Source organism: Ostrinia furnacalis, unplaced genomic scaffold (genome assembly GCF_004193835.3).
Source record: "Ostrinia furnacalis isolate ACB-3 unplaced genomic scaffold, ASM419383v2 OfSCF0664, whole genome shotgun sequence".
NCBI lineage: Eukaryota > Metazoa > Arthropoda > Insecta > Lepidoptera > Crambidae > Ostrinia > Ostrinia furnacalis.
In genome coordinates this window covers 142,451-214,539 of record NW_021130903.1, presented here as the reverse complement: position 1 = coordinate 214,539, position 72,089 = coordinate 142,451, and the positions used below count along the sequence as shown (strand labels likewise).

Below are 72,089 nucleotides of genomic sequence, written 5' to 3'. Positions count from 1 at the left end.
CTATGTTTGAGAGTCCTCCATCTGGACATGAGCTCCCCTGGCTTACCTGGAAGTCTTTAAATAGACTTCGGACGCAGGTTGGCCGTAGTAAGGACAATCTGGTCAGGTGGGGATTCTTGGATGGCTTAAACATGGAGTGCAAGTGCGGTTTTGTTCCCCAGTCGATGAAGCACCTGATGCAGGCCTGGCTCACTCCGCGCGGTACATCCGATAATTACCTACAGCGAAGCGCCCCGCCGGCGGGTATTATATCAGTCGAGTGTCACGCGCGCGCCCGTCAGGACGCTGGCGTGCGTTGTAGTACCTAATTCTATGATCGAAGTATTATTACAAAATGGACATAAAGAGAAATAAATATTATTGTGCGGCGTTCGGGTGTTTAAATTCGAAAAGAAATCTACCGGATTTATCTCTTTTTTCGCTTCCCAAAGATGCTGAAAGGTATGTTGGCCATGTAGGTGATCAATAATTCTTAGGATAGTATAGGAACCTAACCTACCATGACTACTGCTCAGAATGCGTTCGTTCGTTTCAGCAAATTAATGACGTCCACTGCTGGACAAAGGCCTCTCCCAAGGTTTTCCATAATGAATGCGTACTTACCTACATACGTACCTCATTACAAATAAGTATGTTAATTATTTTTTTACTAGACACTACTAGACAGCAACCCTAACAGCGTAAGAAGAGTTCAGAGACACGCGATAAAAAGAGACAAAACTTGTAGGTGAATAAAATTGTAGGTACGTAGTGCTGTGCGAGCTGAATTCCACTGTATCGCGTCGTAGCAAGACTCGCATTTATTTAAATCGTCTTGCGGAGTAATCCTTCTGTACCTGTACTATTACTTATTCTGTGCCTGATGTCATGCCCTGAGTGCCCAAGCAACTGCACTCAGGAGGATTTGATGAGTGCTACTGACAACGCCACTCTTGTGGCGGAGTTTTGGGCTGACACTGTGTAGGTTTGTTGTCGACACGAAAAGAAGAAGAATTTACGAACGTATTTACTTATTATTAGGTTTTGTCCAAGGCTTCAAATACGTGCGACTTATAAAATAGTTACAAATTGAAGCTTAAAACTCTGATGAATCTATCATCATCATCATCATCATTTCAGCCACAGGACGTCCACTGCTGAACATAGGCCTCCTCCAATGATTTCCACAATGGCCGGTCAGTGGCGGCCTGCATCCAGCGCCTTTCCGCTACCTTGTGGGTGACTGGGGACTAACTACTTCTCACTACTACATTCACATTTCTTCTAAGTTGTAGAGAACGGTCGTTATAGAAATCCTTAGGAGAGGCCATTGTCCAGCAGTGGACGTTTCATTTGGCTGAAATGAATGAACAAACAAGGAGAAAATCACTACAAATCTTAATAGGTAAGATAAGATAAAAATTATGTTCATTAATATTACCATAATAAATTAAGTAAAAACCCCGTATCCAACTGTAAATCAGTAAAAACCAATTAAGTCCGTTCGAACAACATGTAATAACACAAAAAATATAGCTCGCGTGTCTGGGAAGCATAATAATACGAGATTTGTAATATATTGATCGTTGTAGGATAAATACATAATTATACATTTCTGTCAGCTATTACATCATCGATTGCGTAAATTGGGTTGTAAATATGTTTTATTGGACCTTTTAAGTACAGGATATCATATCGTTTTAGGTAATAATGTACTCTATTTCTGTATAACTTTGTCAATAAAATGAAAAGGGACATGACGGTCTCTTACTACTGATATTACTCGTATACGTTTGTGAAAATAGATTGGATGAATGTTTGTTACTCTTTCACGTTTCACTATCATCATTTCGCCATAGGACGTCCACTGCTGAACATAGGCCTCCCCCAATAATTTCCATGTTGATCTATAGGTAGCGTAGCTTGCTACCTTTTTCACGTTTGAACCACTAAAACAATTTTATTGAAACGATTAGTGACCCATGGAAAACATTGGATAGTTTTTATCCCGGCTTTTTGTAAGAGGAACACAAGCAAGATATTATGGACTTTCTGAAACTCGCGCGAGAAAAGTCGAGGGCAAAATCAAGTATTAGTGTAGTATTTTTCTGTATAATGTGATTTCAATATGAAGAGACAATTTTGTGGTAATTAGGTATTTGAATTCGCCTCCTGGCGTAATTTAGGTACCTAATGCTCGTTTTCACCATCAATCCCTAATTTTTAAGTGACCCCTATAGTAACACATAACAGGCGTTTTGTTTTCATACGAGTCAAATAAATTAGAGAGCGTCTTCCTGCAGTAGAGATTAAATGATGCTAAAACGATTTTTTAAATAAGTCCTTAAGAGAGGAGAGATTAGTGCTTGATTCAAAACACGTTCGCATAATTCCCGACTAAATACCTAACCTTCATCGTGTAGGGTAATAAAGCTCAAAGCATGCAGCGTAATATAATCACCCTGTATAACGCTGCATGCTTCGAGCTTACATACAGGGTGATTCGATATTCCGCGCGCAAACCGGCAAGTATTTAATCAACGCGTTCAAAGTTTAATAATGTCAACAGGATCGGTCGGTTAGTGGCGTGTGGTTGTATTATACGAGCGTACAGTAACTTCACTGATAGGTAGGTATATCTATAGTAATATTATAAATGCGAAAGTTACTCTGTCTGTTTTTTTTTTTTTTTTTTTTTATGTGACAGGAGGCAAACGAGCAGACGGATCACCTGATGGTAAGTGATTACCGTCGCCCATAGACACCCGCAGACCCAGGGGCGTTACAGGTGCGTTGCCGGCCTTTAAGGTAAAGATACGCTCTCCTCTTGAAAGCTTGCAGGTCGTATCCGTCCGGTTCAGTCTGTTCACGCCTAAACCACTGAAGCGATATTGATGAAATTTGGCATAGAGATAGTTTGAGTCCCGGGAAAGGACATAGGATAGTTTTTATCCCGGTTTTTGAAACAGGTACGCGCGCGATAAAGTTTTTCTATGACAAACAAAATTCAACGCGGGCGAAGCCGCGGGCGGAAAGCTAGTGATTGAATAAAAGATAAAAATGTTTGGTATGTTTAACTGCCTAGCTCGCATCACTATTTATAACTAGGTATGTAGGATTTTAAAGAGTGTAAACTGTAAACCCTTGAAAAAGACGCTTACAATAGTTAATGAGTTTCTTGCGCTGGTTCGTCTCAGCACTGGCCCATTTACTGTCCCGAAGCAGTGGTAGGGTTAATATTGGGACGTGTAAAAGTGCTTTTTAAAAACCTACTTGCCAAAATAAATTAGTTTTAAGAGTTTTTTTTTATAATTTTCACGCGGTTGAAGCCGCATACATAAGCTAGTGTTCTTTAAAGTTTAAATAAGCCTCGATCGATATTCTACACGTAGAAAAGAGGGAATATGATTGCTCTCTTCGGAGTTAAGTAGGTACGTTGACGTTTTTAGTCAAAGCATTGTAAAAAAAACACACACTCACACCAGCTTATGACCGCAGTCTGTGGAGGAACATTATATGTGGTCGCGATCCTCATCAGTGAGGGACCGAGGAAGAAGAAGAATGTGTAAAAAAATAGATTTTCCCTTAAGGAGCTTTTAAATGCCCTTTCAAAAATTTTAATATCTTTGCGAAAACCATTCTGGCATAGGTACCTACCTACCTACAAAATTAAAATATCAATTCACACTTACTTGGTGCTTCGCTCAGAGGGTTCACGTGTATTTAAAGTCCATCCATCTCACATTCACTTTCACAAGGACTTACTGGGTCTAGGAATCACATTATTACAGTAAATCACCAAATATCCACTTATTTCTCACTTTTTAAATATTTTTTATTGCAAGTAAAAAACAGACATCTTGAAATGTCAATAGAATAGAAACAGTCTGTGATCGCGCGTCACTGCCAGTGAATTGACGCGTCATTCAAAATTCGAACGACACTTTTATTGAAGCGTTCTAAAATCAAATAATTGTTCTGGCAACGTCTTCTACTATCGTTTTTTTTTTATTCTAACTTATGACTGGTTGCGTTTCTACAAAAAGTATGGCAATCTTTGGAGGTTTTTTTTTTATAGGTTTAGAAATAAAATGTTTAGGACATAAATTTTAATTAAATTAATATTTATTACTAGTTACGTTAGAAGTTAGTTATGTTATAAATGTGCATGATGCTACGAGCACGACAACGCACGAATGATTTGATTTGCTTCTAATGTAAAAAGCTTCTGAAAGCAATTCAACGAAAAAAAATTTTTTTTATCTGATAATATCAATTAATTTTGACTGATTCTCTAATGTCTTTGTAACCCAATATTCGCACAACTTTTGGGTTACATTTTCTTCACGTTGGGATGAAAGTTACTTACCTAAAGTAAATAAAAATAGAATGGCCGCCATTATTGACAGCCTTTTCATTTCAAGTCAACTAAAATAGAACATTTGGAACAATCAGTATTTGCTCTGCGGATTGAAGTGGGTTACTTTATTTATTTATCCCTTCTCGAGAAATGTATCGATATGTTATTGACACGAAGATTAATAGTGGACATTTTTGTTTCTATTTGTCTTTTTGACGTAATAAAATAAATCTTTTTAATGTTTTTATTTTTACTGCCGAGTTGCACCATCTTTCCATCCACTTTAACCTTGACGATCCGGTGTATTTTGTATGGAGTTTGACAGATGTTTGACGTTTGTCAAAGTTAAAGTAAGATTATGCAACCCAGCCTAAGGGTCAGTTTTTTATTCGTAGTTAAAATAGCCAAAAGTCAAATTTGACAGATGTCAAATGATAAGTGGTTAAATAAGAGAACAAAAAAATTTTTCGAACAATGGTTAACTTGACTTCTAGTAATTTTTTTAACTATTATTTACATTTTGTTAATATTTAACTATTAGTAGCAAAATTTGACAATTAGATTTAAACTACGAATCAAAAAACTGAGCCTAAGTAAGTAGTTTTTTCCAATGAGACTAGGATATTAAAATTATGAACCTATTTTTTCTAAAAAGAAATATTGTTCCGCTATTCGGAGGTTATTTTAAACATTAAGTCTGGTTTCCTCCCTATAATGGTGATAAATGGCAAATTTCCCAGATTTCCATCAATCATAATAAAATGTCCGCTGGGTGAGTGTAGGGACATAATTAATATTTAAGAAGTCTAAGAGAACGTGAGTAGGTGATTTGAGGCACCTACTACCGATAACTGGTGATAACCGGTGTTTTTTGTATGGAGTTTGACACTTGCTGGCTAAAAATGATTTAACTATCAACTTTCTGTAAGCATTAGGCCGGGTTGCCATTGTACCATCTTACTTTAACTTTTACAAACGTCTAAAATTTGTCAAACTCAAAACCAAAGTCAAAGTCAAAATTTCTTTATTTGTTTAGACTAATAAATAGTTCTTACAAAACTCCATACAAAATTCATCGGTTATCGTTATAGATACAGTTAAAGTTAGGTGGCGCAACTCAGCCTTATTGTTCTTAATACGGTATTTAACCATAACAATATCGGGTGATTATTGTATGGAGTTTGACAGATCTCTGACGTTTGTTAAAGTTAAAGTAAGATGGTGCAACCGAACCTTATTGTTACTTATTGAACTAAGTCACTTTAACCTTTTCTCGTTAAACCTTTTTAGGCCCTGCGTTGCCCGCATCCAGGTACTTCCCGTGACCTTCACCAGATCGTCGGTCCACTTAGTGAGGGGCCAGCCCACAATACGTCTTCCGTCCGACCCATAAGTTGCTATTACGTAGGCAGAAAGGTTTAGGTAAAGAGAAACTGCCTATCACCGAAATCTTACCTCAAAAGAAAGAAAGTATTTTCCGATACAATTTCCCACTAACGTAATAAAATTATAGGTACCAATCGTCAATGTCAAAGTGGACATATTGTGACTGACTGTACAAAAAGGGGCTGACACATCGCGTGTGACATCGATCCATTCAATTCCCGCTATTTTTAGCTGAACAAAAGTCACGGTACATGATAATGTCGTGGGTATTGACATGATTGTCATCAATAACATTTTTATAATTTATTTCGATTCGTTGATGGCGTACTTGAAATAGATCTTGAATCAATCATTATTATATTAGTCTGTAAACGGATACACTTTTTGTTGCTGACACGGCACTAGAAACCGATTCATTATTTCTGGTAGTGACTTGACTTCAAGTCCTATGTCCCCTAGATGGGGCAGAGGGCGTCCACAACTAACAGTCCATCGCGTTCGGTTTTGAGCATTTCTGGTAGTGGCGGTCGAACATTTTGATGCTGACATGGCACACCGAGTTGCTATCTCCCATAACGGCTATAGGTTATGTAGGCACAGTGTTCGTTCATTTCAGCCAAATAACGTCCACTGTCGGATAAAAACCCCCTAGAGTTTAAGAAATTTTCTGCCTCAGCAGCCGTCAGCTCTACGAGCTTTGTGCCTCGCCCGTTGCCACTTAATTTTGGCAATTCTGCGCAGTATATTTTTAAGGAAAGTTAGGCGATTATCACACTGCACCGCGCTCCGCCGCTGTCCGCGTGGCGACATATAACGAATCCCGGGCGCAAACGCGTTGTCAGTGTGTTGTGTGGTGGGCTCGCTAGCGACTGCGTAAAAAAATGACATTAAATGTATGACATATTGTGCAGCGCCCCTAGCGGCTACTTTCAAGAAATAAAATCTTCGTAGATTTTTTTGACGTACTCGCTAGCGAGCACACCTAACGTAAACTCATGGTAAGCACACATGTTAAAAACGATGGAGTGGACTGTATTATAGTGATAGGCAGGCCCGTGGTGATTATAGGTATGCTAGAAGCAAGGAAACTCCAAAAAAGGGCCAAAACAGTAGGTATATTGCAGCTCAAAACATCACGAGAGTGTACAAAAAAGCAACTTCAAAAAACTAAAAAACAATATTAAAAAAAGTAAAAAACCATAAACAATTATCAAAAAGGATTGCTGGCCAAACTGCCAGCAACAACACAGTTGATTTATGATAATAAAATGTCCACCAAGCAAGACACAAAAGTCTTCCCCTCTAAATCAATCATTATAATATTAGCAGAACGACATCATTATTGTCAGACTTATGAGGTACGTGATACGGCTCATGTCATGATGCCAGGATTACAGCGGCTGACAGGTTGACGTCCCCTTAATATTATGGGATCGTTCACGCATATCAGAAGCCAGGGATATTCTCATAATGGGAATATAATTAAGATGAATCCTCATTTTCGGATAATAAGAAAATATGGAAGCGCCTATTTTAGAGAGATTTCAATTTGAAATAGGTTTAAATCCTACAGTGTTAATTTTTAGAAATCAGATCTTGGATATTCTGCTGCGCAAACTTGTCCCAAACTAAGAAAAGCTTGTCTTTTGTGTATTACACAACGGAAAAAACTACTTCAGTACTATTCTTGTAAATACATACGAGTACTTACAACGTTACTAATAAAAATCACACGCTCGTCGAACAATGTTTTAAAGTGACGTTTGGTATGGAAATGTCACTTTAAAACAGCGTTTAACAAGTGTATAACTTTTTATTAGTAAAGGGGTTAATATTTACGGAAAGCGCAGCGTAGGACGTCCAACCACAAGGTGGACCGACGACCTCATAAAGGTAGCGGAAAGGTGCTGGATGCAGGCCGCCACCAACCGGCCATTGTGGAAATCATTGGGGGAGGCCTATGTTCAGCAGTGGACGTCCTATGGCTGAAATGATGATGATGATGATGATTATTAGCTTTTTGCTATTTTAGTAAATAATTTGAATTAACTTAACTTAAATTATTCTAGCTAATAACTATAATCAATAAGTAAATCTTCAGAATGCTGTTTATTAGTAACATCATAATGATAATGAAGACAATATCCTTCCTCAACCACCTGTTTAACAACAACATGTAGTTGTAACCACAACCACAAAGCGATTATCGGAATAATCTGTAGCAATTTGCTTTGATATAACCTATTAACATACTATCCTTCAATATAAGCCACTGTTCTTCTTATCAAAAAGCTAGGCTTCGGTTGCCTGGTCATGAGCTCCCCTGGCTTACTTGGAAGTCTTTAAATAGACTTCGGACGAAGGTCGGCCGTAGTAAGGACAATCTATTCAGGTGGGGATTCTTGGAGTGCAGGAGCGGTTTTGTTCCCTAGTCGATGAAGCACATGATGTCATGCCCTGAGTGTCTGAGCAACTGCACGCAGGAGGATCTAATGAATGCTGTTGACAACGCCACTCTTGTAGCGGAGTTTTGGGCTGACACTGTGTTGGTTTGTTGTCGACATGATAAGAAGATGAAGAAAAAGCTAGGCTTTCTGTGTGTTAAGATCATAAATTATTTTAGGACCTTAAAATATCCATAGCTCCGTTCTTCGCCGGTACAAACGATAACAAAACTCAGTGAATCCAAGTTGCATCTTTTGTAGTGTTAATTGTGAAAAATCCAAAACGTTAAAATAACGGTATCGATATAGCCAATGAGCTGCTGTTAAAGTGACATTGAAGTAATGTCAATGTCACACTAGAAACGTCAGATTAGAGGGACGCGCAGACGACTCCGTGCGTTTTTGTGCTAAGTGATCAATTTGTATTTTTAAAATATAGCAATAATGTATCCAGTGTTTTATTTATGAGAATAGATCTACCGGCCTCTAACAGTAGTTATTATAGGTTTTACCACAAAAGTTTACAATCTGTCGTGCTCTCGACTGTTCACAAACACCTCAACAAAACAAGGGAAAGCAATAATCGTAAAAGTATTATGAAATACCGTCTGTTCCCGATAGATTTACGAGGCTATGAACTAAACGAGCTGGCGCAAATGACTCTGATATTTTAGGGCAGTTTGTCTCGCTCACTCCTATAGTAATCATCGCAGGAGGGACAGAGACAGATGGAGCAGCGCTAAAATTGTTTTAAGAAACCTTTGGTCGTGGTGTGAGGCTAAAATGAAAGCTGAAAATGTGAAACAAGGAAGGTGGTTTAGTAGGGACCCGTTATTAAAGATGCCTTAATAATGTGGGTAACCACTGACATGACAGCTTTGATGTCATACATCCGTATCAGGAACAATAAGGTTCGGTTGCACCATCTTACTTTAACTTTTACAAACGTCTAAAACCTTTCTGCCTACGTAATAGCAACTTATGGGTCGGACGGAAGACGTATTGTGGGCTGGCCCCTCACTAAGTGGACCGACGATCTGGTGAAGGTCACGGGAAGTACCTGGATGCGGGCAACGCAGGGCCTAAAAAGGTTTAACGAGAAAAGGTTAAAGTGACTGAGTTTATTCCACCTCCTCTTAGCACCAACTGGTTCGTTCGTTCGTTCGTTCGTTTCAGCCAAATGACGTCCACTGCTGGACAAAGGCCTCCCCTAGGTTTTCCACAATGAACGGTCCTGCGCTGCCCGCATCCAGGCTCTTCCCGCGACCTTTACCAGATCGTCGGTCCACCTAGTAGGATACCAACTGGTATGGTGTCCCGAATTAGTGGTAGGAGAAGCTATTTTTGGGCCATATTATATTTAATGCCCTGCAAAAGACCTGACATAGACATGGGCGAATTTAAATTTGAATAATCTTCCTTCAAGCAGTTTTCCACCAGAGCCGCTTAACGAGGAAACCAAAAACTAGGACAACTCCGATTTTTGGGGGAATAAATTTAGCCCTCAATAAACGACCGTCCTGCGGGACCAGTTGATTTGCGGACCCAAAATGTTATTTGCACTGATTCCCTTAAGGAATACTCTACGTACTCTCACTTTCTGGCACATGAGCAATTTTAGATCGTATTCCATTGGCATAAGAACTTGAATTGTTTTATTATGTGCTTTATTTGATAAACAGCTGATAAAGTTGCTAATAGTTTATAAGTGGAAGTTCTTGTCTACCGTTTATTACATTATCAAAGACTTAAAATAAATTTTGTGGAGTAATATAAGAAGATTGGAGATAAGATTAAAAGATTTCCAACTGTCAGAAGAAGTTCTTGTGTATAAAATAAATTTATAAATATTATCTTTGGATCGAATCCGGTACCTACTCGTTGATTAAAGATAACAAAGTTCTACTAAAGCCTACGCTTAAAATGACAAAGTATGAAAGTATAATTGGGTTTCAAGCACCGCTTTAAGTAAGCCTAAAAAGTGTAAACTCAGTTATTACAACCCACACGATATAAAACAAATTAATATTAAAAAAAACCTTTTATAAACAAGCTTCGATGACTCAAACTTGGAGTGTAAGTGCGGTTTTGTTCCCCAGTCGATGAAGCACATGATGTCGTGCCCTGCGTGCCCAAACAACTGCACGCAGGAAGATTTAATGAATGCTACTAACAACGCCACTCTTGTAGCGGAGTTTTGGGCTTACACTGTATGAGTTTGTTGTCGATACGACTAGAAAAAGAACAAGCTTTTAAAATACTCTAAAAAGATCTTGTTTTGTCAGAGTTCCTATGGTTACTCTCCAGCTACATTATCAAGCTAGCTCCATGACATCATTATAAATTGCATTGTAATCCCATTCACATATTGTGTGTGTAAGATTTCAGCTCAATCAGCTGTCCGAAAGTGGGTCTAATTCAGCTTACAAGATTATCAATTTCACAATGTCATCCATATCGCCCGGTTGGTAGCAGACTGCACCCAGCGCTTTTGCTGCTACCTTTATGAGGTCGTCGGTTCACCTTGTGGCCCACCACGCTAGCAATCGGGCGATATGAAAATCATTGTAGAATATGCTCAGCAGTGGACGTTCTGTGGCTGAAATGATGATGATGATAGTCAAATTGAAGCGTTAATAATGCTCGTAAAAACATGTTTTTGTACCTACAACTAGTTATTAAATTAATTCTACTGCTCAAACACATAACGATAAATAGTTCGGCTAACTCGTACACTACGCGTTTGACATACTTCGTGTAGGTATGTGGGATGGCAAACCTCCCAAGAATGCATCTTCATACCTCCATCAAACAAAAGTTGGGTAACTTCTCGACGTCGTTTGTAATAATAAGTTTCAGGCGTATTTTTGCTCTGGTAAAGTAACTTTGAGTATTCTTAAGTAGTTACAGAGAGAAACTCGTTCTGTTAAAACTTTGAAAGAATTTGTATTTATGAGACACATTTTTCAATGTACACACGCCAGCACATCAGGTTACCCATTTTTGTTGAAAACTCGCCCCTATTACAACTGCACAAGAACCCACAGTGGTTACGTTGACGTGCCGTCATCTGTACCTACTGACTTGAAATTGGAATTGAAATTGGCCAATTACCTTACACACTCGTACCTATATCTTTTTCTTTTTTTTATGCATGACAAGGCAGGTATTTGACCGCGATGGCACTTGGTGTTAAGTGACTCCAAAACAAAAATTATATTAGTATTGTTATTTCGATAGCTAGTTTCTTTGTGGTTGAGGATTCCGGGTAAAATTCTACTTTCAATTATAATAAACTACTCAAGTCTTAAATACCAAGTCTGTATAGTGAGTTTGTAGCATTTTTTTTAAATAGAACTAATTTCCAAGAACATAAGACTTTACTAGGCCTTTGTCCAGCAGTGGACGTCTTTCGGCTAAAACGAACGAAGACTCTTTGTTTTTATTCAGTGTCTGGTACCCAATAGCAATCTTTGGTTAATTTGGGACTAGATATTTTATCTTGCTCTGTAAGAATAACAACGTTGATTTTCGCGAACACCTCAATATTCTTTGACAGATGTACTCCCCGCCTTAACCCGAGGAGATTGGTTCCCTCGGCACGTTTTGATTCTACAAGCTTTTTATTTCAAAGAAAACAATGGAGCCTAAGGTTTTCCTCGCAATTCAGATATTCGGAAATATACTCGGGTGAGAGGAAAAACATTCGGCAAATGTACCAACTTAAGTAGGTATGTATAATTTGTCCGAAATTACATTGGTTTTTTTGGCAAAAGTTTTATTGTGTTTAGTAGTACAAATGTTTATATTGACGGACTGTCGTCTGTTACCTTATGATCAAATCTAATTCAAGTCTTTGCTCTTTACTTCGACTATTTTATTTTAAAGTAGCCAATGCATCCATTTCTTGCTTTTAAATGGCGCCCTTAAAAGTAAATTACTTTTTAGGAGTCAAACACTTAATTGTAGCACTTTTAACAAGCGAAAACCTCAATTAATCATTGGTATACAGGGTGGAAACGATAAGTGATCTCACTCGATAATTTCTAAACTATACTAGATATCCAAAAGTTGGTTACTGTTCCTGAAAGTGCTTCACGAGCTCTATCCAACAGTACCAATAATAGGTTACAAAATAAACTGGATCTATCTGAAAATTCAATGTTTCAGGCTTCCATACATTTAGTAAAACAACATAATATTAAAAACTATACAAGATATCCAAAAACTGGTTACTGATCCTGGAAGTGCTTCACGAGCTGTATCCAACGGTACCAATAATAAGTTATAAAATAAACTGGATCTATCCGAAAATTCGATGTTTCCAGCTTCCATACATTTAGTACTGTCACAGCCATGGTACTCGTGTCTTAGTAACATTTTAGCAAGTAAAGCCTAAAACCAATGTTTTCCATGAATAATTTTAAATAAGAATGCAATTTACGAGTTAATTTTGAGTGTTTATTATTTAAAATAAAATAAAAATACACTTCTAATATTGTGTGGTTGGCATAGTGGCATACATTTAGTATGGAGGCTGAAAACATTGAATTTACGGATAGATCCAGTTACTTCTGTAACCTATTACTGATATCGTTTAAAAGAGCTCGTGAAGCACTTTCAGGATCAGTAATCAGTTTATCGATATCTTGTATAGTTTAGAAATAATCGAGTGAGATCACTTATCGTTTCCACCCTGTATAATGGATGCACGCGATTAAACTCTATCTGTTTAAAAAAAAAACTCATCAAAATCCGTTGCGTAGTTTTAAAGATCTAAGCATACATAGGGACAGACAGACAGGAAAGCGACTTTGTTTTATAATAATAATATGTAGTGATTATAACTGTTCAGGCTGATATTCAAAGCTAGCGTACACTAGCAAATTAGCAATACAGTGCAAGTCACACAAGTTCGTAGCACGTTCGTAGTTCGTAGCCCGTAGCGTCGTAGTAACAGTGTACTACGATGCTACAGGCTACGAACGCTACTACGCCTCCGTAGTCATAATATGCTTGCTTATGATGTTGTGATCTCTCGACATTAACGTTTTGGTTCAATTTGAAATAGGAATGACCAAAAAAATACAAAAATTATACCTAACTTGGAATATTCAACTTGTGTAGAGTAGTTTACTATTTATTTATTCAAACTGTTAAAATGACTTTGAAAACCCTCACAAGTTAAGCTCGCGTTGATATTGACATTTATGTGTGGTAATGTCATTTTAAACTAGTATTCATCTTGCGTTTAATAAAATTAGCATCAGTTATTCATGTTATGATTAATTTAATAACTTCCTACTATTATAATAATGAAGTATGTTATTACTCATACCTTATAATTACTTTTTGGATTACTAGGTTCATTTTTACTGAATTTATGAGTAGATCTTATTTTTTTAATGTTGTAGGTAGTCGTTTTACAGGGTGTCCCTGAATGGGTGAATCAAACTGCTAGGGGAGGTAGCTCTACTAATGTACTATCCTTAAAAATATAAATTTTTGAGTTCGGTTTTTTTTTTTAAATAAAGTGCTCTAATCTCCAAATTTATTCATTATTTTCAAAAGTTTGTTTACAGATAAACGAAGCGATCATGTTCATGTACAATTAATATTAGTAAGAAAAAAGTACAAATAAACTCCAAACGCAGCAATTATAGCCAGATACTTAGGCAAAGCTGATTTATTTTCACTTTTTCCAAAAAAACTTTTTTGTTTCCTTATGCGCTTTATTTTTTTTTTTCATATTTTTAGGGATAGTACATAAGTAGAACTACCTCCCCTAGCAGTTTGATTCACTCATTCTGGGACACCCTGTATAATTAAAAAAAAAGATGATTACAAATGGCTTCATTTCAATAAAAGCTTCTAAACAAATTAAAATCGTTACACTTTTAATGGAAATCGTAATATCCTACCAAACATGAATAAAACTATATTAAATTTAAATTAAGCTCGTCCCAAGGTCGTCAAGGTAGCAGGGAAGCGCTGGACGCAGGCCGCTACCAATCGATCAACGTGGAAAGCATTAGGGGAGGCCTATGTTCAGCAGTGGACGTCCTATGGCTGACATGATGATGATGATGATGATGAAGCTCGTCCCAAAGCTTTTTAAGCTCACACAAATGACTAATTGATCACCAATCCATTTGATAAATCCAGTGCCATTAAAATCGACAAAACAATAAATTCCATATCGTACCTACCTTCATTTTGGATCCATCAATTTTATAGACATTAGGCACGGATATCTAAATGCAAATGATCTTTGTCAGAGGTCACCGAACCCAATTTGTGCTGACTGTGCCCTTTGTCTTCACATTATGATGTTCATTGTGTGGTTCAATGAACTGAGTGACAGTTAATTATAACTGATAGTCAGTGGTGTTGGAGATATTAGTTAGATGATAGAAGAAAACTTTGAGGTTTTTAACCAAGTCTTTCATTTGAAAGAAAGTAGAGTAACGCCTGTTTTCACAAACGATGCTTGCTTAAGTGCAGCAGCAAATCGAATGCACAGCGTTGAATAGAACTCTGTGATTGATTCGTGTGTCACCCTATGCATGCACGCGCACTGTGAGACCTCATAGTAATGTTTGTGAATACGGGCGTAAGACACATTTTCTAAGCCTGAGTAATGTGAGACTCTAGCAAAAATTTGAATCTGATTATAAAAATTTGATACTGTAAGATTCAGGAGGTACAATAATATACATTAAATGAGTGATGTTAATACGAACGTAATGTTAAATCATCAAGTTTTTCATATACAGTGCGGGCTGCGTTCCCTTTGATCTGACCGCAGATCGCAGAACACATGTGGCGATTCCAATGAAAAAGCACGCTAAAAATAGCAACAGAAGAAATAAAAGATTTGAACTGATATCTTTTTAGGTAGCTATTTTCGGAAAATTAGTGAAGATGACTGTGTAAATAAAGACCTACTTTTGGCTTTAAAAAGGGTTCGTTTCAATAAAAACATGACCAAGAATACCTTTTTCCTTGTTTACCCTCGCTTTCGACTTGACCTTTTAAAACCCAATAATTCTAATTTCCGTCTTCCATCGAAATTATTATTTCAAACAATTACCTATATATCTTCAAAAATCCTAAAACAAGTAATTTTAGAAGACGAGCAAATTCATTTTGAAGTTGTAAACCTGCCCAAGTCATTGGACAGTCGACAGCATATTAGTCTGTACAATTTTATTGCAAAGTAGGCCTTATTACAATGACATTAAATGCCACAGTGTCAACCTTGATGTGCTTTACCTTTATGTCCACAATAACCGTAGCTGTTGATGTAAAATCTTAATGGAGGATTATCTTTGGCAAAAATGAGGTTCTGTTTTCAATTTTGAGCTCTTCATCTGTACAAAGATTAGATTATGAAGATAGAAGATTGTTCGAAAGATATTGGTTCTATAATTTTTGGATTCAGGGGGCATAATCTGTATTGTGTAATCTGCACCAAGTCGAGCACGGCCGTACCATCCTTTTCTCGAAGCAATTCAGGCCATTTTCGACCGCCTGTAACTTCGTTCTGGATAAAACTAGAAGGCTGAATTTTCATTAGCTATGCAGGCATTGTAAAGACACGGTATATTTCAAATTTCATTCAATTTGAACCAGTAGTTTAAGAATTATAACGGGTCAAAGTTACTTAATTTTGTCACTCACTGACTCACTGACTGACTCACCGATCATCAAAACTCTAAAGCACTTCTAGCAGACCTAGAAGCTTCAAATGGCAATGCCAGATTTTGTATGGAAAGTGGCGTCTTTTTTTTTTCGCGCGGATTGAAAACACGTGTAAATTAAATTATTTAGTGCGATGGCCAAGTCAATATATTTATGTAAAACGTTAAAGATTTTCTGGCCTGGACTTGGTATTACATGGATCTCAAAACTTTTTACCGTAGAACAACTGAGTTGCGAGACTTGGTTTTTTTGACAAGTATTGTTTTTGATGGGTGTGAGTTTACATCAAACGTCTTCACTAGTGACTGCGTAAAAAAATGACATTTTGCAACACCTAACTTTAACGGTAACTATGACGATAACCGGTGCTTTTCGTATGGAGTTTGACAGACTTCTGATGGTTGTCAAAGTTAAAGTAAGATGGTGCAACCCAGTCTAAATGTATGACGGATTGTACAGTGACCCTAGCGGATACTTTCAAGAAATAAAATCTTCATAGATTTTTTTGAGGCGCTCGCTACTTACGTTTGTCAACTGACACTAAGCCTGGTTCACCGTTAATTCGTTGCAGCCAAATGAGTCCCTCAGCTGGACAAAAGCCTTCCCCAAGTTTACTTGATTTTTTTCACAAAATTTGGAATGTTACAACTATAATTACTATACCTAATTACTTAAAACTGACGCGTGTAATGTTTCTCAACTGGATGGACTTACTGCAGGTGTGTTTTTCTCAAGTTAACTCGCTACACGTGCGATTCATAGTGAGCAATTATCGGTCCCGTGGAACAATCGATAAAATTACAACCTACCTAAAGAGCATTGAAGTAAATTGGAAGCAGAGAAAAGAAGTTCTTTTATTAGGAACTATGTTTGAGACATACCCAGATGGGTCATTTGAGTATGATATCCATGAAGTTTTGAGTCAAATTATAACCTCTTTTTCCTTTAATATTTTACTGCATTACACTAAAGGACGTTGCAGTTAGCGTCAAATAATTCGTGACAACCAAAGTAATCAAAAGGTTCGCAACACGTCTTTGTTACAATTGGAATAAGGTTGTGTTGTCACCTTTTAAGCTACATTGGGTGTCATAGACTGTACACATTAGTAAAGGTTTAACCCACTTGTTACGGAATTCACTTTTTCTATCACTTACCTTAAATCAGTATCTCAAAACAATCGCTCCAAAACTTTATAGTTATTTACGTCAGTGTACTTATAAGACTTGGACAGTACTGCGACACACCTCATCTTTCAAATGTTGCATATAAAAATTGTTTACACTACCCACATTAGTAAAAATATTTATGTAAAAACTAGCGTTCTTTTAACAAGTGGGTTAATAATCCCAACTAATATTATAAATGCGAAAGTAACTCTGTCTGTCTGTCTGTCTGTCTGTCTGTTACGCTTTCCCGCTTAAACCTCGCAACCGATTTTGATGAAATTTGGCATAGAGATAGTTTGAGTCCCGGGAAAGAACATAGGATAGTTTTTATCCCGGTTTTTGAAACAGGGACGCGCGCGATAAAGTTTTTCTGTGACAGACAAAATTCCACGCGGGCGAAGCCGCGGGCGGAAAGCTAGTTAAGTCATATTAAGCACATAGAGTAACTCATTTTAATTGAAATTAGTCTACATTATCTCAGTAATCTTAGCTTCCTTGTTAAATCTTTAGAAAGAAAGTAACACCGAACGAACCAGCTGCGAATTAGGTAGATTACCCGACGCTAACTTATTGCAGTATCCTTTTTTATCAACCGACGCTTCTGGGAGCGTTGTTTTTTCTTTTTTTAACCCCAGACGCAAAGAATGTAGTAGATTTTTATCTGTATATCTTCCATTGTATTGTAGTCATCAAAATAGCTCAGCTATCAAAGTTTCAGGTTTAAAAATATTAGTTGCATAATGCCTCATAAAGGAAGGTGCTGGATGTAGGCCGCTACCAAACGGTCATTATGGAAATCTTTAACTAAAATGATGATGATTATTAATAAAAAAATACTTTTAAATGGATACCAACAAGTTCGAACACAACTCGATATTTAGGATTAAACAAACGTGACTCCAAGTCATTGCTTTCGTATAAAAATAAACAATTTGAAGAAAAACACAGACAGAAGACAGAAACAAAGAAAAGCAATCAATATCAGCCTTTTAATCATGTTAAATAGACTATAGCTCAATTCATAAACTCCACCACACATGTGTAAACAAAATTATCACATGTATTTAATACTTTTTATCAACAAACAGTAATCTTCGAAAACATTGGATGTTAATCCAATACCAGTCGAAGGTTTTGACATTTCACTAGCACGCCACCAAAATCGCCCATGAACTGGGTGCAAGGTTGGTGAAATTACCCCTTGCACGCTATTTCCAACCTTGGACATAGATTAGGCGAACAGAAGACCCTGTATGTAAGAACGTGAAGTCGATTTTTTTATTGGAACTTTGAATAGAATGTGTGCTTGTTGTGTAAAAGTTTCTTGTTAAAGTATGAGCTGATTTATAGAAAAACATAATGAGATATCAACGCACAGTCCAAACCGCTGCACTGGGTCTAGAGACTTCGACACGTACTCGTAGGTTTCTTAAAAGGTCTAGAAGTGCACTTATATTATGATTTTTCAAAACTCATCCCCTAAGGGGATGAAACGGGGTTCCAAGATTGTATGGGGAAACAATAACAAGACTATTTTATTCTAAACTTCACAGGAGTACTCCTATTCACAAATTAATAAACAACAGTTTCCCTTTTTTTCATAATTCATCCCATAAAAGGGAAAAATAGGGTGACAAAGACTAAAAATTAACGTAATATAGTTTATCCGGTTTCTAATTACGAGAACTATGCATTGAAAACATTCTGTAACAGAATAAAATTCACGCAAACGAAGCCGCGGGCAAAAGCTAGTCACAAAATAAATAACATTTTATCAAAAAATTGTGAGCCCTAAGCCTCGCCGGGTGGCCAACATTGATATTGTGCCTTTTCTATCAAAATTAGTTTCCTTATACCTTCTTTGGGTGCCAATACACGGATAAGGTATTTATGAAGGCAATGGTTCGGAAGGTCTGTTTTAGAAACGCCTTATAAAGGTTGATTCACACATATCAGTGAGGTCACAGTTCCGACACAGTGCGAAATATTATTTCATGCATACTAAACGGGGATGCGTTTAGTATGCATGAAATAATATTTCGCTTGTCACTTGTCAGTGTCAGTGGCGACACAGTTTTCTGTGTCAGGTAATTACGGAAGAATCTCTGAAGGTCCGTGAACTGAGTTCGTTTGTTCGTTCGTTTCAGCCGAAAGACGTCCACTGCTGGACAAAGGCCTCCCCCAAGGATTTCCTCAAAGACCGGTCGGGTCGTCGGTAATATTACAAACAGCAATAAGTTCCATGTCAAAAAAATCGAGTTCTTTTTTCACGATAATGATTAAAGTGCGTAAACCCGAACACACTTGCAGGTTGTTTTAAGTCCGTTAACTTTATAACACCACATACTTATCAATTAATAGCGACATAAATAAAGAAAAAAAACAGATTTTTGTCTCAACTGTAAAATCTGTTTTTCTTCATATATACGTCGTATTTGCAGTAACACTGACGTGAGACTGAACTAAGCGAGAACGGTGGCTTCAATGATATGTGTGAATCAACCTTTACAACGCTGATAGGCCAGATTGCCTTGCCGGGTAGAAATTTTGTTTGCGTCGAACTATTTTCGGAGCTTTTCCTTGACTGCCCTTCGCCAAGGTTATGTGTATAGGGTTAGAAGAATTTTCTTAGTTCTATACAATCTGGCTCGTGATTTTTTTGGAATGATTCCTTGAAAAGTGAATCATTTAGTACCAAATAAATATTTTTTCTTTCTTTCTTTCTTTCTTTCTTTCAAAAGAAACACTAGTGTGATGACGTCACTTACCAGCAAAAGATCATTACTTAAACGAAATTGATATTCGTCTGACGTGTTACATCGTGACGCATCAGAACGGGATGGTTTCATTTTACGCCCGTATTCACAAACATTACCATGAGGTCTCACAGCGCGCGTGGACGGACAGGGTGACACACGAACCAATCACAGAACTCTATTTAACGCTGTGCGTTCGATTTGCTGCTTCAGTTAAGCAAGCATCGTTTGTGAATGCGGGCGATAGTATGGTAACGTGTAAACTAGTGTCGTGTCGTAATGGTTTCTGAAGTGTCGCATACTAGATAGGTATATACATAGATGTATAAAACCAATTCTGTTCTGATGTGTCACGATACAATACGTCAGACAAATATAAATCCGATTTTACTTATAACTAGCGGCCGCCCGCGACTTCGTACGCGTGAATCCCGTTTTTACACCCTTAGTAAAACCCCTTCTTAGTGAGCACCTAAGTTCTAAAAGGAACCCCCATTCATAATTTGAGACTCCTAGCACTTGCAGTTTCTGAGATTTCATGATGAGTGAGTGAGTTAGACAGTGATCTTTCGCTTTTATAATATTAAATATAGATTACTGATTTCAATCAATTTAAATCTAAACTTTTCAGTTGATTGAAATGAATAGGGTTTCAAAGACTAAATTAAATGTTTCAAAGAAGACGTGGTTAGCAATTATATTGATGAATAGTGCCAACAACCCATTAAAAATAATTGTACTGGCCTCAAGCAAGACAAGTTAATAGTTTTGGCCGACTGGTTACTCTTTAATTTCACTCTGTCCTCTATTTTAAACTGAAATCGATGTTAAATTGACTTCTGAATATTTTATAGCGCAAACTGACTCTGGTGAATGCTATGAGCTGTTACGATCGTTTAAAGTTCAATGTTTTTATGTGTACATACCAAGAAGATTAATACGGGCATTAATTTGTTTCTCATATTTAAAACTTTCATTCCCTTTTTCAACCCCGAATTATTTTTAGGATGAAAGTTTCCCAAAAGTATTAAAACTTTGACTTTGGAGCGAAAATCTTCCGTCTTCCGCATTTATAATAATATAGTCTGCTATTAGTATAAGTAAACAATAGATTTGCATACAATAGGTACCTATTACTAGTATTAATACTATTAGTACCTACCTGATACTGGAAAAGCTTTTACATCGAGAAGCACAAAATTAATAATGTTCTTTCTTTCTAAGAAGGGTTAAGTTGGTTGTTCACTTAATAACACTTAACCTTTCCACCGCTTCACAAATAGACGAAATTTCCATAGAATAGTTTGGTCAGGACCGTAGGTAGTTTTTTCCTATTACTCGAAATAGTAATAACGAAAAAGCCTATCCAACCTAACTGTTACTGACAGCATTTGCTAACTTTTTATTACGATCTAGCTTTTCTTAAGCATTAGACCTATTGGTATTAATTAAAACCACGCACAAAGGCGTGAGCAATTATTTTATTACTACAATAATAAGTATTCTAGGCTAAGACAAGTCATCATCATCATCATTTCAGCCATAGGACGTCCACTGCTGAACATAGGCCTCCATGTTGATCGATTTGTAGCGGCCTGCGTCCAGCGCTTCCCTGCTACCTTATGATGTCGTCGGTCCACCTTGTGGGTTGACTTCCCACGCTACGTTTTCCGGTACGCGGCCTCCATTCAAGAACCTTGCTGCCCCATCGGCCGTCAGTTCTGCGTACTATGTGCCCTGCCTATTGCCACTTCAGCCTGATAAGTAATCCGTCGTGCTATGTCAGCGACTTTAGTTCGTTTACGGATCTCCTCATTTCTGATTCGATCTCGTAAAGAAACTAGGTTAAGTGGAAAGAAGTAACTAAGCAATGCTAATTGATACAGCATTTTCTTCCTAGTTACTTTTTGGTACTATTTCTAAAGTAAAAAAAATCACATACAAGGCTAAAACAATCATTAATCATGAAGCGACAACATCTTATCAGTTAAAGTAAATCCCGTATTCATAAATATTACTATGAGGTCTCACAGTGTGTGTGGACGCACAGGGTGACACACGAGCCAACCACAGAGCTCTATTCAACTTTTCTGTGCGTTCGATTTGCTGCTTCACTTAAGCAAGCATTGTTTGTGAATACGGGCGTAAGTGAGCAATTACTTGCAAACAATTTAAAGATTTTCTCGTACATTTCCTTTGCAATAATCCGATATAACTTAAAACCATCCTGGATGAAACAGCTGTAGCCTATAACAGAGAGAACGAAAGAGATAACAAACTTAATATAGGATTTTGTATGGGGAGGAACGAGAGCGATGCATGGATTTATCAGGTGACAGATGAAGAATACTAAGCGAGGTAGTGGTGCGCACGATGCGAAAGTATGGCCTATCGATACAATTAAAATTTTAGAAACGGAGAAGTTTGATTAAATATTGTACTACATATATCTATAGTAGCAATTTATAGTTTTCTCCACTTATATAATTTGTAAAATTTTACAAATTTCAAATTTAGATTAGATAGTTCTACTCGTATTTCCAGATGAGTTTGTCATTAATTGTTTGACTGTAAACTTGAATCAACATAAATTTCTAAAAATAAACTAGCTTGAGTCATTAAGCTGACGGTCTAATTTAAGCAAAGTTAAATACCTGTTGAGGTTCATCAGGTCTGACAATCAATACCGTTGTGGTTTCAGATAAAGCTCATGCGTAAAATTCGTTTCAGCCAAATGACGTCCACTGCTGGACAAAGGCCTCCCCCAAGGTTTTCCACAATGAACGGTCCTGCGCTGCCTACATCCAGGCTCTTCCCGCGACCTTTACCAGATCGTCGGTCCACCTGGTAGGAGGCCTGCCCACGCTACGTCTTCCAGCCCGTGGTCGCCACTCGAGAACTTTCCTGCCCCAACGGCCATCGTCTCTTCGAGCTATGTGCCCCGCCCACTGCCACTTGATTTTAGCAATTCTGCGAGCTATGTCGGTTACTTTGGTTCTCCTCGTAAAATAAAAAATATGAATCCGATATTGCTGCAGCATAGCAGCCGAAACGTCAAGCCGTGAGTACATAATGTAACTCATTAAAATAAACGTCGCGTTAAGACCCGTGTCTATTTTAGTTATAATTAATCCAATACGTATCGATAATGTATTTCATCAATAACCAAGAAATTATTATCAGTATTATCAAATAATTTATCTAATTACCGTTTTACAAGGTCAACTATCGATATTAAATCTTTCGACAGGTATGCAACACTACAGCGAATCTACCTCTTATAGGATGTGCTTCGACGTTTTAGGAGTGGCCTCAGTGCTAGAATTGGCGGGCATTCAGAAATAATGTTCAACTTCAGAGTCCTATTTAGTCCTGAAGACATAAATGTCTTGTAGGTACTTACACACCTCTGGTAGTTAACATAGGATCATTTTCCAAATCCCCAAACTACCTTTCGTCTAAATTAGTTTAGTGATATAAGCGTGTAAGAGTAAGAAACAGCGTTACAGATGCATTTTTATTCTCTTCTCTTTAATTCTCGTATCGCAATGTAACAAAACACCTCTGGAACGGCTTGACAGATTCTTATGAAAGTTTATACCCCTAGGTGATAAGGGTTTCTTACACGTACGATTGTAAAATTTTATTCTTTCCCAACCCTCTGTCACTGAGCACAAACCCCTTGACACGGATGGGAATCTAATATCCATGCCATGGTGAGAGGTAGCCGCTTGTATAATTAGTTTTTCGCGGGACACGAGCGCCTATTGTGTTTTAATAAACGCGTTACTGACACATCGTGATAGTTTGCAGAGTTTAACATGTTTGGTGGGCAAAATCAAAGTATGAGAGTCAAGATCAAGTCATTATTTTAGACTCTAATGCAGAAGGGTAAGTTCTTAAACTTTTGTTTTGCCACATGTCCACTCTGCTTTATGCTAGAGAGAAGTCAATTTAACTTCAAACTCCTCCTAGATATACTTATTAATTTCAGTACAATTCCCACGAATTTGTTGAGAACACTATTACATAGTTTCAAGCAGATCTCCATTTCTGCTCTGTTATAGGTAGGTATCGTTATTCTGATTACAAATTACAATTAATATTCTTGGAAATTGTAATTGTAGTTAGTTAAGTTTACATTTGTGAATAACACCTGGCTAAATGTGTTATTATTCCAAGATCTTAACTGTAATAATTATTGACAAACAATATATTTTTAATTTGGAACAAACGGTTTAATTAATTAATATTAAAGGTCATGTTTGTTAATAATTAGTCACATTATTAACTTTCAGCAATAACTTTCATAATAAAGACTAGAGGGTGGTAAATACGAATCCCAAATCAATCTGTAGGCGTACTTGACATTTTAAACCATAAATGATTTTAGAATTAATTATGCCAATTGGGATTAATACAAAGTCCCTTTTTAGAGTTTGTGATATTTCGGCAAGGAAATAAAATTAATTAACAATAGTGAACGCTGGTGGGCGTGTATTGACGAATCGGTCTAACCTTTTCAGAACGAATTTATGAGGTTTTGAAATTAATTAATAAGTACCTATATAAGATGAATGATAAATTATATCTTCCAGCTTTCTTTATGTTTCAGTAAAGGCGTGGCACTTTAATCGGACCTAACGCGGTTTCGTATCCTCTTTTTACCATCTATCTATCTACCACTGCTAATAATTCAGTATTTTCGACACATTAACTTAATGTAATGTGTAAAGATGATGACAATAAGAAGCTTATATTGTGAACACTTTAATTATTAAAAAAAAGCTTTAAAATTATAACAGTAAAAAAATACCTACTTAATTAATAATAGTTGATAGAGTTTATTTTTGTTAGAGCGCACTTGCTATGAGAGCCAATGGACTACTCAGAGAACAAGGCAGTGTGTTTAGTCCAAGGTTATTTGGTGTCCATTCATTAATTAAATTCTATAACTTGAGTATGGGACGATTCCCACCTCTCGTTCCCACCGCTGCAACTCCTGTGGAGCCAAGATCAGCTTGACCGCCAATAAAAACCCAACCAGTGAAGGTCAAGTTTGTCCAGGGGGAAAGTTAAACTGTCATTTGACCCGCAATGAAATTAATCAGAAGATCTGTAAGTTGACTGACTAAAGTCATAAGTGCCACTTGTGGTCTAAACTGAATAAATATTTTTGATTTTGATTTTGATTTTTAATGAATAAGAGGAACTTGTTAGTGATTTCCTTTTATTTGATATTTCCTTGTGTAAAGCCTCATTATAAACCTGATCGGAAGTCCTCAGATAAAATTTCTCGGATCATTCGTTTTAAGAAAAACAGGTAAAGAATATTCAACAAATTCACCTTTTGCTATCATTAAATCTGTTCGGTCCAATCGTCACGAAAGACGACTCATTGAGAGCTTTTACCTTTCGAAAAGATACTTGTATCTATACTAATATTGTAAAGCTGAAGAGTTTGTTTGTTTGGTTGAATAAACTATAATCCGGGCCTTTTCAAGGTGAGAGTGAATAGGCACTTACAGGGCAGATAATAATATGTACCATCCTAAACTGCATCTCACTTACCACCAGGTGCGATTGTGGTCAAATTACCTGCCTTGTCATGCATAAAAAAATGAGCTAATCTCAGGAACTAGGTACTGATCTGATTTAAAAGCATAAATGTTTGTGTTAGGTGGCTACCCATAGGAATAAAAATAAATAGGCAAAATCCTTGATAAATAGGCTTATTTATCGAGGAAAGCTATAGGTAATATTACATCTGGCTACGAACAATAGGGGCAAAGAATTCAAAATATTGCGAAAACGGGAAAAATTCACGCGTTCGGAATTGCGGTCAGCTAAAGTAAAGAAACCGCGTAGAGATCGCCTTTTATGGTATATTTTATATAGTTTAGTTACGTGCTCATATTAGTGACTTAGATTAATGGTTAGAACGTCGACAGTCTTTATTATTTTTATTATTAGCGGATATTTTACGACGCTATCTTGTCCCAAATTAAGCTAACAAATGTTTATTTTATGCGGGGATTGAACTCACATAGTAAGCTGAGTTTTCATACACTGCTTGGTGGTCAAAATAATTAAATACTTAGGCTGGGTAGCACCATCTTATTTTAACTTTGACAAATGTCAAAAATCTGACAAACTTCATACAAAAAGCACCGGTTAACGCTATAGTTACGGCCAAAGATAGGTGGTGCAACTCAGCCTTAGTACCTCTGTAATTTTAAGTATCGATAAACATTGGAAAAGAACTATGGACTAAGGTATCATCGTCATCTCTTTAATCATAAGACGTCCACTACTGAACATAAGTAGGTAAGATGATGATGATTGCCATACTGATCGGTTAGTAACGGCCTGCTTCCAGCGTCTTCCTGCTACCTTTGTGAGGTCGTGGGTTCACCTTGTGGGTGGACGACTGGACGGACGTCTCACGCTGCGTTTTCCGGTTATCGCTGTCAGTTACGAAAATCTAATTCTTATGTTTAGATTAATACTTTTTAAAACCGTGGCTACACCTTTGAAATCAACAAACTACGGATCTACTCTGAACTGATGAAATTTGATTTGAAAGCGAAAACCTATTTCAAATAATCGTACTGGAAATATTGGCTTCCAGCCAGATAGTCCAAATTTTGAGCATGCAGACATCTCTTAATTTATGTAGGTACTACCTGAAAAAACAGAACATTCATTTCCTTAGTGGGTATTAGTAGTAGTGGAGATCCACTGATACCTATGAAAGTCTGCGGTTTTACGGGGCATCGTCCAAAATGCAAGAAAGTTAAAAAAGGGGCAGAATAGTTCTCGAGTGGCGACCACGGGCCGGAAGACGTAGTGTGGGCAGGCCGCCCACTAAATGAACCGACGATCTGGTGAAGATTGCGGGAGGTGTCTAGATGCCGGCGACGCAAGACCGGTTGTTGTGGAAATCCTTGGGGGAGGCTTTTGTCTGAAACTGCTGGCTGAAACTCTCTGTTTATCTTCCTTCTCTCTTAAAACATTTAAGGTTCAAATGAAAATTAGGTACCTATATTATAAAATAGTGTTTTAGTCGTATGTAGGCCCTTTCAGGGCACTTAAACACGCCAAATACCTAAGTAATAAAGTCACAAAAACTTTTATCACTTAAGTCATGGGTCGCGCGACCTGTCATTAGCGTATGATCGCGCCGGCGATGGCGATCTGCATGCGTTGGTGTGGTTGAAGCATTACAATATCAGATACGAAAATGTATGTATTATATGTATGAATTTTGATTTTCCTCTCTCCATTTTGATACCTACTTCATCTAACCACTGCACATAAGTTAAAGGCACATCTGTGCATAACGGCGCGCCGTCCTGGCAAACTGCCAGTGCCCGAATGTATAAGGTCATTTAAAACAATGTCGGTGCCGAATAAGGTCACGCACAAGGTCACGGTTCGATGTTTCGGCGATCTTTCTTAGAGTGTGTGCCAAGACTGCCAAGTTCAAGTAAACAAATATGTTGGATAAACAGTAAACACTTACGAAACGCTCGTAGTCCCAATATGCAGGCTCTCTGAAAAAACAAAACATAGGTTTTATTTTTATTAATAAAAAACTTTACCTACCTGTATCTTTTCTACGGTTTCCAGTTTATTTTGAAATCAAAATATTCATTGCTTACTAGACATTTTTTTGCTTTTGTATGTACCTACCTACCAGTATCTTACAACAGAAAATAATGCGCGCTAGTTTTTCAACCAACCTAATAATTTGAGAAAAAATATTAATCGGTGCTATGTAATTTTTGATTGCGCTTTTAAGCTGGATGGTTTGATTAAACCATGACAAAAACCATGCCTGACATAATTATTATTACTTTAAAGCCTATTATTAAAGCTCACACATAAGAAGCCTGTTCAGAGAAGTAGAAAAAAAGCCCAGTTCTGTTTAGGTTATGTTTTCATGGCTCAAAACAGCGTTTAATATTTTAAAAATCGTTCGTAACTCGTAAATTTAAGTTTTAAAGCCATACGCGGCAAAATTTATATTAGTAGTAATACAATTTTCATACCTCCAATCTGCGTCTAAAATCCAGACTGAAATAAAAACGTGTGGCGACATGATGATGTTATAAATTCCATGCATGACAATTAAAATGGAATTACGCGGATTATGACTGTCGTTAACCAGATTTTAGCATTAACCACAATCGCACACCTCGTTAATTTTTTATTTTCTCACTTTAATATGGTAGAATAATTATTGTTCTTTTTATTTATTTTGCTTTGAAGTTGTTACTCAATTTAAAAAAACCTGTAACAATACCTAAAGTGTTCATTTTTCTTAACGAACAAAATACCAGTGTAGTTACTGCAGTTATTATTAAAGGTGATGTTTGTAGTTAAATTAGCCTCATTCCAAACATCGACATATCCACCTACGAGTACATCACTATGAACTAAAGATTAAATGCTGAATGCTACATTGATATACTCACCTACATCACTAGACTAAGATCGTGTTGGCCCAGGATTTTAAGCTTAGTCGAAGTCACCCGAGCTTACTCGGTCTGCGGTCGAAAGCTCGGCAAATAAGTTAAAACAAACAAAATCAAGCTTTCCACAAAAGCTTTGGAGTGTGGTCTGACGAGAGCTTTTTAACGTAGTCGTAATGAAGAACGTTTGTTGTGGTTTATAATAAGTTTGTATTATGGATAGAGATCTAACCAAACATCAAAAACATATCTTAGAAGGTTCGTGTTTTGAAATAAATTTTGAATGGTAAACCGATGAATAATTTAACTCAATGTTGAATTAGGGGAGCAGTTCTGAAATTCTGTTATTTTGAAGTTTGTTTACTCGTCGTAAGCTTAATACAAAGAGGCGCACTTAAAATATTATGTATTTTTAACATATTTGTGTCATCTCTTAAGTTGGGACCACTTAAAGCGATCAAATGCTTTATTTCTTATTTTTACAAATCACTGAGTTAGCTAGAGAGTTGTTAACTTAATGCAATCACAAAGACAACAACTTTGTTAACCACATCATCGTAACTTTTCTATGGTTTATAACTCCATTTTTAACTTTGGCAGTAAATGCACAACGTGAGATTCACTCTAATATCAGTTTTCAGACAATGTAGAGGTCTGAAGCAAAAATATTGTCACCTCTTCACCACATTTTATATCAGCGACAAAGTATCATAAATTGCGCAGACTTTACAAAAGGTGAACTTCACTAGAAGTTTTTTTTTTTATGCATAACAAGGCAGGTATTTGACCACAATCGCACCTGATGTTAAGTGGAATGCAGTCTAGGATGGTACATATCTGCCCTGTAAGTGCCTATTCACTCTCGCCTTGAAAAGGCCCGGATTATAGTTTTCGGGAAAGACAGCATCAGGCAACGAATTCCAGTCCCTAGCTGTTCGCATTATAAAAGAGTCATCGAAACGCTTAGTTAGTTTTAAAGACAAAAATCTATAATCTGATGCCCTAATGTGCTGTCACCTGTACATTCATTTTATAGATAAACTGCACCTAAAATGTCTTATTTATTTGGAACTTACAGACAAACAATTACATCGTACAATACGGGAAAATGTCCCAACCCTTAACTACCGTAAACCAGTCACTTTGCGGCATCAATAGCCCAACGGTATCAGTTTCGGACTGCCGATTAGATAATCGGTAGTAGGACCTCGCTATATTGCTCGACTATCGTGGTAATACTCCTAACACAAGCATATTTAACTTAGTTGTAGGGGTCCACAGGAGTATAATTAGTATTTTTTCCTCTGTACCTTTTCCCATTTCCGCCACAGATTGCCAGCCTGTCTTGGGCTGTCTAATCGTTAAATGGTAAATTGAAAGTAACTATACAGGGTGGAAACGATAAGTGATCTCACTCGATTATTTCTAAACTATACCAGATATCGAAAAACTGGTTACTGATCCTGAAAGTGCTTCACGAGCTCTTTCAAATGGTACCAAAAACAGGTTACAGAATAAACGGGATCTCTCCGAAAATTCAATGTTTCCAGCAATGACGTGACAGAGCATACAAATTAGTGTGCTTACCATGAGTTTACGTTAGGTGTGCTCGCTAGCGACTGCGTAAAAAAATGACATTTAAATGTATGACATATTGTGCAGCGCCCCTAGCGGCTACTTTCAAGAAATAAAATCTTCATAGAATTTTTTGACGTATTCGCTAGCGAGCACACTTATCGTAAACTCATGGTAGGTACACTGATCCTGAAAGTGCTTCACGAGCTCTTTCAAATGGTACCAAAAACAGGTTACAGAATAAACGGGATCTATCCGAAAATTCAATGTTTCCAGCAATGACGTGACAGAGCATACAAATCTGAAGCATATTTGAAGTCTCACTGACGTTTCACGTCTCAAAAACACTCTCCAGTACCGCTCATATGCCTCAGGCACTGACTAAGTTAAGCGCTAGGTCTAAAGTAGTTATGCAAATGACGGATCATCATCATCTCAGCCATAGGACGTCCACTGCTGAACATAGGCCTCCCCCAATGCTTTCCATGTTACCCGGTTGGTAGTGGCGGCAAAATGACGAATACTTCGAAAAAAAGCTAAAGTTACCATCTTTTGCACAATCTACGATCGCAACATAAATAACCCTCTAGTTACATTTATGAAAAAAGTACATACGTAACTGGAATAAAAATATTCAATCGATTGCCAAATACTATAAAACAATTAGAGGGAATCAAATTTAAACGAACGCTCAAAGACTGGTTATTTGACAAATCTTTTTATAATTTAAATTAATATTTTAATGTAATGTAATGAATAATTTTATAATAACTGACATTGCAAAATAATTATCCAATTAATAATTAATTATGTTTTTGACAATTTATATTGTACGTCCGAAATGGATAAATTGTGTACTTTAGCATTATGTGCCTTTTATGTAACACCACTGTATCAACACAATTAACAATAAATGCTTATCTTATCTTATCTTATCTTTGTCAACAGATGGCGCGCTGCGGAGCGAGGTAGAAGCGCGCGGGCGCGGTACGGAGTCAGCGTTCCTCCACGAGCTCCACTCGACGCTGGCGCCCGCTGCCGCGCCCGACCACCCCTGGACGCACACCCTTGCCCTCGTCCTCAAAGGCCTAGTCTTTACCACCATCATCTTAGGAGCTATATTCGGAAACGCACTCGTCATCATCTCAGTCCACCGACATAGGAAACTGCGCGTCTTGACCAACTACTACGTTGTTAGTTTAGCTGTTGCTGATATGCTCGTTGCTTTGTGCGCGATGACCTTCAACGCCTCTTCAGAACTCACAGACGACTGGCTATTTGGACCTCTAGTCTGCGACATCTATAATTCCTTAGATGTGTACTTTTCAAGCGCTTCAATCCTTCATCTATGCTGCATTTCCGTGGACAGATATTATGCCATCGTCAGACCTCTAGAATACCCTGTCACCATGACTCATAGAACCGTTTGCTTCATGCTAGCCAACGTCTGGCTCTGGCCAGCCTTCATCAGCTTCGTCCCAATCTTCATGGGCTGGTATACCACCGAACAGCATCGGCAATACAGAAGAGCGAACCCAGACGTGTGCATATTCAAAGTCAATATGGTATACGCGATAGTATCGTCAAGTGTGTCGTTCTGGATTCCGAGTCTGGTCATGATATCTATGTACTGCAGGATATTTAGAGAAGCGATACGGCAAAGAGAAGCACTGACTCGGACGTCTTCGAATATCCTCCTAAACTCAGTGCATATGAAGCATACGTCACATTCTGCGCATCATTCTCACTACCTCCATCCTGATAGAAGACCTTCAGATATCAGCCCGAATTACAGCACCTTTACAGAATGTCCTGAAGAGACGGAGTTTGGGGGAGAAGTAGTGATGGCTTTGGGGGATATTTGTCCGAGTAAAGAAGCGAGTCCGAGGAAATCTGTGAACGTGAGCTGTGATACTGCCAGTTCGGGGTACTGTTCTGGGGGGTCGAACAAGCGGTCTTCGAGTGGTCATGCACCGCCTCCAGGATGGAGACCTAGTTGTTCTTCGGCGGTGGCTACGAGGGACTTGGCGAAGGCTGCGACGGAGTTGAATGCTCAAGGTAATGTAATAAATAATATTTTTTCTATTAGTATAGAAAAAATTGAAAAATTGACCGATTTAAAAAAATTCTTTCACATAATTATTTAGGCTGAGTTGCACCACCTAACTTTAACGATAACTGGTGTATTTTGTACGGAGTTTGACAGATTTTTGACGTTTGTCAAAGTTAAAGTAAGATGGTGCAACCCAGCCTTAGAATTCTATTTTTTTCCGATAAACAATGGCATTTTTTTTTATTTAAAAAAATTATATAGAAAACTACATAAAAAATATTTTACTGACATTGTCACTTAAAATCAAATTCTAATGGACTCCCAATTCTTAGGTATACTCAGTGATAGTTAAATCAATAATGGAGAGAAAAGATAGCGAACATCGAACCCTAAAGTGATAGTTAAAATAACAAATTAAGAGGGTACTTCAAAAGTTTCTTCAACTGGAACAATAAAATCGACTCGCACTTCAATGTCTTACAACTAGCTTAATCGATTGATAGCCGTCTTGACCTTGAGGTTAATGCAGCCGATGTATTTTTCATCGCGTTTCCAAGTAATCTTTGAAGGCCAGTGCAATGTCGTATTCCCAATGACATCAAAAATCAATTCTACAATGGATGAATCTATACTTCTATACTAATATTATAAATGCGAAAGTAACTCTGTCTGTCTGTCTGTCTCGCTTTCACGCCTAAACCACTGTACCAATTTTGATGAAATTTGGCATAGAGACAGTTTGATCCCCGGGAAAGGACATAGGATAGTTTTTTTCCCGGTTTTTGAAACAGGGACGCGTGCGATAGAGTTTTTCTGTGACAGACAAAATTCCACGCGGGCGAAGCCGCGGGCGGAAAGCTAGTTCTTAATAAAAAACTTACCATTCCCCAGAAAGTTTCTGTTTACGAAAATATACTGGGAAGATAAAAATCCGTACGCTTTTGAGTTTTAGTACCGTTTTAAGACGAGCATTTTATTTTCTGCTACTGAGGGTAGCTTGTTTTTCTCGAGCTTATTTCCTTAAATTTGAAGTTTCATTACGCTTTTTTTGGAGAATTTAAACCAACATGTTTAAAGACTGTTCTAACAAATAAAATATGTAGACATGCGTCGCAATCATTCATAGTGGTATTACTTTTTTCATAATAAAAATAAAAAACATAAGGTAAGGTCACTTCACAATAATTGTTACAGTGCCCTTTTTCTCATGCCGTTTGTGGCAATCGCACTTACCTATAATTAGTTCAAATTACTTTAATAGATGGTGGTATCCCGAATAGACTCGCGATGTAAGGAATTTTCATAAATGTGCTGCATATTCATAAGCGTATTTTTTAAGCTTGTGTCAAATAAAATCATGGAGAGTGTAAGCTAAATCCTCCATTTTCCTGTGATAAATTAGAGAGAACTATCCTAGAATGCCCACCATGACAAAATCTTATCGATGTTTTTAGACGTCAAATGGGCTTATCGTATAAAATCGATAAAATTCCTCGATATACGTTTATCAAGGCGCGAATCCTCTGCAGTAGAGACATGACCTGACAATGTTTGCCTCTGGTATATTAAAGACAGTCATTCTCTTGAAGTAGATACTATCGCCCGTATTAACAAACGGTGCTTGCTTAAGTGAAGCAGCAAATCGAACGCACAGCGTTGTTCTACTCTACGTTGTTCTAGCTCTACGATAATGTTATTGTTCTTTATGGAATAAATGACCATGATTATGACTGTGATTGGTTCGTGTGTCACCTTGTGCGTCCACGCGCACTGTGAGACCTCATAGTAATGTTTTGAATACGGGCGTAAATGATCTGATGATGACCATGAAAATAATCGTTTTATTATTAAGAGACTATTTTCTCACGGCTATGCCCTTGATAATCGTTAAGCCCTAATAATTTATTCGATAGCATCGATCATTAACAGCTAATTGACCCCTTTCATGTCAAGAGAAATGGTATCAACTAAACGATAATCTATGAGAGTACAGTTATTGCTGACCGTTATAAATAACTGTTTAGTAATTCATGGAGGCCTTGGCATTAGTATTGATACGTTATTATACCTTTTGTGTATATTGTTTAGTTATTATGACGTTCGAACTAGGTATTGCTATCAAATCCATTATGTTATCGGTAAGGTTAACAGCTGCTGCAGATTTATATGTATAAAACTTATAATCATATAGACACAGTACATAAGGCGAACTTCATGCCATTTGGCATTCTCTTTCAGTTGATATCTATCACTTACCAGAGTCTTCCAATAGAGTTCATAATTTAGTGAAGCTTACGTACTGAATTTATTTATTTAATTTACCTTTCTATGTTTCACATAGAAAATGTGTGTGTTCAGTACTTAATAACTCTTTACAGCTTATGTACTACATAATGCCTTACAATTTTATTTCAAAAACAAAATTATGAAAGGCACAATTCAAAGTTTCATCACAGGAACCTATCACTTATAGCTAAAAAGAGTTCAACTGTTTAGTAAAAAAAGAAAAAATGGTCACAAATAATTAAAAATGTGACGGAATAAACCAAAATGTTCTTAAGATTGCCCTTGAAGAGCTTTTACATCTTAGTGGTTACGTTATTAAAAAGTTCTTAAATCTACCCACTAAATGAGTACTAAAACATTGTTATTTAATCAAGTCGCTCCAAAGGACAATGTTCGTTCTCCATACATTGTTCGCCTAAAAACCAACAATTTTGACATATTACTACCCGAAAGCGAAATAATACGATTCTGTGTGTAAGAACAATGATTCCTAATGGACNGTCATTTAGTCTCCTTTGCAGGAGTACGACTCTCTATAATTTACCAAAGAAGCAAAGGGAGGATTGGCCTACACTCCCCACGCTGGCTAGACGGGTTGGGGAGGCCTGATGTTCATATTTCTACCCTAAGTCACCATAAATCCTTACATAGATCAACTGAAAGAGAAAGGTCCTATTTCTTTCTACTTGATTCTCTACATAATTTTGTTATACAGGGTGGCCCAGAAAGAAATTCACTTTTGAAAATTCAAGAAAAAAAAATCTGTGTAATTTTGTAGAACTTTATTCATTACAATTCAAAGAAAATTAAATGAAATTTATTTTTAAATTTACCTTCATCAAATTACATCGTATAGGAGATTTCCGTGACGATTACAAAATTCGATCAACATACATCAAAATCTTGAAATGCGTTCGTTAGAATTACCTCAAAACCTATTTTCCATTTTTTGCCGAATGTTCAGCTTCAGTTGCTGCATGGTTGTTGGATTATAAAAGTATACTCTATTCTTAAGGTAACACCACAAATAGGAGTTTTCTGGAGTGAGATCCGGGCTTCCTGGTGGCCAGGAGATGTCACCCCTGCCTGAAATTATTTTTTTGTGGGAACATGTCTCTTACCATCTAAATGCTCTCATTTGAAATGTGACACGTAGCCCCATCTTGATGAAACCAAGAGCTCTAGTCATAGCCTTGCGAATTTTGCCACTTTGAAATCAAAAAGCTTTTCAGCGTGTCAGTATAGCGCTCTCAAAAATTAATTATCCTTTCGAATGCAACAAACCAATTAAGCAGGGGTGAAATCTCATTGCCACTAAGAAGCCCTAATCTCATTCCAGCAGACTTCTTTTTGTATGGTTACATTATGAGCAGTGTATACTCTAAAAATCCAAAAACTCTGCAGCATTCATCCATCCTGAATCCATTTAAAGGTAACTCTTATGAAAGTTTTCCAAAATTTTTATGTATGTTGACCGAATGTTGTAAACGTCAAGGGAATCACATGTACGATCAAATTTAAAAAAGAAAGTAAATTTATAAATAAATTGCATGAAATTTCCTTTAAATTGCGATAGTTAAAGTTCTACAAAAATATACAGTTTTCATTTCCTTAAATTTTCAAAAGTGAACTTTCTTCTGGGCCTGGGCCACCCTGTATTACGAAGAGAGCAAAAAATGAAAGCCGTATTGCGTTGCGTTTGTTCGAAAGTGACATCTTTATTTTTTGTTTTATATTTTACTTTTAAATCCTGTCCTTGACACTACTCTGTAAAATCCTACGTTATTTTTTTATCTGAATACGGCTTCTCAAATTCATTCTTGAGTACAAATTCATACTTGAATCTCACCTTATAACAAGTTTTTTAATTATTTTTAGAGAAATTCCAAATTAAACACCACCTTGAATTTAGTTTTCAGGAGTTTGTTACGTGCCATAAATGCCTTTGAGTTAAAAAGAGGGAATTCAAAAAGTTCCTTTTCTCCTAACATTATAAATGGCAAACTTCCATCAATCATTTCAACCAACATCGCCCCGGATCGTTGGTTATACTTTCTGCGATGTATTGTGAACTTTTGTGAAACTCACGAAGGGTCGAGCATTTAATAAAATAAGTATCATTCTTCACTTAATATAAAGCCAGTATGTCCTTACTAGACCTAAATGTAGGATGACAAGTGACAACCCCATTTTTTGCATAAAGTTGCGACCTTGGGATTATCTAAGAAAGGCACAGAAAAGGTACGTGCGAAAATTCTTTGAATATTTTTCCCGTTTTGCAATATTTTTCATTGATGCTCCACTATTAGTTGTAGCATAGTGTAGCAGTCCTCGATAATGCCCTAAGCATGTAACTATCCAACACAAAAACTATTTTCAATTCAAACTGGTAGTTACTGGGGTTAGGGCGCTTAACTCATGAAACAAACGAATTATTGTATATTATTGGAAAAGATTATTGAGTGGCGACCACGAGCCGGAAGACGTAGCGTGGGCAGGCCTTCCACTAGGTGGACCGACGATCTGGTCAAGGTCGCGGGAGGTGCCTGGATGCGAGCGGCGCAGGACCGGTCTTTGTGGAAATCCTTGGGGGAGGCCTTTGTCCAGCAGTGGACGTCTTTCGGCTGAAACGAACGAACAATTAAGTATAGAAGATAAATTGATGAATTACCTTACAGGCCGAATCCGACCAGGACGCTGAGTCCCGTAGCGCGGACTACACCGGCAGTTACGCGGAGCTGGCCGCTCCCGTGCCCTCCCACGTCAACGAGCAGGAGGTAGTGGCCACCCTCCTGCGCACCGCTTCACAGTAACTCCACAAGGCTTGAGGGACGCAGGGCTAAGGTGAGATTCAAACTTCGTGCATCTTCGTCTTGCCAGCGCTCGGGCAGCGTTGACGATGCGTTCGCTCGCTGCCAAGTAACGCAACCCCCTCATTATGCTGTTGCATTAGTGTGGAAGGGTCCCTTTGTCACCGTTAGAAGGGTCCGCTCTTTCGAACTATTCGTTTTTAAAACTCTGCTCCCGTCCCCTCCCACGTCAACGAGCAGGAGGTCGTGGCCACCCTCCTGCGCACCGCTTCACAGTAACTCCACAAGGCTTGAGGGACGCAGGGCTAAGGTGAGATTCACAGAGCTACCTTACACGTTACAAGACGCTTCACAGTAACACCACAAGGGTCGAGGGACACTGAGGACTACGGTGAGATTCACAGAGCTATCCTACACGATACAAGACTCCACTCTTTCGAACTAGCGGTTTTCAAAATTACACACTGGCATCCACGCCGAGTTAGCGGTCCCAGTTCACAGTAACACCACAAGGCCTGAGGGGCACTGAGGGCTAAGGTGAAATTCGTTATCATATCAGCCACATGACGTCCACTGCTAAACATAGACTTCCCCCAATGATTTCGAGATTGTGCGTCCAGCGCCTTCCTGCTAACTTTATGAGGTCGTATTGTGGATGAACGTCCTACGTTGCACTTGCCGGTATATGACCCCCATTCCAGAACCTTGCTATCCCATCGGCCGTCAGTTTTGCGAGCTACAATGCTCTGTCCCTTGCGATTTCAGCTTGCTGCTAATCCGTCGGTAAGTGTGATTCACAGAGCACACTACCTACGTTAGATGAGTCCATTCTTTCGAACTAGCCGTTTTCAAAATTACAAAGCGCGAACTACACTACGCATCTACGCCAAGTTAGCGGCCCCAGTTCACAGTAACTCCACAAGCCTTGAGGGCTAAGATGAAATTCACACTAGCGTCTTTCGAGCATCTTCGTCTTGCCAGCACTTGGGCAGCGTTGACGCTGCGTTCGCTCGCTGCCAAGTAACGCAACCCTTTTATTCCACTGTTGTTCTTCACTACGTTAGAAGAGTCCGCTCTTTCAAACTATCCGTTTTTAAAACTAGGGGTTCACTACGCGGAGTTAGCTGCTCCCGTGCCCTCCCCCGTATTAGCGTCAGTAACTCCACCCACAAGTATAGCGTCAGTAAATCCTCACGAGGGACATTGATGGTTAAGGTGAGATTCACAGAACAACGGGACTATTCCCACTCCCGTTCCCTCCGCTACAACTTCTGTATAGCCAGGATCTACAGCTTGACCGCTAATAAAAACCCATCCAGTGAAGGCCAAGTTTGTCCCGGGTTTCACAGAGCAAGTAATTCATACTAATGTTTTCAAAATTTGGTTGTACCTACAAATTGTGTGAAGCTGTGTCTTCTAAATTTAATTTATGTTGTAGCTACTTACTCAAATAATATTTACACGTAGGTTTTTAAATGTTCTTTTCACAAATGCTAACTTTCAAAAAATAAAAAATCTTTTTCAGATGCTCGTAGCTCTTAGCACCGCAGTGAACCTCTCCACCATCTAGCTACCTACAACCACAGACCTGGCATGAATTCTTGAATACCCGACGAAAACTCTTTGGCGTCACTTTTCTTGGCCCGATTTGTAAATTTAGACTAGTTATCCCACTAACTCAAATTTTAATTGTATGATGTTGCCTATTTTTAGATTAATTCTTTTATTTTTATATTACTGGATTTTCTGTGTTAAATGATTGGCTTATGTAGTTGGTTATATTTAATTTGTTATTGTAATTTATTAAAGTGTGAAGTGTGCTTGCTGTCGATACCTTGTTTTATTTATAACCAAAGATTATGTTCTTAAGAGACTTAATAAAATCGAATTATAAAAGTTTTCCTAAAAATCAGGTTGATGTCACAGTAAATGGTTTAACCACGTTTAAAGTTAATCACGAAAGACAAATACTCTTTTAAAATGCGAACAGCTAGGGACTGGAATTCGCTGCCTGCTGCTGTATTTCCTAAACACTATAATCCGGGCCCTTTCTAGGCGAGAGTGAATAGGCACTTACAGGGCAGATATGTACCATCCTAGACTGCATCTCACTTAACAGGTGCGATTGCGGTCAATACCTGCCTTGTCTTGCATAAAAAAAGTTATAGTTACGGTTAAAGTTAGGTAGTGTAACTTAGCCTGTCTTCTTAAGAGACTATAAAATATTGCGCACAATGGGGCCATTGGGCAATCAAGAGGCTAAGTGCGATTCGACTGCCCTGCAAAACTAACTAAGGAGACTAGAAATGGTATTATTCAAAGGTTTATTTCTCAAAAAACTGGTCATCAGACAACCAAGCCATCCCTCCACTTCCTCCTCGAAGGGAACAGCTTCTCGTATATCAGGTTGACGTCAGAAGGGTGCTGGGACAACTCCGTTTCAACATGGCTCCGGCGCCCTATTGGGATGTAGTCGTAGGGAACCTTGTAGAATAAAAACATTAATATTAAATAACGGTTAGTTTTACGTACCTATTCCTGAAAAGATTTTGATAGAATTACTGTCAGTAAGCTACATTTGGTTTCACAGGACTGGAAAGGTTTTGGAATACATTTTTCATAGATTTTCACTGTTCAAACAGTAGCCAGTAAAATAATCAATGTTGCCTCCGTTCGATAGAAATCTAAAGAAAATAATTTTATAAGAATACACGCATGTAATATTGGTGGATTGAGAAAGTCAAACACTTAGGTAGGTTACAATGAAAGTAATCAGATATGAGATGTGATAACTTAAAAGTTATCACTTAATCCCGTTTTCACCATCAATCCCTAATTTTTAAGTGAACCCTATGAACACAAAATTCCTGTTAAATGTTACCATAAGGTTCACTTAAAAATTAGGGATTAATGGTGAAAACGGGCATAAGTCAATTTTCCGAATAGAGGTCAAGTTCACTATCAAAACCCTCAATAGGGCAAGTGACCCGGTTGTGGCCACCGACCCCTTTGTGGCCATTTAGAACTTCAAATCGTTATAACTAAGGCAAAGACTAATATATTACTCTATGGTTTACGGGAATAAAAATATCTAATATTAGCAACACTGATAGCGTTAACAGCTTTGATGTGTCAAGCTTCACTTCAATCCAACAAGTCATTATTTTTTGAGAAGCGTTAATTGTTTTAAGTCTTAGCAAAAAGGCTAAGGCGAGCGGGTGAGTAAACAATCATTATTTTCTAAATCCTTCTTATTTTTTAAAATGTTTATGTTAATCCTTAATAAAGAATACACTGTCTAAGTGGTACTAATGANTGTCAATATCTTTTTAGCTTTTAACGCAAATCTAGTCTTCAAAGCAGTTTAATCGATTTATTTTATTTTCAAAATCGATATTTTATTGTCTATGATGGCCGCAGGAACATCACTATACATGGACTCCCAGCAATAAAGTACGGTAATGCCTCGTACAGATTTTATCGGCAAAAATTATGGAACTTGATAGGTTTTAGACCATGCCACGCACCAAAACGTCCGGAAGTTGTAATAGTATTATAGAATAAACGTTAAAAGACTTATTTATTTAATTTTTCAATGCTTAAGTGTCCATTAGAATGAAAGGGTGCTTAATGTATTAAAAAAAATAGAAAATAATTATGATGGGTTAATGTTTTTGGGCGGTTTTTAGGCGGTTTCTGACAATGTCCTTTGTTGACATTCAAGTAACAACTCCATTTTCTTAATTGACGGCATAAGTTAACATAATAATCAAATTAAGTATAATGGATAGATCCCGCTAATTTTATTAGAAATACTTAGACAGTATTCTTTAAATCTTTTGTTATAATAACCCTCGTGATTTTAGCTGTAATACTAAAACCACTTAATAAATTGTTAGCAATGAAAACTTTGGTGATTTAAGCTAATGCTTATCAAAGTTCTCAAGGTTAATTTTGAGTTAAGATCGCAATCATTTTAATTGGACCCGTATTACGTAACGGCCCTCAAAATTCTGTCCTGTTATTGGTCTAAAATGTAGACTCTGAATATTGAAATTAATTCAATCCAAGGCTATAGTATAATATTTACTCATATTCTCGAAAAAAATAATGTACAAAGATAGAGTTGTCTAATCGCAAAGCGTTCGTTTTACCCTAATGACGTCCACTGCTAGATAAAAACCTAGGATTTCCATAATGACCGGTCCTGCGCTGCCCACATCCAGGTACTTCCCGCGACCTTCATCAGATCATCGGTCCACCTAGTGGGGGGCTTACCCACACTACGTCTTCCGGCCCGTGGTCGCCACTCGAGAACTTTTCTGCAACCATCTCACATAAAGTCACTGACTGCCCGACAGATTAGCAAGCTGAAGTGGCAATGGGCAGGGCACATAGTACGCAGAACTGACGGCCGATGAGGCAGTAAGGTTCTGGAGTGGAGGCCACGTAGTGGAAAACGCAGCGTGGGACGTCCAAGGTGGACCAACGGTCTGACAAAGGTAGCAGGAAGGCGCTGAATGCAGACCGCTGCCAACTGTGCGATGTGGAGGTCATTGGGGAAGGCCTATGTTCAGCAGTGGAAGTCCTGTGGCTGAAATTATGATGATGACGATAAACCATCACGCAAAGCGTATAAATACTGTTAAACTACATTTTTGGCGACCTGTGTCACAGGTTTCTTTGAAACCTACTTCAGGCACCAGTCTCTCACAAGTGTGATTGGAACTAAGCTAATGCCCGCATTCACAAACGATGCTTGCTTATGTGAAGCAGCAAATCGAACGCACAGCGCTGAATAGAGCTCTGTGATGGTTCGTGTGTCACCCTGTGCGTCCACGCGCACTGTGAGACCTCATAGTAATGTTTGTGAATACCGGCTTAAGACTACTAGAATAAGACCTTTGTATTTAAGTACGCATGTTTCCTACTTTGAAGAGATAGAGATAAACGAATTTATTTTATTATTTTTATTTGACTATAAGCGTTTTAAAAACCGCCCGCCTGTTGCAGGCGCGTCTCTGCGTGCAGCGGGAAAATCTTGGCGCGCGGAGCATAAGGCGGCGCGTACACTTGGCATCATAGTTGGCGCGTTTTTGCTGTGTTGGCTGCCATTTTTTCTTTGGTGAGTACACATGTTTCATTACCTTTTACCGACGGATTAGCAAGCTGAAGTGGCAATGGGCAGGGCACATAGTACGCAGAACTGACGGCCGATGGGGCAGCAAGGTTCTGGAATGGAGGCCGCGTACCGGAAGGCGCAGCGTGAGACGTCCACCTACAAGGTGGACCGACGACATCGTGAAGGTAGCAGGGAAGCGCTGGACGCAGGCCGCTACCAATCGATCAACGTGGAAAGCATTAGGGGAAGCCTATGTTCAGCAGTGGACGTCCTATGGCTGAAATGATGATGATAATGATGATTACCTTTAAAACCAGCCGGGCTAGGATGCGAGGCGTGATATACTTTATCGACGTCAAAATGTATGGGCAAAGTCGATAAAATGGCGTGATAACCACTTATCGCGGCGCACATCCTAGGCCTACAAGTCACTTTTGTATATGGAAAGTGATAAAAATTGACTTTCAACAAAGTTAAAAGGCAAAACACGAGAATTTTAATTTAAAACTGGATTCATAGGGGTGAAGAGAGCAAATACGCACTTTATATTGTTTTTTTTTTGTCAATGAATTTAGCAAAAAACACGTGGGTACTTATAAAGGTAGACGACCTTATAAGGTAGCAGGAAGGCGCTGGATGCAGGCTGCCACCAACCGGCCATTGTGGAAATCATTGGGGGAGGCCTATGTTCAGCAGTGGAAGTCCTATGGCTGAAATGATGATGATGATGATGAAAGTACCCATCAGAAGTTTGATTTAAAAGGCGTTGTATCACTCATCTCTGCCAGAAAATGATTTTACTTTCAGAAATAAAATTACATTTTCTCCACAGGTATGTGACAACGAACCTCTGCGGCGAGCCTTGTGAGACGCCATCTGTAGTCGTAGGCGTACTATTCTGGATCGGCTACTTCAACTCCGCTCTAAACCCGCTCATCTACGCGTACTTCAACCGCGACTTCCGGGACGCGTTTAAAAACACGCTCATGTGCGCCCTGCCTTGCTGCTTCAGCTGTTGGAAAGACACCGGCACGGCGCAGTTCGTGTAGTAAAGACTTGCGATTAGTCGCATAAGTACTCGACTTGTCGCAGAAGTGAGGTTTGTGATTTTGTAAGGAATTGCTATTTTAATCTCGTTTAGTAAAATTAGTAATTATAATTACATTTGTTTGAAAATGATAAGCTCGGAGGGAATTAAAGTGTAAAATTGTAAAAAGAGGTGGAAGGTATAAAAATGTTTAGCAATTTCAAATGTGATAGTTTTAAGGGTCATAATCCACGATCACTGTAAATAATTGTAGAAGTCGTAAGTTAGAATTAAAGTAAATTGGCAATAATATTGTTTCGAATAAGTTACATTTCATTGATGCTTTAATGAACTGCCAATCATTCGTAATACACGTTAGTATTTTGTGTCTATACAGGGTGTTGATTTCAATCCTCGCCATATTTATTTAGTTGATCTATTATGACTTTGACGCATTATCCACAAAAAAAATTACAAACGAAAATGGAATTTTTGGCGAATATTTTCCGTGCGACATCAACTGTACTGCGGCTCGAAATACTGCAATAAGTTTATTTTTGAAATACTGCGGCATCATCGAGCTACGCGGATCGCTCGCTTATCATGTCGGACAGCCTGAAGGAAGCCACGCAAAGTAGGTAGTGTAAATAGGTATTTTTCTTTGACTAACTAAAGTTAAAGTTCGTTTTAATTTTTTTCTAAGTCAATTTTTTACTGATTCGTGATCAGAATAAGCTACTTAATCGACTCCCTAAATATGGCGAGGATTAAAATCAACACCCTGTATTAGCGTAGCGATATTATGTTAGTTATAGTTGCTCAAGGTGTATATTCATCCACATTTTAGATAAAAAAAATATTTTTCATACTTATAGGATACTTCTAAATACCATCCTTCTATACTGATATCATTGACAGACTATAGACATCTAAAACTAGAGCTAAATGATAAATTCAAAATAGTAGAAATAGTTAAATTCTATTTATCAAGTCTATGCTATGCTACACCCGCTTAAAATGGAAAGCGAATGTACCTATGATAAAGGATTTTTTGTAACCAATAAGTATGGCAATACCAAAACCAATAGGGCAACCAATATTTAGAACGTTTTATACTCCAAAAAAAGACTACGAATAAATAACTTGAAACCTAAATCTATGACCGTTATTCTAAATTGGTCGAAAAAACGCTAGTCTATTCAGCCCGTTCCACGTGTCCGTTCACTGCAATGGCGCAGTTTGCCAAATAGTTCGTAGATAAACGCGATGTGAGTCTTAATGACGGTTTAGGCGTTTAAAGGACGTAGCACACTTATCGACCTGGAAAGGGATCGTCACCGCATCAACTCGAGTCAGTATTCTTTGTATGAAACTCTACATATTGCAACGCACACTTATCCGCACCGTAACGTAAACGCCTCGCGTCGCGATTGACCACGCGCGAAAGACAATGGTAGCGCACGAAAGACAAGGACAGCTCCCGAAAGGCAATACGGTGTTGAATCCTTTCTTAGTTGATAAGTCTGCTATGAGCTTAAAGGCCGTAGCACATTTATCAACCCGGAAAGGATTGTAAACGTATCAACTCGAGGCGGTCAGTATTCTTTGTATGAATCTCCATACTTTATCCCACACTTATCCGCACCGTAACGTAAACGCCACGCAACGCGCGAAAGGCGGGGTTAGTAGTCGATTACCACGAATGTGCGAAACGTTATTCTCAATAATAATATTATTGCAGTAGGCATTTCGCCCTAATGTATTTCGCCCTTTTTGTGAGAATCGACTACAAAGCCGAAAGGTGATGACAGCTCGCAAAAGGCGCTATGGTGTTAATCCCTTTCCGGATTGATAATATCTGCTATAACCTTAAAGTATGCGTTGCAGTATGGAGTTTCATACAGAGAAAGACCGCTTCGAGTTGATACGGTAAAAATCCCTTTCCGGGTTGATAAATGTGCGACGCCCTTAACTCGTAACTAACTCAACTGTTAACAGCCCGTTTACAAAGCTTTAAGGATAGTTACTGTGGTGAATGAACAAGGATTAACGGTTAACGCTTCGTTAGTTTCGTGAAAGTTAAATATTTAGCAGCCAATGGCACGTATGGTCCGCGATTTTTTAAGTGTGGGGAGTAAAAATCGACTCTCACAGAGATTTATACGTAACAGATATTATATCCATGTTTTTACTTCACTCTACTAAGATAAGTTTATTCAAATCACTGGATACATAGACAGTTCAGTGTCAATTTTATAGGATTTACTTTCTAGAAAATATGATATTTTCTGGCGAGGACTATGGGTAATGGGTACGCATAATGTATGGTAATTCTACAATTAATACTTACGTTCAGGTATCACGGTTGTTGGTGGGTTTCAGTATTTTCGACCTGCAACAAGGAAAATAAGTTTATTAGTAAAACAGTCATAGAATTCAGAGAGATATTTTAAGACCAAGAGAACAAACAATAGTTGTTATCCTGGTTTTCGAAAGAGAGACACACTCATGTTAAAAACATCTAAACTAATGTCAGTTTTCACCATCAATCGCTAAGTTTTAAGTGACCCCTATGGTAATACATAACAGGGATTTTGTTTTCATAGAGGTCACTTAAAAATTAAGGATTAATGGTGAAAACGGGCATAAGCCACTTTCTGTAACAAACTGAACGTAAAGCCACAAGCAAAATCTAGTTCTACATATACTAAGAAGCGATCAAAATACTATCGTTCATCACTACCCGTACCAAGAGATACGCGAGCGATATCTTAAAAAAGTAAAAATCTGAACGCATTGGTACCGGTCTGGCATGCTCGTTCCCCACGACCTTTCGCCTTTTATTTTACTCAACCACGTAATTTTTGTGTAAAATAAACGAACAAGACTGTCGCATTTGCTGAATTAAATAATTTGCTTTACTCGCGTTATGGTCACGGTTTAGTATGAAGTAGCATGCGAACTGCGAAAAGCTTGGACATTAAAATGTTAATGGTCTGGTTGGATTGAAAATCATGATGTTGTTCTACTTTTTCCACATAAATAAAATTAAGTTCCGTCTCTCTCTCTCTCTCTCTCTCTCTCTCTCTCTCTCTCTCTCTCTCTCTCTTTCTGTCTTGGAGATAGAATAAAATTGGGTGGTGCAATTCAACCTAAGTGTTTTACATGGCGTGCCGTCGTCTGTACCTATGTATACGTATAATGTTATTTAGAGGCTATGTAATAACAGTATTGTGAGAACTGCTGCCGACAAACTGTGTCACAGTTTGGCAGAAAATATTAATGTTTACTTACTGTGTGTATTTATATGGAAAATAAATAAATAAATAAAAAATATTTCTGTCTTGGATATAGAATAAAATTGATTGCCTGGAATTATTCTTTTTAAAATTAGAAACCTTAAAATAAGAGCAACTGACTTTGTTGGCTCAGTTAGGATCGTTTGCAAAAAAGGTCCTATTCGTGGATCTAATCTTTAAGTACATCCAAAATTTATAAAACGTGCGAAAAAACTTCAGCAGTTACAGCTATAAACGTAACAGACAAATACACGAGTTGGGGTGAAAGGTCTTCTTAACATCATTGTTGTGTTTCGACAGTTAGAGTTAATATAGCCAAATCTTCTGTGGTTGAGAATTCCGAGAGAAGCTTCCTTCCATCTCGGCCTGATCATCACATTCAGGTGAGATGCAGGCTAAGAGTCCCCTCTTTTTTGGATAAAAAAGAAAATATTAATTAGAAATGAAGGCTGCATGTGAAGTAAACATTAACTCCTCAAGCGCCTCTTCAAGCTCCGAGTTAGTATACAGGGTAGTCCAGACAATATTATTAATTCCATGTTTTCAAGTAAAAATCATAACTCATAACCGAATGAGAAGCGATCTTTTCCTGGCAGGATCCGATACCTAATTAATAATAATAATAATAATAAATACACTTTATTGCACACCAAACAAATAACATAACAGAAGAAAAGGAACACACAAGGTACAATTAGGCGGTCTTATCGCTATGAAGCGATCTCTTCCAGACAACCTATGGTGAGGACAGTTACTTGAAACAAATATGAAGGGGAAGGCGGTGTCGACACTAAAGAAATAAATTATAATAAAAGGCATACAATAAAAATCTAATTCAAAATTTTTATTAAAAAAATCCCTCTGATTTAGACCACCCTGTATGTATTTAGCCAATACATGACCTCAAGCACTCGTCTCAACTAATAGTCAGCTGTCTAGACTTCCAAGTACATAAATACAAAGCTAGAACTAATTATACCGCGAAACCACTTAAAACGTTCTCGTTGTCTTCTTATCTCAACTGAGGATCTTTGAAGCGTTGCGGGGATTTAAGATTGACTTTAGAGAACTGTCTTAAGATAAGATTCTACGTCACATCAAGTATAATGCAGTTACTCGTAGAGAAGTTTAAATAAATAATGAACTCCGTATCGTATTGCGACTTCCTCGTGGACTTATTTATTTATTTAAAACAATTTACATAGTATTTCCAAATATTATCAATGATCATTGACGATGTCACAAAAACCAGTTTGTCCGCTGATTCGACATCACACTGAATCATTCAGAGCATAAAGTCAATTATTTTACTGCGCGCGAGTACCACTCTGACCATATTCTGTCTCAGAACCAAAAGTCCTAGGTTTGAATCCCAGTGACAGCTTGATTTTTGCGCTAGGACTTATTCTATGTCCGCCTAGCTAGCCACCATCTTACTTACCTAAGTTTATCGCCAAAAAAACTAAGATATAGGCAAATCTTTCTCGTTGTGATTAAAATGATAATACCCGCATCGATATTTAACCATACAAAAATTATATAGTGAAATATCTTAACTTTAACCGGGTTTAATCAAGGAGGTACAAATTGACATAATAAGCATAGCTAAGCTTATATCCATCTGGAATAAAATACATGTCAAATGGTTAAATACTTCGTCAAAATATAGGTACGTTCCATACGTAGAAAAAATTTAACCATAGCAGAAAAATTTCGAATTTCCAATTATCTACGTTATCGCAAACAGGAAAATTGAAACTTTTTAATAACATCCCAATATTTACTTCGATCGTTTGATGAAAAATATGGAGCTAGAAATTAGTTTTCGATTACTTTTGCATCTACGCTTGGACGACCTCGCAATATGAACGTTGCAGTTATGAAATGTAATTTTCTGTGAAAAATATTAGTGTATTTTGCAGGGAGAAAACACTTAAAAACTATCATAATTTTCAGCCACAATTATTAAGACGTACACTGTTAAACATAGACCTACCCCATATATTTGTAGCTGTAGCATATAGGTCGATTAGAAGCGTGCAGATCCATGGAAATCCAAGGATTTCAAGGGACCAAAGTCTCCCTTTGTCCAGAAGTGTACTTCTTTTTGTTGAAACGAAGGTACACTATTTTCGTTCATCAGTCAGTCTTCATTATGCTTTCAATGCAGTGGGAAGCCTATATTATGTAAAATTATAAATTTGGTGGGAGTCTGCCTCTCGTCTCGTCTCTTTTTACCTACTAGACCAATAACGAGCTAAATAACTGAAGCATCGAATCAAATACAGTCGAGTAGAGCCAACCACGGGAACAGCGTGAAACGAAACGGAATGCCCGTTCACGCTTGCTGCGTGTTTCGGAACGCAGACATTCCGAGCGAAAAATTTTACGAGAAAATCTAAATGCTTGCTTCGGCATACGTAGGTGTTACTAAATCCTCTTTATAGTGTTTTTTTTTTCTTTTCATAATTAAATTTATTAAAAAATAGATATTAATTATTATTTAGACCTGCATCGTCTTAAATTTTAAATAAAGGAATGTAGCAATAGTAAATTCCGTTCCTTGCAAATCCAGTGGAATCTACTAGCAAAAAGAAAAATATAATTTCATTACTCCAGATCACGAAAACTTTTTTATTTTGTACAGTCGCGGAATGAAAAGGTTCGTCACCTTAGTGTCGGTTTTCGCTTGCACTAGGTACTGTAAGAGTCAAACCTGCCAACATAACAGTGCAAGAAACAGTGCTGCTAACATTTAAATAAATATGACGTTTGCTAACGAATAAGGTTTTGCTTGTTTATTTTTCTATCCCATCAGTGCAATGCAATGATGACATTGACCAATTGACAATAGTTTTTTTTGTTTAATAGAAATAATAATGGCAGGTTGAACCAACAAGAAGGTTTTAGTTTATCAATCATAATAATCTTCTTGACAAGATAAATCGTCAAACAACTTTGATCTGAATAATTTTGAACTTTACTGACGAACAGTTAAAGATCATTTTCTCTAACTCGAGATTATTCTGTAACATAGTTTCAAAAGGTAATATGTGCTCGTGATTCGTTGAAGGAATCAATTTGAAAACTGACGAACCTTTTCATTCTGTGACTGTACTTATTTAGTAAGAGAATAACATAAGTAAACTTATGAGACTAAATTGGGTAACAATCATTGATTTAGTATTTGTCGCCTTAATCCAAATATGTACGAAAATTAAATAACGGGGGCATGATGCAAAACCTGCCAACCCACCAATCTTCCGCATGCCTCTCTACGTCACTTGTGAATTCCCCAATCTACATGCCAGCCTAACTCGTAGTGACTGAATAAATGGATTTTCGGCATCACAGCGTCAGATCGCTCAGTTCACCCCACAAAGCGATTGCGTTCCGTCTCACGCACTGCTGACGCGGATCTAACTTCGCGTAAAATCATTTTAAAGAGTTACACGTTTTTGCGGTGTGGGTACGGCGGGTGAATAGTGACGTAAATTAAAAATCTGTGAAATTGAATCGAGGATTGAGAGTTGATAATTATATTAGAAATGTTTGAAGAAAATGTCTTAAATTCCTGGTTCCTAATCAAAGCATTAGAATTCGATCTATTATTTATTTGGTATTTCCCATTTTGCCAAAGCCTTAAAGTCTATACTATAAAACAAAGCTCAAAAGAGATTAAATCTCACTCATATATTCTGTCCTAAATTAGGTCTAACTTTCAATTCAATCAAAAAGCCATAACCTATCCTTGATATTGAAACAAAATATTATTATGACTGTTCAATGGATCACAATAATATATTACGTTAGCAACCAAAATGTAAACAAAAAATATCTCACAAAATAGCAGCAATATTGTATCAACTCAAAAAAGTACATCTTTTCCCGCAGCGTTATTTATTAAAATGTTTGCCAAAATACATTTTTCCGCTAATAGTCCATATTCGGTGTCAAAGCCAATATTGATCATGTCACTGAATCGACTCAGATTGACAACTTGATAGAGGGATGGTATTAGGAAAGACACTTTAATATACGAAAAAGATTTTTATTTTTGATACTTCTCCGGCTGATGTTATTAGTTTTGCCATATTTTTTTGAGGATAAACATGAGGTTGAATTTAATTTAAAAAATCTACTGTCATAAGCAAGAATCGGATATACGACTTTTTGCTTCCTAGTCGATTGTTTTTTGAACTATTCGAATATTAAGTACTCTATCCAATGTCATTAAAAGAAAATTATCAATACAGTTTTAGTGAAAGATCATGGATATTTTTAGCATTCAAATGAACACTGAATTAAACACTGCTTGAATAATTGCCAGTTTTTTTCTAGATTTCATAATAATTTTCTTTCTGTCGATGTTAACTAAAAACATCACACTTATGAAGATTCACTTATTTTGTCATTGCTATTTTAGAATTGAAATAAGTAAATAATTACATTTTCATTGTGATATTATAATCTGTAATGATAGTTTTATGATGATAAATATTAATAATAATAAAATAAGTAATTATAGACGTACTTAAATGACAGATCCTCGTTATCAACTTTTTTGAAAATATTTCATTGTATTTGTTTATTTACTCAATCGCTTTAAATTGTAACTAGTTATTTTATATCCCCTTTTAAAACGATTATATTGAATGTTATTGCTATGTCATAAAAACTATTTTAAATTAACAAAATACTAGTAAATTTCGCCTATTTTCTTAAGGATCTGTCATTTTATCATAAATAAGTTTTAAGTACTAGGATAACCAAAATTAGGAGAGATTTTCGGAAAAAAAATCGGAAATCTTTTCAAATTATTTTTGTTTAATGTAATGTTTTAATTTTTCTTTGCAAAAGGGGAAAACAAATACGTAACAACTAAGTGTTATGCTAATAAAATATTGTATGTTTGTGAAATTAGAATACACAAATTGGTTGTAAACGAAATTAGTGATAGATTAAGATTAAATAACTGTGCTTATAGTTATAATATTTTTTCTGTAAATACCAGCTTAAAGCAAAAAAGTTAACTGTTAAATCATTATAATATTATAATAGGTAAATAGAAAAATATCCTGTCCTTCTTGATGTAAGTAAAAATATTAAATTATATCCTTTATCAATAAATCAAGAAATTTACAGTCGACAGCACAACAGGCTTATACAGTTTTGTTGCAAAATAACACCTATTACGACTGAATAAGATACCGTAGTGTATAACTTGATGTGCTGTCGTCTGTACCTAAAAGATATTATATCATCTCAAAATTTTAATATGAAATTAATTTGCATATCTCCATCTAAAATAAGCCATACTTAAAAAGTTTATAAACACATCATTAATGAGTGCAAAGAACACTGTAAAGACTAGATAAATGAAAATTATTTTTGAGATTAACTAATATTAAAATACGTTAAACTACTACCGTTATCCATAAACTTATTGATATTGCTTTATTACGAATGTTGGTATCAATTTGCTATATTAAGCGTAAAACGCTTAGATTACTATTTTAATATCACTATTTATAGTTTTGTAATTATTGACACCTTTGTTCAGTTTTTGTTAAAAAAATTCTAGCAACCTTTTCAATAAAAATTAGGAAAAACATTTATGTTAAAATTAAAACATTATTTTAGAAATCCTTCAAAAGGGAGTTGGCACACTTTGCATGCGAATGGTCCTGTAAATATTGTATCATAATTAGGGTAAAAAATACAGCAATAACTAGCAAAGGCTATAAGATTTGATGTGTAAATTAGCTGTTTTAGAAATAAGATATTTTTACGTTAGTGTTCTTGTTGCCATGTGTTAACTATCTCATACTAATTAGTTTATCGTGAAAAGTAAATAAACGGTTAAAATGTGAGCTTTAGTTTTTATTAAAAATCCTTTATATTGTCCCATCGCTGTGAACAGACGAGGCAAAGAAAATCGGCAAGTCTTGGAGCGAGATGAAACGCGAAGCTCAAGACCGAACACGATGGAGGACTGCTGTGGACGCCCTCTGCCCCATGTAGGGGACATAGGACCTTAAGTCAATATGTGTGATAATAAGTTATGTATTATCTTAGTTAGTTACTCCTACAAGAAGCTACACAAAATACACAGCAGGATAATCATCGTCATATTCAGCTACAGGATGTCCACTGCTGAACATAGTCCCCCAATGATTTCCATTATAACCGGTTGGTAGCGGCCTGCATCCAGCGCCTTCCTACTACCTTTATGAGGTCGTCTGTCATTCTTGTACAGTAGAGTAGACTTAGGTAGGCAGCTACTTTTCAAGTGAAATACGTCTTATGCTAGACAAAGCAAAGACCTCCGTCAAGGATTTCCACGACCTTCCCGCGTTCATCAGGTCAGCTCACCACCGAATGGGAGGTCTAAGTCTTCCAGGTCGTGGCCATCAGTTCCACAAACTAGTAATCATGTCTCCTGTGGTCATCAGATCAGTTATAGGAAACAAGTTTCAGTCAAATGACGTCCACAGCTGGATAAATGCCTCCCCCAAGTATTTCCACAATGACCGGTAGGTGGCCCTACGATCTGGTGAAAATCGCGAGAAGTGCCTGGATGCGGACAGCACAGGATCGGTCGTTGGAAAGAAGAACCTATTATACAAAAACATTGTTGTTATTTTATCAGTTCCACGTAAGAGCAAACGTGAAACTAGTTATTTAAATTAAATCAAAGAATAGCAAAACCCACTCGAGCATTACATAAATTAGCATACTTATTATCCACTTTGTTTACGATAAATTACTTGTAAGTAAACCTTTTTGACAATAAAACTACCTACCTATCGTAACATAGAATATGTACTTACATAAAATAAAAAAGTATCAACGAACGACAGCACATTAAGGTAAACACAGCGACATCTTATTTACTTGAGGATGATTTTAGCAATTGTGCGGGCTACGTCAATCAGTTTGGTTCTCCTGAGGACCTCTTCATTTCTGATTCGATCATGCAGGGAAACTCCGAGCATAGCCCGCTCCACGCCCTTTGGGTGACCTTGAGCCTTCTTATGAGGCCTATCCTAAGCTACCACGACGATCTGGTGAAGGTCGCGGGAGGTGCCTGGATGCTGGCGGCGCAGGACCGGTCTTTGTGGAAATCCATGAAGCCTTTGTCCAGCAGTGGACATCATACGGCTAAAGCGAACGAACGAAAGGTGATTTTGATATAAAAATGTTAGTAACCCCAGAGGGGTTAGTGTAAGTTTCCATCAAATGTCGTCACTAGTGAGCGCATCAAAAAATCTGTGAAGATTTTTTTACGCAGTCACTAGTGAAAACTAGAATTTGAATTTGAAAAAAAAAACCGTTTGATGTAAACTCACACTAATGTCCGTATTCACCATCAATCCCAAATTTTTAAGTGACCCATATGAAAACAAAATCCCTGTTATGTGTTACCATAGAAGTCACCTAAACATTACAGTTTGATGGTGAGAACGGGCATAAGCCCCCTGAATGTGCCTGTACCTACCTACTAAAGATACAGCCTACTTGTGATACCTACCTATTGTTCTTGTAGCGCTATCTGCGGGTAGGCACTTAAGCCGACACACTTGATTGTGAGATTGTGGCCCGCTCGAGATGGATCTAGATTGGAAGATCTAGACTTCGTGTTTAGACTGAAACTTAGTTAGTTATTTAATAAAACTGTGTTTTTAATTGGTAGGTACAAAGTTGAAAATGGACTATTGAATTTATATGAAAAGGTAACTACTTTTTTCCTTTTGCACTCTGCCTGTTTTAGGAGTGTTTGTTTGTATAAATCTCCTTCATTTTTAGGAAGGTTTAATTAATATTTTTATGTAGATAGTGCCTATGCTGAGGTCGAATCAAAGTATCGTTTAATAATGTTGACTCCATCACAATTTGTTAAATGCATGGTAACAGCAGTAACAGGCATGTTGTACTTATGTATAGGTACGGTATGTGCTTTATTCTTACATGGTAAGTATGTAAGGTAGATACTCGTAGGTAGGTACATTTTCACAGCTTACGATCTGTAACATGCCACTCCTTAATAATAACAACATCTTTAGAATAACAACATCTAGTCAACCAAGTCAGTAACTGACGGCCTCGTTCCTAAACAGCATAAGTTACAAAATCCACGTCTGTCCTTTCATCCCCTTCTACGACGTTATCTGTAATCCTATTAAAGATATGCCTCCAGTTCCGTACAGATTAAATTGAATATAGTCGTACATATTAAACTGAACTTCAGCTGGGCTAAAATGCGCATTGTGACAAAATCTTATCGATGATTTTAAGACGGTAATGCCTTGATCATACGTACCGAGCAAACGGACAAGACAGTGCTCTCGGCCGAGTACTCGGTGTGTATGAAACATTACGCCGAGTGCTCGTCCGAGCTTTCGAGTATGTGACTCGCTCACCCAACTGTCTCGACCGATTAAAAATGTTACTGTCTCGCCCGTTTACTCGGTACGTGTGATCAAGGCTTTAATGTATGGACTTACCGCGTAACATCGATAAAATGGCGCGATAAAAACTTATCGCGGCGCACATCCTATGCCTACAGGTCATGCTAGTTTCAGCCGAAAGACGTCCACTGCTGGACAAAGGCCTTCCCCAAGGATTTCCACGAAGACCGATCCTGCGCCGCTCATATCCAGGCACTTCCCGCGACCTTCACCAGATCGTTGGTTCACCTAGTGGGAGGCCTGCCCACGCTACGTCTTCCGGCTCGTGGTTGGTATATTGAAGTTATGCGATTTTAATAGTTTGTATACCTCGACTAGCTACTAGTTGCCAACACCATAAACCTATCGTTTGTAGTTTTGACGTACCTACCTATTCATTTTAAAAGTCTGGGTGACTAAAACAAACGTTTAAAACAAAATGTTTTGTACTTACTGTCCTTGTAAAAGCGGTCGAAGCATTACACTTTCACACATTAAACAAACACTGCATTCCTAGGTTTCCATAAACCTTTGGTGCCGACGGATTGTGAATGTCACCTACCTACTTAACGCGAGGTTTTGAACTATCGCCTATGTAAGGATCACTGTTGTTTTGGTATTGCACTTGATTTTACACAAACACCACTGACACTGGAATCCTAGAGGAGCGTTACGGACCTGAAGTTTAGTGTCAAAATGCGTCGACGCATTTAAAAGACAACACCGCAGTGTTTGAAGTACCGGCACATTGGCACGTTCCCAAAAAGCCTGCTGTTAAGTAATACGCACCATTATCGTCCACTTCTTTTGTCTTTACGTATGACATCACAGATTAGAAAAACAAAACATATACACACAGTGCAACAGTCTAAATGTTGCTGCGCGCGAGTACAATAGACGTGCACTCTCGCTTTCGCGACCCGGCGGCTACTAAACGCAAGTAGGGATGTGAAAAAATAATCGATTATGGAAATAATCGATTAAAAATCGATTATTATAAAGTAGAAATCGATTTTAAAATGTGATTTTTTTTAAATTTATAATCGATTAATAATCGATTTTTTAATCGATTTTTTATAATCACACCCCGATATTACGTTTGGTCTTCTGGCTCGGAGTCCGGAACGCGAACTGCCAAAGAATACTATCATAGCTCCAGAATATTACATTAACGCCATCTGTGCATTTATGATGGCATTCCTTCTGTGTTTTTGAAACAGTTACGTTGATTAATTTAATCAAACATTCACTAGATGGAGTTAAACGATGAACTGTACTATTTTACCGACATTCGTTTGATATGTCATTAATTACTCGTTGCTGAAACTTCATTTTTCAAACAATTCAAAAGGTTTTCGTGACAAAAAGTTTTTGATGTTTTAAAAGTCCCGTTTCTAACAATGTCTACGACTAAAAGAACGGCAAGTAGTTGGCGTCAATGTTTTCTATTTATATAATAAAATAGATTTTTTTTCTTAAGAAAAATCGATTTTTTTCTTAAGAAAAATCGATTATTTATTAATCGATTTTTCAAAAGTAGAAAAAAAAACCGATTAATTAAAAATCGATTTTTTATCTACAATGTCACATCCCTAAACGCAAGATGGCGGGGGGGTGCGGATTGCAACAGGACGGCGCGCGCGCCGCTCAGCGTTCATTCACAGTTCATTCGTTTGTTTTATTATTATTCTTCTGAACGAGTACAAAGAACAAACGGTTTTGGAACTTCAGTATTATTTATGGAATTAATTATTATTTTCTTTTAATAAAATTAACTGTAATAAACTCGTATCTTTATTTATACTATTTATTTCTTTGAGTACGTTCAAAAGTGTTTATGTACGTGCGATGCCAATGTTTTCAAATTTACCCTCTTATAATGTTTACCTACTTTTACACCCGTATTCACAAACATTACTACTCATAGTAATGTTTGTGAATACGTGAAGACCTCAGTCTCACAGTGCGCGTGGACGCACAGGGTGACACGCGAACCAATCACAGAGCTCTATTCAATGCTGTGCGTTCGATTTGCTGCTTCACTTAAGCAAGTATTGTTTGTGAATACGGGCGTTATTTTAAATGTGTACGATTTAAGCGATGAAAGATTTATCTTGCAAAATACCTAGTAATTCTAATCTCTGATATCCTTTATAGGACAATAAATCTGATGAAAATTCATGTTTTCGTCACTAACTCTCAAGTGCCTCCTTCACCATCTTGAAAACTTGGCAAATCTTTTGATAACCGATCAAAATACGGTGAAATTTCGTGCGAAACCATTTTACGAGTATTTCCAGGAAATTCTGTTGAAAAATGTAAGTTAATTTTATTCCCACAATCGCTAGAAAAGTCATGTAAGAGCCAGAGCACACGATGTATTGCGGGGCCGCACCGCAAAGATTTCACCGTATCATCTGTGGTATAACGCGACGCGGCGCCGGACCGCTCGTGTGTCCGCTACAGATATTTCTATGTAAGACGACGAAGCGACACCGATCCGGCGTCGCACCGTCGCCGCAACGTGTCGTGTGCTTTGGGCTTAACGTCGTAGAATGAACAGCTACATTTTTCCAGATTGGAGGAAAATAGCCAACTTAAAAGTGAGAATCGAAGAGACGGTGCTAATGAGAAAACGATAATATAGGGTGAAATCAAATTTACAAGTCAACTTATACAGACTAGTGGCAGTCGGAGAGGGAAAGATAAAATCCTTGGATATAAGATTCCTTGCTAACTACTAAGCTAAAAATGGTCCAGTTAGCGTCAATAAGTTCGTGACAGCCAAAGTAGTCAAAAAGTTCGCAATACGTCTTGAATATTATATTCTCAACTTTTTGGCTACTTTGGGTGTCACGAACTATTTGACTCCGACGTACAGTCACAGTACCTGTCTTATATGAGTCTTTATGCTTGTATAAGTTTTTTTATCATAATACGGCATTTAACATTAACCTACAAAATGATAAGAATCCAATCTAGCCAATTCAAATGATTTAATGTCTGACACCATAATGATACAGGGTACAAATACAAAATAATTAAAGTGTCAGTTCAATATAAGAAAAAATCTAAATGAAACGATTTATCACAATCAATTAGACTTTAATTAGACCTCATTCAACAGGAACTGAAAGGGTCGAGGAAAAATTCTTAAAGGAAAAATTTTCTTAAATATTTCTCGCCTTGGAAATTCTTTGTGGCGCCCCTCAAGGAAATTTTCGTGCTAAATGTAACGCTTTAGAACGTTTATAATGCTCCGTATCTCAAAATAGATCTAATCGCATTAAAGATAAGAAAAAACCGGCCAAGTGCGAGTCGGACTCGCGTACCGAGGGTTCCGTAGAAACCAGTAGGTATATAACTTTGATTTTATTACAGCTTATAGGTATTAAAGACCTGTGTATTAATTTCAATTTAATACCTCTACATGTTCATCAAGAAAGGGGTAGTAAGAAAATTATTAAAAACTAAACAAAAATAATTTCGGTTTTCGCAATGTTTCCTTAATCTGTACTATAAGACGTTGCTTCGTACCAAATTTCAAGATTCTGAGTTCACAGAAAGTACCCTGTAGGTTTTGATTCCCTTGCGATTGTCGAAAATTTGCGGCTTAAACGGGTGTATCTTTTGATTGAGTTGGTTTATAAGTTTGATTTTTTCACAGCTCCAAGAGACAGTAGACGTGAGTATTTGGTGTAAATTTTGGCTTGATACCTCCACGCGTTCCTGAGAAAAAGGGTCTTGACAGACGGACCGACAACAAAGTAATCCTATAAGGGTTTTTTCCTTTTGAGGTACGGAACCCTAAAAAGAAGTCCATTTTTGGCTAAAGGTCCTTGACTTTTGTGGATTTTTTCCTTTACCGCATGGCAACAATTGTCAATTTAGGGTCGCCATTTGCCATAATGTATCTTGATGTGGGTGGTTTAAGAACGTTCTTAAAGTCAGATTTTTTAGAAATATTTCCAACTGACATTGACGAATTTTTAGTCTCTGTCAGTTGATCTACTAGTGATGCGACAAAATCTCTCGTCAATCGCAATTCTGTAAATTTCGTATAGTTTTGTAATTTAGTATAGAAGATTTCTGAAGAAAGACATACTGGTTGTATTATGATACCGTTTGTTTGACATGAACTTACGTAACATCTTTATTTATATTAGGTTCATTAAACTGGACCAGTGAAAAACAGGATTCAGTTTAATTACAAGTATTGTTTAATAGACGTTCCCACTAGCAACTTCCTACATTCAAACATAACACCTGTAAAACCGTGCCTGCAAAAAACTGGATACTACCGTGTGAGCACACAAAAAAATAAACTTGAGCATTCACTTGTAATGAGCATTTGTGCGAATGTTACATCAAAGAAAAATACGAGAACTTTTTAGCGAGCGTTCTGGCGAGCATTCTAGCGAGCATTGCTTCGAGCATTCTAGTTCTAGCGAGCATTGCTTCGAATGTTACATCAAAGACAAATACGAGAACTTTTTAGCGAGCGTTCTGGCGAGCATTCTAGCGAGCATTGCTTCGAGCTATTTGGCGAGCCAAGCTTCGGTCATCGTTCCACGCCCCGCCGCCCTGCGACGACCATCCCCGCAACCCTGTGCTCTCCAGCTCCAGTGTGTTGTAAAATAATTAGTTATTGTCATGAAAACGTTCATAGCAATGTTTGGCTCTATGCATGGCTCGGCTCGTTGTTCGTTCGACAATTAATATAAAAACGGCGAATGCTCGATGTTCTGTTACAAGTGAATGCTCAAGTCTATCAGTACCTTAATGCAAAACTGGATTGCCGTGAGAAAGAACCTTCAGTTTTAAAATTATTCCATATTGTATCGAACCACTAAACCCCGTCGACGTCACAAATCACATAAAATAACCTGCACAAACATAACAATAGGGATCATTTCCCGAAAATTATAACCGAATGCGGGCTAATACTCCCGGTTTTCCTCCGGGACATGCGTGACAAGCCTACCAGTGAGGCTAGATTTATTACTACCTTGTTTAATATTGTACGGGGTCGCTAGAGACGGGCTCGTCCTTTTTTCCCGCACAGGGTTAAATCGGGATTGATTCAGGGGTAATAAGCCCGCGATATTAGGTTTGTACAGTGACTTTTTTTGTAATCGCCCCTTTCAGTGATGTGGGCTGTCATAACCTCAGATTCTATAAGTTGTTGTAGATGTTTTTCCCTTTTGAGGTCATAGCAGTGTCGCTTTTCGCGCGCTGTCAATTACGAGGCGAGGCGTTTACGTTACGTTGAGGATAAGTAGCAGTGAACGGGGCACATAACTCGCAGAGACGATGGCCATTAGGGCAGAAAAGTTCTCGAGTGGCGCCCACGGGCTGGAAGACGTAGAGTGGGCAGCACAGAGCATGGAATCGTTCGATTCCATGCTCTGTGGTGGGCAGGCCTCCTACTAGATGGACCGACGATCTGGTGAAGGTCGCGGGAAGAACCTGGATGCGGGCAGCGCAGGACCTTTCATTATGGAAAACCTCGGGGGAGGCCTTTATCCAGCAGTGAACGTCATTTGGCTGAAACGAGAAGTGTGCGTTGCAGTATGGAGTTTCATACAAAGAATACTAACCGTCTGGAGTTGACACGGTTACGATCCCTTTCCGGGTTGATAAATGTGATACGTCCTTTTTTTCTGCAGAAAAAGACAGGTATTTGACCGCAATCGCACTCAGGTGCGATGGCGGTGAAATACCTGATGATGATGATCATGATGTTAAGTGGGATGCAGTCTAAGATGGTAGATCTACCCTGTAAGTGTCTATTTATTCTGGCCTTGAAAGGGCCCGGATTATAATAACTATAATGAGTAGTTCCTAAACGATTCAAACAAAAGATGTCCACTGCTGGACAAAGGCCTCCCCGATGATTTCCGCAAACGACCAGTCTAGCGCTGCCTGCATCCAAGTAGGTACTTCCCTTGACTGTCACTAGATTGTCATAGCTAATGATTATTAATAATTAAAAATCATGTAACTAAATTATTAACTTTTTCTTACATGCCGAAGAAATTGTGTATTTACCTCGTATTGTACTTAGAAGATTCAATCCTCTTATAACAATAGAAATAAATAATTATATCTGGAATTCGTAGCCGAATGGTTAGCCATTAGCTTTTACTAATACACCCTGTATTTAGAAAGGCCAGTCAATAGCCTGAAAGCCATTCACTTGAAGATAGAGCAAAGTTATTGCTTTCCAATGTCACCCAAATGACCCAATGTTAAGAATAAATTAAATGGAATAGTCGCATTGGATTTCAGACTCAATGAAAATTATGTAAATTGTGACAGAACCTAAATTTCAATAAACACATTGACTGTATTTTCAAAATTGCAAGTTTGAATCAACTATTACTACTATACAGGGTGTTAGGTAAATGGGTATATTATGAGCCGACACTAGCCCATGTTAACATGGTCATATAAATGGTATGGTGAAGTCAGAAAATTGATACCTATCTTCATTTTAATTATTTTATTTTTCATACGAATCGGATTTTATAAAATTAATTTTGTATGAAAATTAAAAAAATTAAAATGATGATATCAAATTTCTGACTTCACCATACCATTTATATGGCGCGTAGAGATGTATCCTCACTGTGCATCTTCTATCGCATGTATCACGGGGAGTGCTCCGAAGAATTATCCGGACTTATTCCTGCCGCCACTTTTCGCCGCCGATCTACCCGACAGCACTTCCACCCCCATCAGCAACTAATAGCCCAAAAGAATATGGCGGCTTCATTCGTTTCAACCATATGACGTCCACTGCTGGACAAAGGCCTCCCCATAGATTTCCATAACGACCGGTCCCGTGCTGCCCGCATCCAGGTACTTCCCGCGACCTTCACCAGATCGTCGGTCCACCTAGTGGCAGCTTATTTATATAAAATCTAACCTGTCTTGTGCCTTCAGTTGGTAAAATTAACATGATCAAAAACTAAAAATCAATTCACATACATAAAGGTGCATTCGCACACTTCTTATGAAAAAAATATGTCACATCTTCTCCATTAATGTGATTGAAGGTAATGAAGTTGAAAAACATTTCAACAGTTGAAAGAAATAAAATATATAGAATATTGAGGCATTTTCACACAATTTTATTATTTGCTTTACCAAACGCTCATAAATCTAGCCAGAATGGTTCACAAGTGATTTAGAATGCAAAATCTGTTCAAATCCCTGTTTGGGACATAAAAAATCTAGGTACCTTTATAATGAACTTAGAAGCAGAAAGCTCTCCTTACAGATTTTATTTCAAATGTTTGAGAGCAATCTCCAGTTAAATTCATAATAAAAACATCTCAGGAATGTTGCTCATAAATAATGAGTGCTGAAGACCATCATTTCGCTTTTTTCTGCTACTTCCAGCTACATTAATGTTACTCCTTATCATAATGATAGCCATAGCGTGCTAAATAGAATATTTTTCCGCCTTATTCTTCTAGCTACATTCTTGAAGTCGTCGCGAGTCGTTCCATTAAGTACTACATCGCATGAGACGAAGTGTTGGGTGTAAATCAAAAAGCCTGTGTTACACGTAAACTACTTAGGTATATTCACTATCCCGTGGATGTTGTAAGAGGCGGCAAAAGGAGAAACATACGAACAGCAGGCCTCCCCAACCCGTCTGGTCAGCGAGGAGAATGTAGCTCAAATTTTCCATGCGAATTGAACATGCCCCAAAAAACCTGGTCAGTCAAAGTCAAATCGTCCATTTACCCCTGGTAAAGCAGAGAAGGAAGGAAGGAAGTTCGGGAAATTACGCAACATCGTTTCGTCCAAAATACCTCAGTGCCTGAAGACTAGAGTGTACATGTACAACCAATGTGTGTTTCCAGTGATGACTAATGGTTCAGAAACGTGGCTTCTCACTATAGGCCTTATACAGAAGCTCAAAGTTGCACAGTGTGCTATAGAGAGGGCTATGCTCGGTGTTTCTTTACGAGATCGAATCAGAAATGAGGAGATCCGTAAACGAACTAAAGTCGCTGACATAGCCCGACGGATTAGCAAGCTGAAGTGGCAATGGACAGGGCACATAGTATGCAGAACTGACGGTCGATGGGGCAGCAAGGTTCTGGAGTGGAGGCCGCGTACCGGAAAACGCAGCGTGGGACGTCCACCCACAAGGTGGACCGACGACATCATAAAGGTAGCAGGAAAGCGCTGGACGCAGGCCGCTACCAACCGGGTAACATGGAAAGCATTGGGGGAGGCCTATGTTCAGCAGTGGACATCCTATGGCTGAGATGATGAAAGCAGAGAAGGTCTTTCTTCTGCAGTGGAGACAACAACCTGATAGATGAAAACACCTGACAGTGAAACTACTGCTATTCACTTTAATGATACCACGTACGAGGATTACGTAAAACTGCCGATAAATTTGTCACGCGCCTGTCGCCTTCATCTTGTTCATGAAAAATAAGGATTTTTTTGCAAGAACGCGAGGGAATCAAGACTTTTTATCGTATAAAGAGTTATGCGTAAAATATTTAAAACCGGTTGGGAGCAATAACCTATGCCAGTAATAAAAGCTACATAACTATTATGTTTTTATGGACGTGCAAATATACATACATACGGCATACCTATGTATATTAAAAAAGTTCTTGAGTGACGACCACGCACCGGTATGTTGTGTGCCCCAATAGGTGGACCGACGATCTGGTGAAAGTCGCGGGAAGTACCTGGATGCGAGTAGTGCCAGACCAGTCGTTATGGAAATCCTTGGAGGATGCTTTTGTCCAGCAGTGGACGCATTTTGGCTGAAACGAACAAATCTATATTTGCACATTTTACAAGGAAACTAAAGGTAAAGATCAGACAACGGATACAAATAACACTGTTTGTTTCAACCGAATGACGTCCACTGCTGGACGAAGGCCTCCCCCAAGGATTTCCACAAAAATCTGTCCAAATAACATAAGATTTTTTTATTGTTGACATACATGTGTGTTAAATGTCTTTTACAGACAATTTTATTTCATGCTCCCTTGTATTAAATCTGTAAATCAAACTCGTGATCTAGCTCTGGCTTAGGTATGTAGTATCTGAACCATTGCGTCATATCCTCTACATAATGTACTAAATTAGTTGATATTTAGGCTAGAAGGACGCTATAATGTAATGAAGACAGGATGATTTATTACAACAATCAAAGGACAATCGAGAGCACATCAGACTGTGCTATTCTAGTTCCAAAATCGTACCTATTACATCTACATAAGAGATACCTCGTACCAGAAAGCGCAGCGTAAGAAGTCCACCCACAAAATGAACTGACGACCTCATAAAGTTAGCAGGGAGGCGCTGGATGCAGGCCGCCACCAACCGGCCATTGTGGACATCATTGGGAGAGGCCTATGTTCAGCAGTGGACGTCCTATGGCTGAAATGGTGATGATGATGAAGAAATACCTCAGTATGTAGGATAACGACTAAAGCATACAATGCGTTGCGCTCATGTGCTCAGGAGACCTAGACAGGAGACCGAGTCGGGAGACCAAGACAGGAGACCAGGACAGGAGACCGGGACAGGAGACCGACGACGGAGATCTTTTGCGACGTACCAACTCGAGACGGTCATTATTATTTGTATGAAACTTCATACTGTAACGCACACTTAACCGCAATGTACCGTAAATGCCTCACCTCGTGGTTGACAGCTTGCGAAAGGCGATACGGTGTTGATCCCTTTCAGTTGATTTTTCAGGTTCCGTAGCCAAATGGCAAAAAACGGAACCCTTATAGATTCGTCATGTCTGTCTGTCCGTACGTCCGTCTGTCCGTCCGTATGTCACAGCCATTTTTTTCCGAAACTATAAGAGTTATACTGTTGAAACTTGGTAAGTAGATGTATTCTATGAACCGCATTAAGATTTTGATGCAAAAATAAAAAAATAATAATAAATATTGGGGGCTGCCCATACTTAGAACTGAAACTCAAAAAATTTTTTTTCTTCAAACACATATGTGTGGGGTATCTATGGATAGGTCTTCAAAAATGATATCGAGGTTTCTAAAATACTTTTTTTCTTAACCGAATAGTTTGCGTGACAGACGCTTCCAAAGTGGAAAAAAGTTGGTCCCCCCCCCCCTCCCAAGTAACACAAAACACAATTATAAGAAGCGTACAACAGCATGAACTTACGTGCAGAGCAGTATATGAGCAAATAATACAGCTTTGAGCATTATTAAATATTGTTAGTGCTGCTAACCAGCGCTTATAATGTTATTGAAGACAGACATTAGTAAAGTTGTTAGACAGCACATTCTAATGTAAAAAGCATTTTATTAGATGTTAGTACAGCTTTGAAACAGCTTTTAGAATTGCAATGCCAAAGTTACGTTTTATTCTAAGGCTGAACGTTTTATTTTGTTTCTTTGAAAGTATTCGAAAAAACTTATCGCATTTTATTGTCCGATTTGATTATTTTTCGTTTAGAGTATTGCAGTGCAATGGTGTTGTAAGGAGATGTTTTAATGTCTTTATTTAAAATAATTTATCATAAGGCAAGTATCATTTTCTTTTGTTTCAAGAATGAAAATGAGCTGGGAGTATTAGTCTTATGTGAAAATATATATATGTTTGTGGTTTATAATTCACGCGCCCTCACAGAAATGCTTTTTTTAATAAAATAGGGACAAATTTAGAATCGACATTTGNATAAGGTATGTATCATATTTTTTTGTTTCAAGAATGAAAATGAGCTGGGAGTATTAGTCTTATGTGAAAGTATATATATGTTTGTGGTTTATAATTCACGCGCCCTCACAGAAATTCTTTTTTTAATAAAATAGGAACTTTAGAATCGACATATGACACTTTTTGTGATTTTTTTAACGATTTGATTAATTTTAACTTATACAATTGCTTCTATCGATACTCCGCTTGTAAGAAAAGGATAATAAGTAGTATTTCATGCATATGTGTATTATAATTTTATTTTTTATGTTAGAGAAAACAGAAAACAAATGGCGTCAGATAATATTAATGTTTTAAACTTTCAACTAGTGTCTTTTAATGTTGTCAGTCTTATTATAGTAAAAAGAAAATGGTCAAGTCATTCAACCTACATATAAAATATCTAAGTGATATCTTTAGCATTACTGTAACACTTTTTAGGTATGTTATAATGTTCATTAGGTTTAAACGTCATAAAAATGGATTGCTTTAGTGTTAATCAGGGTACCGAAACAATAATTTAGAATCCTTCAATCACGTCATGATCCCCTACTCCACGTCTTTCAATTTTATCTGTCTCCAATTAGGTAGGTACCTAGTTTGACAAGTGTTAAGTATAAAATCATTATCACTACAAATGTAATTTGTAATGAAACACGATATAGCCACAGAATAAGNTTAAGTATAAAATCATTATCACTATAAATGTAATTTGTAATGAAACACGATATAGCTACCTATCTTATTTTTCGCTCATTGTAATAGTAATAATTTAAACGAACTTTTTGTAACTAGTTAGTAGTGTTTAGTCCAGTCAAAATAGATATGAACCCTGCAATAATTCGCATACAGCTGAAAATTGGTACGAATGTTCGGAGCACCATTATGAATTAACTGTGAAAAGTCCCCATCGATCCGACATGTGCTAAAAAAAAATTCAGGGTCAATCTTAAAAAATACGGGTTTTTGAGATTTTCAGCCAAACGGTAAGTTTTATCACAAAAATATGTATGACAAGGTTTAAGACCATACAATTATCTATCAAAATTGTCTAAACACTTTCTCCTAAGAGTCAGCGTTTCTGAGATTCGATGATCCGAAGAGTCAAAAAAGTGTTTTCTTCATAACGGTCTTACACATAAATCCAATGTGATATCGCCTCGTGCCACGACTCAGCATTGTATCATGATGTGTTGTCGATGTCGAATATAAAATGATCAACCTCAATGTCGTNCATTAGGTTTAAACGTCATAAAAATGGATTGCTTTAGTGTTAATTAGGGTACCGAAACAATAATTTAGAATCCTTTGATCACGTCATGATCCCCTACTCCACGTCTTTCAATTTTATCTGTCTCCAATTAGGTAGGTACCTAGTTTGACAAGTGTTAAGTATAAAATCATTATCACTACAAATGTAATTTGACATTGGCAGAATCACTGCGTGGCGCCCTGCGCGCTTCAGCGGGACAGTCCATCCCAAAAAAAAAAAAAAATACAAATGTAATTTGTAATGAAACACGATATAGCTACCTATCTTATTTTTTCGCTCATTGTAATAGTAATAATTTAAAGGAACTTTTTGTAACTAGTTAGTAGTGTTGCTGTAGTCGTTTTTTTAAGGGTATGCGTTATACGGGTGATTATTTAGTTTTCAGGTAACTACTTCTCTATTAAGTCATAAATCAGCTTATTTGTTTTTTTTTCAGATGCCTTTTAAAATAGTGCAAACGACCGAAAGGGATGAAGGAATGTTCTACGGAACTTCTTGACTCACACAACAACCGATTGTACTGTATTTTGTGTATGAGGTGTATCATTTTTTGGAACACGTTTTGCATTTCTTAAACCAAATATAAAGTTTGAATATTCCGTCTTTATCTTTCTCTTTACTCCACCTGTTCTCTTAGGCTGAGTTGCACCACCTAACTTTGACCGTAACTATGACGATAACCGATGTTTTTTGTATGGGGTTTGACAGATTTTTGACGTTTGTTAAAGTAAGTTGGTGCAACCCGGCCTTAAGTCTTTTTCCACTGTTTATTCATGTCAATAACGTGACACGTTCGACATAAATTTTCTAATGAATATACAGGACCTACTAACGCACAAATGAATATAATCATACGGCTCGTGGTTTTATGGCCAAATTATGACCTAAAGTAATAAAATAAATTTTTTATTTATCTAAATAGTGCTAAAAGCTTTAAAGTAACAATAAAATAAGAAGATAACAGAGCTAAAACTTTAGTAAATGTTTGGCTAATGCTGAGCAGTAAATAAGCATAAGAAAAGATCATAAAAATGCGTTCAATCTGTAAAATGTGTTAATATATCTGAATGCACTATAGAATATTTCGACAACGTTTATTTAATGCATTAGGTTTTCTTATTTACTAATATACGGTTTTAACCTTTGTGTTAGTGTAAATGCTGTTAAAGGTGCTGTATATTAAAAGTAATTAATGTTTTGGTATGATTATAAGCCAATTAACTTAATTTTTTTAGACCATATAATAGCTTCATGCATTGTAAATTTTACCGCATTCTACTCAAAAGCATTTAAACTAAGTCAAAACTGATTTAAAGTGATAGTCTGACTTTAAAACGTAAATCAATCTTAACTTCAGTGAATATACAGATTACGTGTTACTTGGGCTCTAACTTCTAAAATAAGAAAATGAAAAATCTAAAAAAAACATATGATGTACATTACTATAAAAACTACCAACGAAAATTGTTTTTCAACGAGATCTAGTAAGTAGTTTTTTTTTAATACCTCGTAAATCGTAAACCGTTTATTACCGCGTAATCTTTTATACAAATAACTTAAATTAAAAAAAAACTAATTTTAATTTTATAAATCAATGGTACGGAACCCTTTGTACGTGAGTCCGACACGCAATTGGCCGGTTTTTTTTTATAAGTAAGCCACGAAAGCAGAACGGTGAAGGGGTCGGACTGGCTGACTCGTGATCCGGGGAACGCGGGTTCGGTCCCCGCCGCCGCTCGACTATTTAATTGTGGTGAGCTCACTCGTGATATAAGCATATTTAGCTTAGTACGAGGGGCTAACGGGAGTATTAGTAATTTGTGTATTAACAAATTATTAAAAATCTTTTATGTAAAACAAAAAAAAAGTCTGCTATGACCTTAAGACAAACGCAGCGACACCGCTCCGGCGTCTCACCGTCGCCGCAACGCATCGTGTGCTTTTGCCCTTATGGTAATTAATATGAATTATTGCAAAGTCGTACCTATCATAACTACATAAGACTAGTATATAACTTTATATGCCGTCGTCGGCACATAAAAGTAACGTGACCCTAATATCCATATAATTTCCGAAGCTCATCAGCAGAGTAAGTTCTAAAATCCCTTATTTGCAGACGCGTTCGGGCGTGAGGACGGAACCCTTACGTGTCCTTTGTTAGTGGTTAGGTTCACGAGCGGAGCGGGTGCTGAAGCGAGAGCGGTAGAATTTTTGTACCTGAGTGACCATGACTTTTCACTTAGCTAAGTTACATAAACAGAGAAGCTAGGTTAGATGTTCAGTTGACACTTGACACCACCAATCTATTGACATACTTTTTATGAGCTCAAGATGCGGCTCTTCCATTGTTTTTGTATGGAAAAGATGATTATGGCGTCACCAGTTTGCAAACTCAAATAAAAAACCAAATAATACTGCTACTGAAAAAGTTGTGTCTTGTATTATTGATGCCCAATTTTTTCAATTTCAAATCGAAAGGGTCGTAAACGATCTATTGAATTACTCCAATTTGGTACATGGTTTAAAAAAAGCTACTCCAGTGACTGGTGTGCCTTTTTTGTAGTAGTTATCACAAATTTTATTGCATTTATGATAAAAAGAAAATAATGTCTTGCTATCTACCTGTTTAATAAACCTATTTTCCTCCGCTACCTCTTATGAACATAAACAAACCCCCCTCATCCTTTAAGGCTGGAGCCACATAATGTAAGAAAAATATTAGCCCTTCACTGGAAATAATGGGATCCCATTATTTTTTATGAAATTGAGATTAGGAGGCTTTATGCGGGCAGCTTGGCCAAGTGTAGTTATCAAAATGGAGGCTTTGTAATCGGATATAGGCTAGTAATAGGTATTTAGCTTTGAAATTGACGACCTTTTTTCAATATTCATCATACTTCCTACCAATATTATAAATGAGAAAGTTTGTGTAGTTTCCCGAATGCCGGATAGCATTCGGAAACTTTACACAAACTTTCTCATTTATTCAATTTCAAGCTGGAAACATTGAATTTTCGGATAGATCCCGATTATTCTGTAACCTGTTATTGGTACCATTTGAAAGAGCTCGTGAAGCACTTTCAGGATCAGTAACTAGTTTTTTGATATCTTGTATAGTTTAGAAATAATCGAGTGAGATCACTTATCGTTTCCACCCTGTATAACTCAAAGGTGACTGACTGACTGACTGACATAGTGATATATCAACGCACAGCCCAAACCACTAGACGGATCGGGCTGAAATTTGGCATGCAGGTAGATGTTATGACGTAGGCATCCGCTAAGAAAGTATTTTACGAAACTCCACCCCTAAGGGGGTAAAACGGGATCCACGCGTACGAAGTCGCGGGCGGCAGCTAGTTATGCATAAAAAAGGTATGTTTGTTATTTTTTCACACATAATTACTGAACGGATTTTTATGAAACTTTAAAGTAGGTATTATTGTTTATACNCAAAGTTCGCGGAGAATACTTAAAAAAGCAATAAATACATTTTTAAATAGTAATGTTGTTTCACTTCCTTGATTCCCGAAATTTTCAGTGCCGCCCTCGTAAGACCGTTATGAAGATAACACTTTTTTGACTCTTCGGATCATCGAATCTCAGAAACGCTGACTCTTAGGAGAAAGTGTTTAGACAATTTTGATAGATAATTGTATGGTTTTAAACCTTGTCATTCATATTTTTGTGATAAAACTTACCGTTTGGCTGAAAATCTCAAAAACCCGTATTTTTTAAGTTTGACCTTGAATTTTTTTTTTAGCACATGTCGGATCGATGGGGACTTTTCACAGTTAATTCATAATGGTGCTCCGAACATTCGTACCAATTTTCAGCTGTATGCGAATTATTGCAGGGTTCATGTCTAATTTGACTGGACTAGTTGCTGTAGTCGTTTTTTAAGGGTATGCGTTATACGGGTAATTATTTAGTTTTCAGGTAACTACTTCTCTATTAAGTCATAAATAAGCTTATTTGTTTTTTTTTCAGATGCCTTTTAAAATAGTGCAAACGACCGAAAGGGATGAAGGAATGTTCTACGGAACTTCTTGACTCACACAACAACCGATTGTACTGTATTTTGTGTATGAGGTGTATCATTTTTTGGAACACGTTTTGCATTTCTTAAACCAAATATAAAGTTTGAATATTCCGTCTTTATCTTTCTCTTTACTCCACCTGTTCTCTTAGGCTGAGTTGCACCACCTAACTTTGACCGTAACTATGACGATAACCGATGTTTTTTGTATGGGGTTTGACAGATTTTTGACGTTTGTTAAAGTAAGTTGGTGCAACCCGGCCTTAAGTCTTTTTCCACTGTTTATTCATGTCAATAACGTGACACGTTCGACATAAATTTTCTAATGAATATACAGGACCTACTAACGCACAAATGAATACAATCATACGGCTCGTGGTTTTATGGCCAAATTATGACCTAAAGTAATAAAATATTTTTTTAATTTATCTAAATAGTGCTAAAAGCTTTAAAGTAACAATAAAATAAGAAGATAACAGAGCTAAAACTTTAGTAAATGTTTGGCTAATGCTGAGCAGTAAATAAGCATAAGAAAAGATCATAAAAATGCGTTCAATCTGTAAAATGTGTTAATATATCTGAATGCACTATAGAATATTTCGACAACGTTTATTTAATGCATTAGGTTTTCTTATTTACTAATATACTGTTTTAACCTTTGTGTTAGTGTAAATGCTGTTAAAGGTGCTGTATATTAAAAGTAATTAATGTTTTAGTATGATTATAAGCCAATTAACTTAATTTTGTTAGACCATATATAGCTAGCTTCATGCATTGTAAATTTTATCGCATTCTACTCAAAAGCATTTAAACTAAGTCAAAACTGATTTAAAGTGATAGTCTGACTTTAAAACGTAAATCAATCTTAACTTCAGTGAATATACAGATTGCGTGTTACTTGGGATGGCTGAGATGATGATGATGATGATGATGAACATCATAGTCTTATTATCAGCTTATATGTATTGTATAATTTTATAACTTTATGCTTTTATGTTTCACCATCTTATTTAAGCTGTAAAAAACGTCAAAAGTCTGTCAAACTCCATACAAAACACCGGTTAAAGTTATAGTTACGGTTAAAGTAAAAGTGGTGCAACTCGGCCTACGAAGAAAGCATATTATGTTTTTTTCTTTTTACCGAATATCTGTTAACTG

At 37.3% G+C, this 72,089-nt stretch overlaps 1 protein-coding gene across 1 annotated transcript; it reads left to right on the top strand.

Annotated features, from left to right (window-relative positions):
- The first annotated feature begins 30,691 nt into the window (after positions 1-30,691).
- Positions 30,692-43,655, top strand: LOC114366694 (octopamine receptor beta-3R-like). The gene is made up of 5 exons (XM_028323638.1): positions 30,692-30,704; positions 30,799-31,688; positions 31,803-31,908; positions 42,013-42,124; positions 42,954-43,655. The coding sequence occupies exons 1-5, from the start codon at positions 30,692-30,694 to the stop codon at positions 43,168-43,170; spliced, it is 1,338 nt and encodes a 445-aa protein (XP_028179439.1). The 3' UTR covers positions 43,171-43,655.
- The last annotated feature ends 28,434 nt before the right edge of the window (positions 43,656-72,089 follow it).

Coding starts and splice junctions, on each gene's coding strand:
- LOC114366694 (XM_028323638.1), top strand. Junction 31,689..31,802: donor AGACGGAGTTTGGGGGAGAA/GTAGTGATGGCT, acceptor GGGTCGAACAAG/CGGTCTTCGAGTGGTCATGC. Junction 42,125..42,953: donor TGGCTGCCATTTTTTCTTTG/GTGAGTACACAT, acceptor TTTTCTCCACAG/GTATGTGACAACGAACCTCT.